The sequence below is a fragment of the Solanum verrucosum genome, unplaced genomic scaffold (genome assembly GCF_900185275.1).
Source record: "Solanum verrucosum unplaced genomic scaffold, falcon-dt-bn FXZP01000183.1, whole genome shotgun sequence".
Taxonomy (NCBI): Eukaryota; Viridiplantae; Streptophyta; class Magnoliopsida; order Solanales; family Solanaceae; genus Solanum; species Solanum verrucosum.
In genome coordinates this window covers 2,575,089-2,647,177 of record NW_026020430.1, presented here as the reverse complement: position 1 = coordinate 2,647,177, position 72,089 = coordinate 2,575,089, and the positions used below count along the sequence as shown (strand labels likewise).

Genomic DNA, 72,089 nt, shown 5'->3' with positions numbered 1-72,089 from the left:
ATTGTGTTTTCTAAAATGCAGAACTCATAAATTTAAAAAATTTAACTCTATTTTTGTTTAGAGGCAAGTGGATATCTAAGTTTAGGTATTAATTTCTTCAACCATATAAATAAGATGTGATATATATGTCCTGTAGTAGCAAGTGGGGTATCTAGGTTTCGCCAAACTTTTAAATAATTAGCTACCCTTGGCTCCCACCATAGTTGTATTCTCCTATGAAACCAAAAAAAAAGTGGTCTACAAGATAGGGAAATTTTAGAAAAAAAATCTTAAGGAAAATAATAATAAAAATATATATATATATAATGAAACGAATAGCTTCTTTGATATGAATGTCTAAAAAATAATGGATGAGTTAATGCAGCAAAACTAGAAACTGATTGGGGCATAAATTCACATCCCCACAAACTTTCAAAATCTCAAATGATAAGTATTTCTAATAGATATTTTGTATTAAAAATTTTTGAATTGTTTTTACACGTTTTCAAGCACCTATTAAGTATTTAAGTGAATCATATAAAATATAATATTTTATTTAATTATATTCATCAACCTAAATTGGACATGCCTAAAGTTTTACAATATAAAACTTAATGTATATAATTAAAACATTAAAAAAAATTAGAAGGTACCATCATTTCAAATGATTTAACTTATTTATGTATTTAACATTTCACTTTATTTATCAAAATTTAAAAAATAAATAAATTTAATAGTGACACTTTATTATGTGTTCAATGCTCAACAAACAAATTTTGGTTCACACCAAATTATACTCCGTAGTATTTACATGAAGATAATAAACAAGTGATCATTGCCCTTGCGAAATATTTGACTACACCCGAGTCGTTAGATCGTTGTGAAATTAATTTATGATGTTGATGACGTGGAACCAATTAAAAAAAAGGGTTTAATTTATGTGTACTATTACACTGTATATGACTTTTTCATTTTTTTTTAGAAATAAAAAATACTATTATAACCAATCAACAAGGCAATCTTTAATTTTTACTTTGCTGGTGAGAATTCAATTTCTTACCTTCTTTCATGTTATCGCGCTTTCCCTCTTTCCTTCCCCTTCTCCTATACCAAATTTTATTTTTAAATTAAAGCCCTTAGTATAAATAAGCTAGGGATCGGATAAGATAAACAAAACAAAATGACTTGCAAACTTGTTTAAATATCAAGAACCCCTTTAGGTGGCTCAAATGATTTGGCTAATTGAGACTTCCATTATAGACGTTTCAAGTTTGAAGCTTGTTAGTCACATAGTAGGAGGTTGTCCTTTTGGTTCTAGTTTGTCACACGAGATTTGCCTTATTTATTTTTTATGTGTAATTTACGAACCATTACACACTGAGTGCTCAAGAAATTAACGAGATTCAATTCCGATAAATATGATGCAGTTACACTTTTTTTTTATATGTATATAGTTGATATTTTTATCATAATTAAAATGTGTCTTTACATAGAAAATTCAAAGTGAAAAAATATACTTTAGATAAGATAAGGGGGGCTTTATGTGGCAGATATGGACTGAAATTTGGAGGTGGACCAGTGAAGACAAGGGTGTAGCTACATGGTGGCCGTAAGGGTGTCCAATTGTATGTCGGAAAAAAAATATTGTAACATACTTTGAACATCCTTAACATAACAAATTGTTGTAGCCTAGTGGTTTCAGATGCTTGGAAGAAGATGGTGCTTGCGTGTTTGAATCTCACTAATTTACTTTTTGGAAAGAGCTTTTATTGTGCTATTTCTAGACACCCTTTATGAAATTTTTGGTTCCACCCCGAACAAAGATAATAGCATTTGGTGATAGAGTTAGTGAGAACGCTCAACTCTACAAGCAACTGGTGGTCACAAGTAATAGCCAAAACTTGGTGTGAAGCTCGTGGGAGTATTAGTCCACTCCCCACCCCACCGTCCAATTTCTTTGTGAATTTGCTGTTTTGTTCTTTGTCGTCACTAACTAATTTTGGATTCTCTTTAAGACATCATGTTGAGTAGGAATTTGAATAGTAACTCTATTTTGGACTCTAATATAATCCTCTCTCGCTCGCTCGCTATGCTTTATCTCCAAAAGCTTCAACTCAATCGCTTAGAGAGAGGAATTCGACCTACCAATACTATGTGTTTCTCAATCACCCACTAACTATAACAACATATCACGATGAGTAGTCAAAATGGATTAAAAAAGAAAAAATATATCATATGAATTAAAATTAAAAAAAAAAACCATTTAATTTGTTCGTCTTAATTACTATTTGGACAGTTAAATGATATTTTTCTTGATCCTAACTTTTTTAAATATTTAAATCAATTATCGTTAGTTATAGTAATATTAGTATATATTTTTTTAGAAAGTGAACATTATATTTTAATTTACATCAAACATTAATTGACTTAATTTGATCTTGTTTTCCTAATCAGTTCAAACGATTAAAATAGGTTGATGTAGTACTAGTAAGTGTAGGGCCAAAGGGTTGTTGAAATAATGAAACTTGCTAGATTTGGAATATTGAGTAGTTGAAACGGACAAATAGTGTGAAATATTTGAGTATTTTTTAATATTAGAAATGGAAAGAGTCACAAGAAAAATCATAATGTTCTTTCGTTATCTCGAATTAAATTGATGTGAACTCTTAGGACCCACAATTAATAATTTTCATTTAACAGAAAGGAGAATTTAATTAGGCATAGACAAAACCACTTGTGCCATGATTGAATTGGTACCATCACATATATTTTTTTTTCCAAATAGAACCAAAAAATATTTTTTTATGTGACAGTGAGAGGATATGTCGTCGTTGTTTACCCATTAAGAGGTCGTTTGGTAGGCCACATTAGAAGAAATAGTCCATGTATTATGTAAGATATTATTTAGTACTATGTTTAGTAGGAATTTGAGCCTATGTATAACTAATCCATGGTTTAATTATACCTCCTATATGGTATTATATATAGGATGTATTACTAATACCTTTGTCACGATCTATACCGTCGTGAATGACACCCACACTAACCCTCCGGTGGGAGAACCAAAACTATAGCCCAACTAACAAATTTTATGAACACTAAGACATTTAAAAATACGGAAGCAAGTTTAAATGACTATAAAAATGGAATTACCATAAACTCCAAGGTTTTAACAAACAACTAACCAAACTAATGCGAAAGAACAACCCTTAGAACCTAAAAGTCATTGTACCAAAACTTTACTAACGACAAGTCTAAGAACAAGAGGTACAACCTTGAAACTAAACAACACCTTAACAATAGTCTGAGTCCGAAAAGAGTGGACTTAAACAAGAAAGATCCATGATAGCCTGAAAGAACTGGCTCACCCTTGAATCCAGTCACGCTCAATAGTCACCTAGCTGAGGTCTATCAATAGCCGCCTGAAGATGCCATGTACTCAACAAAGAACAAGCAAGCACAATATCAGTACACAATCACTGTGTACTGGTAGGATCACACGGCTATCCCAAAAGGTGAAACATATATAAGTAACCACAACATTATAAAACATGCATATACCGAACATATACAATATTAGTCATCTTTTCATGATCAATGTAGCATCACATGTTCTCAATAATACACATTGGTTATCAATTTAGAGCAACATACAATCTTCTAATATCAATCATCATTAGATATGAACGTAATCATCACAAGTAGATACACAACACAATTCAATGGTCCTCTCATGGAATCCACACCCAAACTGTTAGCATACCGGAACGTGGTACCCGGTCTAATGTTTATGTCGGAACGTGACAACCGATCCCATATTTATGCCGGAACGTGGCAACCGATCCATTCAACAAACCATAATCACAATCACAATGTATATTCTCATAATCATGCAATAAGAGGTGATTTATGGCATACAATTATTCAATTATCCTTATTTACGATTATGGTGATCAATAATGCAACATTTACATACATACATACATTATAATAAGCAATTACAAACATATATCACACCAACATGCAATCACAACCATCACCTACCTCGAATCAAAGCTTGAATCCCTTAAGGCACTTGAATCTTCCCGTTTGTTTGTGGTCTAAAAACATATAACTAACACAAGGATCAATAAACGAGGCCTAATTACTCGGATTATAATCAACATTATCAATCTTAGGCCAACCCAAGATCCCAATACCCAAATTAGGGCTTTTTCCACCATAGATTCTAGATCAAAACCCTCCCCCATCGATAATTATCCATTAAATTACGTTCTACGGATCGAAAAATGGATTTTGGGAGTTAAAATCTTACTTTTAGCCTCAAGAATGGTGGGAAACTGTCAAGAATTGCCTGGGGTTCGTTCCTTAGCTCTAAAAATAAAAAAGTGTAGAATAAAAACATTTTTGGGATTTATTTACGACCTTAAGTCACGTCGGACATACCACAGCGATCCTCACCCCGTTACAGCAGCCCCGCCCTGGCGGCAGAAATCCCTCCCCAGCGGCTTGCACGGAACCAATGAGTTATTTTAATAATTCCAAGACCCCCATTTCACAACACACCTTTAACCAACGACGCTCAGAAAATACCGTTCACACTAAGATCGATTTCGGGAGTTCTACTCACCCGAATTCAATTATGTAAAGTCGTACAGATTCCTTAACGACATATCTAACCACTCATGTAATCAAAATCATAAATAAGTCACCCGATTGTTACCAGATTTCCCTACACCTTAACGACTATGATTTCGTCCAAATCTGGACTAGGTTGGGAAATTCCAAGTTACTACTCAAAAGTTTTTTTGCCCCAATTCTTTCCACATTGGCTTTTCTATAACGACGGGAACAGGTCATTACGACCTTCCATTTGGAGGTATTAGTAATACATAGGATATAATACCATGTGATAAGTCTATGTAAAGACAAAAATATTCCTCAAATCATTTTAATTATTTTGTGTATTTTCTTGATTTAATGATTTATATTTGTACTAGTAAATTTATTTAAATAAATTAGCTTACAAATTATTTAGAGAGAGGTGTTTGCTACTAAATAATCCAATACAAATCAATACAAATTTGAAATGTGAGTTGTTTATTTGTATATGATGTTTGTGATCTTAATTGAATGTATTATATATTTATATAAAATTACAACTTGCAATTTTTATGTGTAAATGTGGATGGTTTATTCATTTTTAACATTGTTGACTGTCTTTTCGATTTTAAAAGTAGATGATTTATTTTTTTTAAATTTAAAAATGATATTTTGTGAGTGATCAATTTATTAAGATGACAATTATTTATCCTCAAATAATTCATGAAAAAATAGCAAACACGACAACAAAATTGTTCTTCTCATAGCTAGTTAGAAAGGCCATAAAAAAATAATATTATCCGACAATTATCTACCTTGACCCAATTGCATAATAATTAATTCAAGGGTATAATTGGAAAAAAACTTTTTATAGAGTTTTAATCCAAACACAAGATGACGTGGGAACCAATGAACCAAACACTTGATAAAAATAAACTCTGCATTGCTAATCCTTGCACTATTAATCCCTGCATTACGAATCCCTGCGTTATCAAATTTTGTACCAAGCGACCCCTGTAAACAAGTTATAAGGTTTTCTTCATCAATTATTTTTATAACAAAAATATCATAGTAACAAAAAAAATAAAATTACTCAACGTTATGTAAGTGTCGGAGAAAATGTTACACTAGGGAAAGTACGTAACTCACCAATATTGTAATTAAACCACTAATATATGTAAAAAATAATCAACTATTCTAAGTTTTTTTTTTTTTTGGAATGAATAGGTTAAAATGGCTTTAAGTGACGATATTTTGAAAAGAACCACCTCTTTTCCATGATGTTACATATAGATTTTTTTCTAGCGTGTACTACTTTCATCTCCAATAGACTTCTTAATTAATGTCACTAGCTAATTTTTTATGCAACATTTTTTTAATTTTTTTTCTCATAACTATCTGAATGATTAATACTATTAATTACTTTTACTATTATAATGTTATTCTTATTCTTATTGTCGATCAAGGTTACCTTGCTATATCATCATCATATATTATAATTATTACATTAATCTAGCATAGTTACGAGAAGACAAAAGAATATTGGGTCACACAGGGATTTCATAGGGACACATCATAGATTTTCATCTTATAATTTTTTTATGGAAGATTTTGCTTTTCTTGTGGGGAACGCCTACTTATAATTAAGTCATGTATTATAATAATGAGACAGCAGTCTGGTACAGGGAAAATAAAGAAGTTAGGTACCTTATTAGTTGTTACATAGTAGGTTACCCAATACTATATATTATGTGCTATGTTTAGGTACGTTAAAATAAAAGATATACGCTATATATAGCATTGATTAGGTTATATGGTGATAAGCTATATGTGTTTATTATTAGTATATATAATGTAAATTCGTATTAAATATTATTGGCCTAACGGATGATGGATAAAATTAAAAACATATGGTTAAATATTTGAAAAGTTATAAATGTTTATTTCAAAGAGTTGAGGTATTTGACCAGAATTTTAGGAAGAAAATGAAATTAAATGATGTTTTTGAATTATTAGCAAAATCTATTTTTGAAAAGATGATTTCTTTTAGCTATTTTTCGAAGAAATATTTTTAAAACCTTGATCAAACACAAATATAGTTGCTTTAGTATTAATAAAAATATTTTTAAAAATAAATTAGTCAAGCATACAATCTGCTGCCCTCCAAAAAATATTGTTTTGAAAAGTACTCCTAACAAAAAAAATTCTAAAAGTCATTTTTCATTTATACCTACCCTGTGTATTCGAGAGAGGCTGAAATTGAGAAACGCCAGGTTCTATGTACACATAAGATAGGCAAAAGTATAGGATGCGCAATTGCTTCAATAGCTATATCATAGTCATCTTCTTTGTTGTAAAATACATAGCAAAAAGAGATATTAATTATAAGATAAGCAAATTTTGAACGAAATAGGCATGAAAGAGAAAAAGGATAAACAGGGCACGATAGCATAGGCCGAGTTAGAGTTACTATCGTCAAAACATTAAACGGGGCGAGGTAGATGGTAGGGCAGATCGAATTTTTGCATCATTTATCATTATTTTCCTACCACCTCCAAATTGAAAAATCAGCTAAATTTTGGAATTTGGGGAATAAATTACTCTCTTTTGTCTCAATTTATGTGGCACATTTCGTTTTTCGAGAGTCAAACAATTTATGTTGAGGATAATGTTACAAGGAATAAATTAACCGGAACATTTTTTTATAGAGTAACAAAAACAATGAACACAAGAGTGGAATTGAATGGAGCATGGCAAAGCGGGCTAAATAAGGTAGGGTAGAAGTAAACCTAATAGAAGAGTGACTTAAACAAAGCAGTGTTGTAGCTACATGGTTGTTAGGGTGTCCAATTGGACATCCTCCATCAAAAAAAATTATACTATCATATATACAAGTAAAATGATACACGAAATAATTAAATGATATATTTTGGACACCCTTATCACAATAAGCTGTTATAGCCTATTAATTTTAGATGCTTGAAATAAATTAATGCTCACGTATTTGAATCTCACTATCTTTCTGCCTCCCGATTCCACACCATGCCGTTGTAACGATCCCACACCGTGCTGTTGTGAAACTTGTGGGAATAGACTAAACGAGTATAGGTCCTTAGGGAGAACCAGTTGAATCCATAGTGGGTACAACTTGCAAGATATTTTTTTTTAGGACAAGGAAAGTCAAATGAAAGGTGTGAAAGATTAAAAAAGAGTATTATAAAAGGAAATGTCACAAAAAAATAATAATCATGATGTGATGTATTTCTCATTCAATAAATTGATGTGAACTCTTAGCCCCACATAATTAATTACTATTTTGTATTTTATTTTGGAGGAGGTTAAGGCAAAAGACAATAGACATATGCATGTGTGAAAATGCGTACATACCAACATGTGTGTGATGGAGTGTGACTATTCCTTTTCTTAATAAGATATTTGAGTTCGAGCTTTGAATATTGAGAAAAATTATCATGTACATATATTGTGATCTCCTGTAATATTTGTTCTTACATTCAATATTTATCGTTCACGGTACTACCGTACTAGTGACAATTATTGCCTTAATTACCTGAGTTTAAAACATTTTCATCTTATTTTTTAAATCAAGATTCAAATTCAATAGTTAAATATTCGATTAGTGTACATATATACATCTTCTAATTATTCTAGATATTAGATAATTTAAAACTAGACATCTCAGAATTTTTTTTTGATAATAACTTCATGATTACCAGTCAGTTTCATAAAAAGTTATAATTAAAACCTCAAGATTAATTATTCATTTTTATTTTTATTCGATGTGCAACTCTTTAACACTCTCGTAAATTATATGAAAAGATTATAAAACCACTAACAACTTTTCAACCAATATAACTAGAAGAAACGATTCCAAAAACAGCATCTTTCAACCAAATTTAGTACTAGAAGAAAAGAAAAAAGTAGAGCCAAACAATAAGTAGCACGTTGAAATTGCGTCACATTCTTTTTGTGAAGGTCAAATATTGTTTGAGATATCATATTTCTCATTAGTTTGATAAACTTTAATTTAATTTCTCCTCCATGAAATACGAATCTATTTTCCTCCACCTTGTTTTGTTCCCCTTTTCAGAATTGGAATAGAGAATGCATCTAAAATTCAAGGAGAAAAAAGGTGAAGACAACAATAATGTCTTAGTCAACGTTAATCCCAAAACGTATGTGGAATTGATTTTTGTTTTAAAAAAAAAAAATATTTCAAAAGTAAATAAACCTGTTACTTTTAAAAAAAATAATTATTTCCTCTGTCCTAAAATACTTCTTACAATTTTACTTTCCAAAAGTCAATCTATGTTAACTTTAATCAATATTTAAAAAATAAAATCATTATATTAGTACAAAAATAATACAACTTATATCACTTTTATTAAATTATTTAAATATTTGAGAATAAATAATACTAATTCAACAATAAAGTAAAACAGATAAAAAATGATAAAATATTTTTTAATTTTTAATATATTGAACAACTAAAAATGAACGAACGGGAAGGAGAAAGGAATGGAATTGTTTATCGTTAAAGTTATTGGTGTAAGTTATCGGGGGCAATACAAAATGGGAAGGGGCCACATATGTTTATGTACTTTCAATGTCGAGAAACGTGGTAGCTTATGGTCCTATGAAATAATATTAACTATTTTATTTTCTTAAAGGTGTGGAATAAGACTCATGTGCGTAATGTACAGACTTACCCGTTAGGTCATTATCTGAGTCGTGGTGTAGTGATGAATTATTCATCCTTTTAATTAGAAAATTTAAATTTAAGTTTTGAGTATAAATAAAATTTTATTGGGAATTGTCATATCTTGCCGTGCAAATGCTTCAATATTGACTTCAAACACCAAGTGACAAAACAAAAAAAATGGCCAAAAAAGAAGAAGAAGAAAGGAAGTCATATATTCCAATTTCCAACAGTTCATCTAATTAACACTTCATTTATATTAGAGTCCATCACCTATAGTTGAATTCAAATAGGTGATGGACTCTAATAATTTATCAGCCACTATTTTAATTGTATCTCACATGTATGGGTAACACTCTCACTCCATGTTAATGTTAGGCAAGGAAAATGCCGGAGATGAATTAATTCTGTAGGCCATTTAAAATAAAAAAGAAGAAGATAATTTTAATAAGAAAAAAATATTTTTATATGCAAGATATTTGAAAAGAATCGGATAGACATTGAAATTTTGTGGGACTCTATAAGACTTGTTTAATTCGAATTGGACTCTAGAAGGTGTGTTCAGTTTCAATTAGAATTATTGGAGATTATTCAACCCTAAACCCTAGTTCATGCCTATATAAAGGGTACTAAATTCCTTTAAAAGACATCTCAAATATTCCACAAATTCATGAAATATTTATATAAAGGTCAAATCTAAATCATCCTAGTTCGAGAAATATGCCACTAATGACCCTCAAATCACGGATAAATCTTAAGAGAGTAGAATCAAGGGAGGAAATTCACTCGCATATTTATCAATAAAGTTATGTTTTTTCAGATTTTATTTGTGTGATTGATTTATTTTCCATATGTTTAAAATTTGTTGCAAACAAATTGGTTTCTTTATTTATTTTGTAAATGACCAAGAGAATTTAATTTCTCAAAGAAATGACCACGTGCATTTGGTACAAATGGAAACGTTTTTCATGAGATTTTTCTTAAATTCATAATTAGTTAAGTATATTTTTTGTCATTTGTTAAATAAGTACACATACTATTTTCAAAGTATTTTTATTCAATCTAGTCTAGGTACGGTATATTTGGAATTTGGCATGGGAAGCTAGGGGTGTAGGGGTGGTTGGGACGAGGCTATGAGGTCGGGAGGGAGTGGGGATTGCTAATTGTTTAGTGTTTGGTTATAAATTTTTCAATATTTTTGACAAGTTATTTTTGAGTGAAGTTTTACCATGTGTTTTTTGACTATATATATTTTGGAGTAAAAAATTGACTTTAAAAAAAAATTGATTTATACTTATTAAGTTTTAAAAATTATTAAAAATATTCATAAGTTTGTATTATCATTTTATAATGAACATGTTTCGTGTAAAATCATGACAATGAACACAATTAGTAGGAATATGAAAAAACAAAAGGGAAATATCATAGATTTACATACGAAAAATTATTATTACTACTTGTAATTAGAAGTGACTTCGGGGAGTAAGCTAGATAAAATATGCATATAAATGTATAAATTTTGTACAAAATAGGATCGAAATTTAGTCCAAAACTATAAATGAAGAGTGTTTTTATAAAATATAAATGTTAGGGTAATTTTAAATTTTTAAAAATATCCCCAAATACTTTTTTTTCTTTCTAATATTTGAAAACTTAGGATGTTTGCCAAATATGTTTATGAAGTAATAACAACTTATATTTGAAAATATTTGTGGCCATACGAAAATGAGAAACTTTTTTTTTTCTATTTCTATTTAAAAAATATGTAATTTTTTAAAAAAATTTAAAAAGTTTTTTTTTTACGAAAATATTTTCCTCGTACATACCCGCAGTCTCTATCCACAAAAGGAATCACCATTGGTATTTCTTGATTCCTAGTTTATGCAAAACTGTTACAAAATAAGGTTCATTTGAAATGAAATCCTCACTGCCCAAAATACTTTATATTATGTTTTAAACATGTCATATGAGATCTTTAAATAGAGAGAGTAATTTCATTTTTTTAATTTTTACCCTCTCCATATAAATATTAGTCTTGCGTATAGTTACTTGTAATGAATATATTTTTAAACCATTATGCTAAGTTAAACTACAATTCAACTGATAACAAAGTGGACAAATCAAGGAGACTATTCATTCGGACCCATCTAGGAATCCATTATTCGTTAGCCATTTACAAGAACAAAGACCCCCATTTAAGAATAATAAATAAAATTATTAATACTAATAATGGAGCACCCAATGATTCTTAATTTGCATAAAAGGTCCTTGCTTGATTTTTGAGTTTCCTAAAAGGGATATGAAAATTATAATAATAATATATTGTCATTAGTTATTAAGACCTTGTGAAGATTTCTCCATCACTTATAAAATGAAGAGAAGAAAATAATACTCTGAAAAAACAATAAATAAAAATAATATACAGGCAGATTTATATAGACAACAAAATGAAAAGCCCTAGGACCGGGCCCCCCTTTCTGTTTTTGGTAAAAGCAAGATACTAGAAAAGAAATTAATTTTCTTGTAATTTTTTCATATAAACCATAGTCTTCCCCAAAATAAGAGGAACCAAAAGTACACAAATCACACAACTCACATAAAAGTTGCCTCACACGTCCCATCTTTCTTCTTCCCCTACCCCTACCCCTACCCCTATCTACTTCTCATATGGAGTAATATAGTTATATAAGTAAATGAAATTCATCTCCATTGAATACTCACATGATCAACAATTTACTCTTCTTCCATTGACGCTTACAATCATTTTGGTTATAACTGCCAAGTTGTAAATACAGATATTATAGTTTTGTCATTTGTGTAGTTGGAGGTGAAGTGAAGATAATGATGTTGGATCTCAATGTAAGCGTAATCTACAATAATGAGCTTCCAGGAGTTTCTCTAGTTGATGAATCAGCGACGTCCAATTCATCCTTACGAAATGCGGAAGCTACAACCAGTGCCGGTGACGACGATTCGTGCGCCGGTGAGTTGTTCGCTTTCAATTTCGGAATCCTCAAAGTTGGAGGAACTGAAACTAGTAGGAGCAGCAACAACGATGATGAGGAAGGATACGGTGAGAATCAGAGAGTTACTCATTCTCAATTCGTGACTAGGCAGCTGTTTCCCGTTGATGATGGTGAGTTGAACCGGAAACAGACCGATCGGGTCATTCTCTCCTCCGGTCGATCCGGTACTTCTGTCGGTTATGGAGATGTGCGACTAGTACAACCACAACAACCGGAGCAAGCGAAACAGCAAGTGAAGAAGAGTAGGAGAGGGCCAAGGTCAAGAAGTTCACAGTACAGAGGTGTCACTTTCTATCGGAGAACTGGTAGATGGGAATCACATATATGGTTAGTTTTCTAATTGAATTTTTTTTGACTGTATCATGATTAATTGGCAAAATGATAAATGATAAGTCGTCAATTTTGTTAATATAACTACAATTGGATGCAGGGACTGTGGGAAACAAGTATATTTGGGTATGGATATTGCTATTTTAACTATACAGTTTGCTTAATTTCGTTGTTTCTGTGGATTTTGGTGCTAAAGCTGTGTCTATACTTTTTGCTAATTTTTGATTGGTTTTTGTTGCTGCTTTATATTAGGTGGTTTTGATACTGCTCACACAGCAGCAAGGTAAAATAAAAGTCATACGAGTTCTCAAATATACGTGTTGTCAGATTTTTCAACTTTATGCTATTTCCCAAATTTGATTGTATTTGTTTTCTTCTCCATTGTATAGAGCTTATGACAGAGCTGCAATTAAGTTCAGGGGTGTTGATGCTGATATCAACTTTAGCTTAAGTGATTACGAGGAGGATATGCAACAGGTTAGAAATGCAAAGATTCAATTTGCGCAAATATGTTAAGGTCACTGTTGAGCCCTTCTCTGGGTTTATAATTGCTTCCGTTTTAATTGGCATCAATTAAATGAATCATATACAAGTGTTCTGAACTATTTGGACACCTTTTTTTGATTAACACAGATGAAAAACCTTGGTAAAGAAGAATTTGTGCACTTGCTGCGACGCCATAGCACTGGTTTCTCAAGAGGGAGCTCCAAATTCAGAGGAGTGACGCTACATAAATGTGGCAGATGGGAGGCTCGGATGGGACAGTTCCTCGGGAAAAAGTAAGGAACTCACTCACTCATTGAAATTCTTGAAGAAGTAGATTACATCTTAGGCTAGTAGTTGGTCCAAAATGGGACATACATATGTTTAACTTGCGTATTTGAAGAAGAAATCATTGGTACTACAGTATTCATAGTGGGGATTGCACTGCTTATATTGCAGGTATATATATCTTGGGCTATTCGACAGCGAAGTAGAAGCTGCAAGGTCCTAATGATATTGAATTACCCTCTCTCTGATAATGAACATTTATCCTAAATTTTCAACTTCAATTACGTGTCATCCAACCGATATCTACTTTATATTTCTGCAAATTAGGGCTTACGATAAAGCGGCAATTAAAACTAGCGGAAGGGAGGCTGTTACCAACTTTGAGCCAAGTACCTATGAAGGGGAAACAATGTCTTTACCACAGAGTGAAGGTTTGCTCAAAAGTTCTTACTATTTTCCAAACTATTATCACTAATTCCATGGAACAATATTATCTATATGTGGATCTATCTCATTTATGATGCCTATGATGCAGGTAGCCAACATGATCTTGATCTGAACTTGAGGATATCAACCACTTCTTCAAAGGAAATTGATAGGTTGGGAGGTTCTCGCTATCATCCTTATGATATGCAAGACGTAACCAAACCTAAGGTATTAGCAGAGTAGCTTATATGCTTCTGTTCATGCAGAATCTTCAATTGAATTAAAATGCTCTCTTTTATGTTATAGTCTTCTATTATTACTTCTTTCATAGTTCATATGCAAGAGAATCTATTGTAGTAAATTCATGAGTATTAATTATTGGTAGTGATATAATCTCATTTTGTTAATTCAGATAGCTTTTCCCATTCATTCATAATTGTGATAAAACATGTTCATGAGCATCTTTAATCTTTCTTTTTTGTAGATTGTAATAATCTATTTGTGCTCTTTAATTATAGATGGATAAACCTGGTTCAGTAATAGTTGGAAGTTCACATCTCAAGGGACTACCAATGATGTCCCAACAAGCTCAATTGTGGACTGGAATCTATTCTAATTTCTCTTCCAGCTTTGAGGTAAAAGTCTAACTCTACCTTCAGTCAGAAATTTGGGGACAAATACAGTGATGAAACTCCAATTTATCTCTGTTTAGTTTTCTTTTCCTCACTTGTGGTCAAATTTGCATGTATTCAGTCGCCAAAATAGCCATATTCATGCCCCCTTCCCCCAATTTCCCTCAAGTGCTGGGACCATTTGTGTTGTATGAAACATTTTACCTTTTTACTTCTGCTTCTTTTGCATTGTCTTCAGTTGCCAAAATAGCCATCTTCATCCCCCCAACCCCAATTTCCCTCAAGTAGTGGAATCGTTTGTTTTGTATGAAACATTTTGTTTTGTGGGGCTGAGAATCAGTGATAGTATGCCCCATGACAAATTACAAAATTTATGTGGGATCATATGCCCCATGATAAGATTTTATCTTTAACTTAACAGTATTTTTTTGTTCTTGATCATTTATTTGGACAATAATGAGCTATGTTATTCTTCGGGTGCATCTTCTCATGTGTGATCATAGCCGGTTTTTCATTGCAAACAGTTATTAAAAGTCAATGTCTCTGTTGTGCCCTATTGTGCCACTTCTTAAATTGAATGCATCCCTAGTTTAACCTTCCAAAACCCTCTCTCTGTTAATTTAACTAACAATCATGATAAACTTAATAATAGAAAGAAAAACTAGGGAAAGCTAACAGGGGAACAAGAAAATCTTTTTGCTTGCTTCGTGCCTTCGTCCCATCTCCCATATCTCTCACAGTTGTCTTTCTTGGTTCTTATATATTTTGACTTCCTTATGTTTTTTCCCCATAGATAAGATAAACGGAAGAGGGAGATTCATAGAAATAAATTGGGAGATACATGGTGATATTAGAAAGTAGTATAGAGATAGAACAGAAGATATGATTCTCATGCATGTTAATAATTAGACTTTGTTACAAGATTCGATGTATAAAACTTAATGATGAAGGCATTTTCCTTGTTTTTCTCTTTATAGCCTTGGAGGTTTGACGATATTAAAGTAGCATATTACCACAGTTAAAGTTTCATCTTAGTAAGGGCCCGTTTGGCCATGCGATATGGTATCATGATATGGAATCATGATATGGTATTATGATATGGAATCATGAGATGAAATTGAAGGTTTGTTTGGACATGCGATATGGAATTTTTGTGTTGTATATTTTCTTATAAACAAAAAAATCCCATAAGTTGTAAAACTATTAAAATAGCCCCAATTTTTTATTCAATCTTATCAAATAAATAAAAAATTATAAAATCGCATAATAAATTATTACAAAGTTATTTGTTCTCCACTTAAGTAATTGTTTTATCTAACTTTAATTTAATAAAAAAAATTGAACATAAATTGTAGTGTACTAGTCTTTATTATAATCCTCCCACATAGTCCAAACAATTTCCTCACGTTGAACTTGCATTTCTCGATCATGTGACCGAGAAGACGAACCAACATTGTTAGCCATTTGTTGGTCAATATCCTCCACAACTATATCTTCATGTTCATAGACCATAAATATTTCATCACTACTTCGGTATTTTGACAAATAATTATGTAACACTGCACAAGCTATGACAATTTTCACTTGTGTATCAATATCATAATGGTTCATACCTTGTTTCAGTATTCTAAATCTATTTTTCCAAGCTCCAAAAGTCCGTTCAATCACATTGCGCAGAGATGAATGCCTATAATTAAATAGTTCTTTGACATTTTGAGGCTCTCTTTCGCTTCCTCGATAATCTTGCAAATGATAGCGTAGTCCTTTGTATGGAACTAAAAATCCTTTTGTGTTTCGGAAACCAGCATCAACAACATAATATTTATCTACCAAAAAACATTATATAAAGAATTACTAAAAGCATATGTGACGTAAATGAGACAGTTTTGTGTAAATAAATAATATTTATTCTAAGGATGTAATTTAAAGTTACCATGTGGCGGAAATATGTAACTAAATACTAATAACTTACACATAAAATATAAATGTGCACTTATTAAGGCCATAAAATAAATTTATTAATGTGATTGAAATTGTACCTTAAACCAAGGCCAAAGTCGAGTATTATGTCGAATTTTGGAATGTACACCAGTCATATTTTTTGGTTGTATAAATGTTGGTGCGATCTTACTAATTGCCTCGGCAACTATTTTAACATTCCGGTTAATTGTTTCAAGTGAATGTTGAAAAGTTTCACAATCGTGAGGTGTGAGTTAAAGTGACTATATCTTGGTGAGAATAATAAATTTTATGTCGGTGAGAATAATAAATTTTAAAAAGTAATGATGTGATTATAAATTTTATTTACATATGAAACAAATGGTTAGTAGATATAAATGTGGGGTTGTTTTAACAAAATATAAACTAATGGATCAATTATTGTATTAAAATATCTCAAATCATGATATGGAATCACCATGTAATTCCATATCATGGTTTTTGGAGAATATGATATCACATCTCATGATATGGAATCATAAGATGGAATCAGCGTAAAATTGCACGTCCAAACGTTGATTCCATCTCACGATATCATATCGTGATATGGTATCGCATGGCCAAACGCCTACTAATTAAAATCATTTGGCAGGGAAGAGCATATGACAAGAGAAAGGATACAGTGTCATCACAAGGACCTCCAAATTGGGCATTGCAAATGGCCAGTCAGGTTGATACGACCAACCCATTGACAATGTTCTGCACGGCAGCATCATCAGGATTCTTCATTCCATCTACTACTTCTATCACTTCATCAGCATCTGCATTAGCAACTTCAACAAATGCCTCACAGTGCTTTTATCAGATCAACCCCCGCCTACCACCTCCATAACATGTTTTCTTCCGTAACTAGTAATATAGGTATAAACATAGTCATTGATTTCTTTTGTAAGAAATAAATGACATTTTTGTGGATTGGATAATTTTTAGAACTGCTTCTGAATCTGATGGGCAAAGATTCAAACTCCCATTGCAGATTGACTATAGTATTTGTGCTATCCTTGCTTACCGTACTGTTACATTGGTGCAAAATGGCATTCTTCCGTCTCCTTTAATAATTGAATATTGTGGGGAATCTAAAGTCCTATTGGATTTTAATTGATCTAATTCATACCCATGGGAACTTTACCGCACTTTTATTGGTTCTGACTGAGATTTGCTACTACTGAGTACTGAGGATTAGGTTTTCTGCTTTGTCCTTCATATATATCTATGACTCATTTAAGTTTTAAAACATAAAAACTTGTGGCACATATTTAGACAACCCATTTGATAAGGAAAAGGCTCGAAGTTGAGGAGTCTTTTTTGTTTCATATTTGTCTACTCTGATTCAAGAATTTGGGGCATTATTTGCTTTTTCTTATCTTTAGACTCACAGAAGATTTAAGTAACAGCAAGTATAAGATTTGATATTTGTTTGATCGTTATGATCATTGAATATATTACTAAAAGAGATTATTTTGATTAGAATAGTCTCTAGTTCCTATAATCTCTAAGAATCCATACAACTTCAGCAAAGAACAACCAACGAAAACAAAAGATAGATAAACCACATAACAAGTTAAGTTCAAACCTTGGTCATGCAGGTAAACGTACATAGCATTAATACTTTTCTAGAGATTTATCGCAAATGAGAAAGTGTGAAACTCGGAGAACCTCTAATTGCTGAAAATGCAGTACTGGATAAAAATAAGTGATTGTTATGGCTGTCAATAAGACATCGTTCAAGAGGTAAAAAGGATAAAACTTCAGACATACCTTATGGTCTAAAACATAGATAAACTTTGACAATTCGTGAAAACCAAACACTTCCTAACAGTTTAGTTTGAGCTAATGACTGTTGAAACAAGTAATGCTTCAATAAATATATCTCTTCCAAATTATACTAACAACCAAGTAAACAACTACAACATTTTTTGTCAACAAACAAAAATGAGCTTTGTTTGCTTGTGAATATTTAGTAACTAGCTAGTTGTACAATAATTTTAGTGTCAAACTTTTAAAAATGCATATCAAATATTATACGTAATATTTTTAAATTATAGCCAGATATAATAAATATACTAGTAATTATGTGTAAATTTTTCAAAAAATAAATATGTTGAACGGACTATTTTAAGCCTAACCTTTAATTTAACAGGATAAACAAGAAAATCTAAATTCTTCCCGCCGCTAAGTTGCTCCGTTTCAGTCCCGAAGATATAGAGGAAGGAAGATGGGGAAAGTATGTTACATGAAGCTGAAGGGAAGTCAAAACTTGAGACTCCGTCTTTTAGTAGCGACCCTTTCATCCAAATCGATTATTATTGAGGATATACGTGCTGATTCTACTTGGCTTGGTCTTCGTCCACATGAGGTATCTTTTCTCCGTCTGCTTGAAAAAGTTTGTGATGATTGTGTTGTTGAAATCAATGAAACTGGTAAACTCCCAAAATTGCCTCTTTTTTCTTTTCTGGATACTCGGTTGGCCTTATTATGGATATAAACCCCTCTGCTTATTTTGGTAGACACAAAGTTGAAGTACAAACCAGGAATTATAATGGGAGGAAGACATTTAGTTCATGATTGTGGTGTCAATCGCTCAATTGGTTACTTTTTAGAACCGTGGATTCTACTCGGTTCGTTTGGAAAGAAACCACTCACCATTAGGCTTAAAGGTATGCCTTTTGCTCTCTCTCTTTCTTTTTTTTTTTGGGTGATTTGATGTTTATTTTTCCCTTTAGCTGTACTTTCAACTTATTCCATTAGGCAATACCTTTATACTAATGTTAGTTGAAGTCGATTAACATACTACTCGCCTCTCGTCTTCGGTTAAAACACATTGCAACTCATTATGATGTTCAAGTTGACAACAGCCACCCTGCAATCTTCAAGTTTTTTGAGTACATTATGATGTTTCAAAACAGGATGAACAGAGCGAAGATCAATATTTTCAGTATGTAGGGTCTTTGGCAGCTAAAGAAATTATCCTTTCCAAGGTTGCATTATACCGTGTTTACTTATCTTTTTGAACCCCCTCGATGGAAATCCTGCCTCTGCCACTGGTTGCATCGAAGAGAAAGGTTAATGCTGGAAAAAAAGAATTGATGAATTGTTATATATACTGTTGTGACTGTGAGCAACTGCTTAGTCCTTGACCAAAAAATTACTATATGAATAATGGTCTTGATCGAATAATTTCTGCAAAGATTTACGTAAGCAAAGAGACAATTGAAGATAGAGTGCGGATGCAAAGGAATATTGCAGAGCAGAGAAGCCAGTGAAACAGTCTGTTGATTTCCATCAAAAGGATTTGTCAGTTGCAGCTATTATTGCTGCTGTCACTGGTCCTTTTTAATTTGGGACTTGAGATGTCTTCCATTTTTTTTATGTACTTGGGTGTTGGCAATATGTCGGTGATCATGAATAGGATACAACCATCCCTGCTTGTTGAAGAACAACAAAACATATCGTGGCCTACCCGTTAGTGATGAAAAGTTAATTGGACATCCTACAACTAGTAATGTCAACAAAGCTTAGGAGAAGGTATTATTATCTTGACATAGCGTACCGACTTCGTGTTCTTTGTACCATGCTCCATAAATTCTCATCTTGTGGAACCTACTGTATGATGGCCTAAATAAAGAGGGAGGCCCCAATGGATCAGTGAAATTAAATGGCCTCAAAAGGATGAAACTTGCTCATTTTTTGGGAAATTTTATGGATGTTCTTTGTTCATTGAGTTACTTTAAGGATGTAGTTTAGGTTGTGGGTATAATTTAAGGATGCCTTTTTGGCCAAAAACTCTGTTCAATGCAAGTTGAGGACATTACTTAGGCTGGAGATAGGTTTGTTAACAAATAAAATTGCCCAGGTTTAATAGCTCAAGGAGCTCTACTATCAGTCCCTAAATCCCAAAAAGTACTGTAACTGGCTCTCGCTTAGATTTTTAAAGCTTTTGAATGTTAAAACCATTGATTTCCTTATAACCAAGTGTGAGTAAAAAAATGCTACTATTATTTATATGAATTTGCTCTTTATCCCTAAAGCTTGAAACAACTTTTTTAGGGATCACAAATGATGCAAAGGACCCATCTATTGATACATTTTGATCAACTACTTTGCCCATACTAAAACAGTTTGGAGTCCCTGCAGAAGGATTGGAACTGAAAATTGAGAGTCGTGGAGTTGCCCCCAAAGGTGGTGGAGAAGTAGTTCTTTCAGTCCCTATGGTCCTGAATAGTTTAACGGTGAGTTTTATTCTCATTCACTTCATTGTTTTGTATTCTGAGGACAGTTAAGATAACTATAATGATTTTTTGACCAATTATTTTTGTGACTGCTGTTATATAGGCTACGAAATGGGTTGACAAAGGTCTGGTGAAGAGAATTAGATGTGTTTCCTTTTCAACTAGGGTCTTTGTTCAGTTTGAGAATACCATGATACACGCAGCTCGTGGAATCTTGAATCCATTGCTTGCAGGTGTTCACATATTTACAGATCATAAAGCTGGAGCACAAGCCGGAATGTATGATCACCTTGTGGATATGTCACACTTGCTGTCCTTTAATGTAGTAACAGTCCAGGTCATGTTTTAACTTGGACTTGCTGATTATATCTGACGATCAACTTTGATTGCAGGTCACCTGGCTATGGAATTTCTCTAGTGGCAGAGACTACATTTGGTTGTGTTATATCTGCTGATACCACAGTTTCTTATGCAAGAGGAGAAGATGAAGCTGACTTAGAGGATGATAGGAAAGCTCTGATCCCTGCTGAGGAAGTTGGTGAGCAAATTGCTTCTGCACTACTTGAGGAAAGAAAACAGTGGGGAGTAGTTGATTCAACACATCAGGTGTGTGTAATTTCTAACAACGTTAATCCTCATGAATTCTAGACGATCATATCAGTCTCCTTCAGTTTTCTACATGACAATCTGTCTGTCTTTTACTTTTGCATCTCCGTATGAACCTCTTCCGAGTCCTATTGTACATTTATCAGCATTTCAACATATGATTTTGATGTGCTTATGAGTACTTCCACAGAAACCTGAAACAAGCTTCTCCCAGTTTGTTCCCATTCATAAACATTGCCTAGCACTATTTAGGGCTGAAAATAACTTTGATTTCACTTCAAGATGGTCCCCCGTTCCATGAATTCTTTCTCACCAATTTTGTGTATTAACAGGGACTGCTGTTTCTCCTATGTGCGTTGTGTCTGAAAGATGTTTCAGAAGTTCGTGTTGGGAAGTTGTCACCATATGGAATAGAGGCATTAAGGCACATCAGAGACTTTTTGGGTGTCAAGTTTGTCATGAAACCTGATGCCTCCACAGGAACTGTCAATCTCACGTGTCTTGGCTCTCTCTGGATTTCAGAATTTATCCCGGAAAGTATCATGATAATAAAAAATTGGGCATCATTTGGTGGTTGATTTTATATAGGGAAACATGTGATTTTCTGGCTTGACATTCATCAATGGAGGTGGGGTTTGGAGTAAAATCATAATTGTCACAGGCTGGAGATTTTGACGTGGTCGTTAGTTGTAACTAGAGTTATTCATGTATTAAAACTAGCATACTCAATATTATGTTTGGTAGCTTTGTAGTTGTTCTCTATAATAAAAATTTTTAGCATAAATTATTTGGACAAAATGCCAACAGAAGATTATTTACATAAGTTAACTGAGAAGAGGGGAGTAAATTGACCAAGATGCTAAGAAGATCATTAATTTGGAAGTTAAATATAACTAGAACAATGCTCTATCATTCATCATATAGCCCACTTCAACCTCACTCAAAAATTATTTTTTTAAGGCCTAAGTCATATGCGGCCCCTTAAAGTTGTCCTCATAATTTATTTAAACACCTCAACTAAGGCTTGTACCTAATAAACACTTAAATAGTTCAAAACATGTGTCTATTAAGCACAAAATGTTGATGTGGCAAAATAAGTGTATCTCACTGCCTAGTAGCGCGTGAATATGTCCCAATTTTTTTTTTTAGAATAAACTTTACTTTTTTTGTCCTAATGACTGGCATGCATTAATTAAAATAACTAAAAATATTTTTTATTTAAAATAATGTTTTTAACCCAAAAAGAAAGCAACCCCACCCCTCCGCTGTAGGATATACCAATGGTCTTCTTCTTCACCCTATTTTAAGCTTTTTAAACTCTGTTTGTTTTTTTCTCATCGTTTTTATGTTTTACTCTTTATAAAATGAAATTGAATTTGTTAATTGAATTTGCAACAAGAAAAAAAATGGGACATCGAAATTATAAAAGCAACCTCTGTCCATTTGATATAATTCATTTGAATCCTTTTGATTTCTCTTCATTATTGATTTTGAAATAATTTATCAACGTCGATTTATTTTTCACAAAAATCTCAACAACCACTCCATTAATCTATTATGCTTCATAATTTATTTCACTATTTGCATTAGACTTGATTTCAATAGCCCATAGTTTATTACAAGAAAAAAAATCAATATTTTCAAAGGAATAAAAAATGACAAGTAACAGAGGATGAAGAAGAAGAAGATAAGACAAATGATTAGGTGGGTAGATTTGGGGGAGCGGGTGGGGTAGATTTTCTTTTTTCTTCTTTTTGTTGTCGCCGGAGAAATCGGGATTGTTGTTAGAATCAGGATGGCCGCTGAAGGGAAGAAGAAGAAAGGTGGGTTTGTGGGGACGGGGGCTTTCTTTTTTCTCCTTTTTGCTAATTAATTTTTTGGATTATTGATGGCTGGAGTTTTTTTTTTTTTTTAAAATTGAATATTCATTAGATTGGGCCCATGTGTCACATGTTGCAGTTTTATTGGTTACTTTTTAAAGATAGTGTGCGTGAATTACACATGATACATTTTAAAAGCTTATTATCATTTTGTGTTCAATAAGTACATATTTGTTAATATTAGAGTGTTTAATAGGTACTAGCCTTAGTTGAGGTGTTCAAATGAATTATGCGGATAATTTTAGGAGGCCAGAGATGACTTTGGCCTTTTTTTAATCTTACGATCTCATTATACATAGCGATTTGGTATATGCAATATTTGTGAAAAGGGAAAAAAAAATTGTCAAAAATTCCAAAAGGGCACATCAATTTTTTTTAAACCAAAAGGGCAAAATCGCTCCTGACGAAGTAATTTCCCTCTGACACAATGACTAAAAATCGCTGCCCTAGCAGTGATTTTGTCCAAAAAAAAATTTTTAATTAAAAATTTAAGTCAAATTATTTTTTTCCTTACACATCGTTGCAGGGGCAGCGTTTTTCATAGTGTATTAATTATTAATAATATAAAAATGATAAACAAGACGAACAGTATACTCAATAAAATTGTTGAAGCATAAGGAAAATTGAATTATATATCATAAATAATAATAAAAGAATATTGAATTAAAAAAAAATAATTTAAAAAGAATATTGAATTAACCAAAATCGCTGCTGCCTCTCAAAAAAAAAGAAAAAAAAATTCTTCAAAAGAGTTGGTTTTGATAAAGTAGAGTGTAAGTAGGGTACTAGACTAGTGTTAGTGAGTAGTTGGCAGTGACTAGTCTAGTACCCTACTTACACTCTACTTTACCAAAGCCAACTCTTTTGATTGAGAAAATCGCTGTGGTTAAGAATTTAAAAAAAAAAAGTTTTTTCTGGCAGCGATTTTGGTTAAGAATTTAAAAAAAAGGCATTTTTTTAATTCAATATTCTTTTATTATTATTTATGATATATAATTCAATTTTCCTCATGCTTCAACAATTTTATTGAGTATACTGTCCGTCTTGTTTATCATTTTTATATTATTAATAATTAATGCACCATGAAAAACGCTGCCCCTGCAGCGATGTGTAAGGAAAAAAATAATTTTGACTAAAAATCGCTGCTACAACAGCAATTTTTAATTAATTTTTTTTTTTGGAGCAGCGATTTTGGGTCATTGTATCAGAGGGAAATCACTTCGTCAGGAGCGATTTTGCCCTTTTTGTTTTTAAAAAAATTGATGTACCCTTTTGAAATTTTTGACAATTCTTTTTGCCCTTTTGGCTCGGGACTCCAATATTTATTAGGTAATCGGAATATTTATTTTGCAAGTCAATCTCTAATTATCATTACTTAGTAAATACAAATTGAGTTATTTAATCAGAATGGTATTCTGAACAAATATTAAAGATAAGCAATATCATGTAATCTAATAGTTATCAGACATATCAAATCAAATAATCTGTTGGTGCAAAGACATGTGTAGTTCCACCTAAAAAGGTTCTTGGAAAAAGTTTAACCCAAAATTTTTTGCTTTTTACATTTACAATAAAATGTTAATAATTCTGATGTGAATATAAATATTAGATCGTAATTTATAATAGCATAAATAAGGATAAGTTAAGATGCTTTGATATGCAATCCAAGTCTGTCTATATATCTTCCGTGTTTGCTTCGACGTAAACTATTTTTTAAGAAAAAATTCTCCAAAAAGAAGTCATTCTCTAAATTATTAGGATTAGCAGTCTTAATTGACTTTGATTTCTTTAGATATTGAGTCTATGATACCAATACATCTTAAATGGTTAAGTAGGAAAAGACATTAGTAATTTTTAATTAATGAAATGTAGTTTGTGTGTTCCAACAGTTTGAATTATGCCAGCAAAATATATTATTTTCCTTCGAGGTAGGTATATCATTTCTGTCAAAGTCCACTAAACAAACGCATGGTACGCATGAATAAAAACTAACTAACATATGGCACCATACTTTATTTCTTAGCGCTAATTGTGGGGTTTCTACAAGATGCTCCATACTTACAGATATTTTTGAGCTTATAATATATATAAGTGCTCTGCCAAAAGTTTGAAGTAATTATTTATCCTTTGAGTTTTTGAACCATGGAAGCTCCATCAGAGGCACAATTGCCAAGAAGAACCGGAGGCTGGATCACCTTCCCCTTTATCATAGGTCTCTCCTCTCCTTTCTCTTTTGTAGACCCTGAACCTTGTTCCTACACGATTTTTTATCAAGCATTCGTTATTTATTTTTATTGTTATTTTTAACAGCATGAAAAGACCCAAAATCTCAAGTGCTACAATGTTATCCATGTTACTTTGTTTGTTGCACATAGCCTAAATATTTGTTACAGGTAATTTAACATGTTATAACAAGTTACGTATAAATATTGACGCGTAACTGGATTTTGACAAAAACAGCGAGCTCAGTGGGGTTGACCTTAGCATTTGGAGGTTGGACAAACAATCTTATTGTGTATCTGATTAAGGAATTTGATGTGGAGAGTATTGATGCTGCTCAAATATCAAATTTGGTTAATGGTGCTGGAAGCTTAATTCCTGTTGTTGCTGCAATTATTGCCGACTCTTTTCTTGGTTGCTTCTCTACCATTTGGATCTCATCCATCATCTCATTATTGGTAATTACTACTCCACTATTTTGTGTGTACCTAACTTAATTTGTTTGACCTTTTGAAATTGGTTCTTTAGGGTGTTTTATTAAGTTTAATTTTTTTTTGTGTGAATACATTGTAGGGCACTATCCTTTTAGCTTTAACAGCTACAGTTGATTCTTTAAGGCCTAAACCGTGTGAAGTTGGTTCAACCTCATGTTCCCCTAAACCAAAAGTTCAATATGTAGTTCTCTATGCAGCAATAGCTCTGACTACTCTGGGTAGTGGAGGTACCCGATCAACCCTTTCGACGATCGGAGCCGATCAGCTAGCTGATAAACCAAGGGATCAAGGGATTTTCTTCAATTGGTTCTTCTTCTTTTGGTATTCTGCTTCTGTAGTATCGTCCACAGCTATTGTGTATGTTGAAGATAACGTGAGTTGGAAAGCTGGATTTTTCATTTGTGCAGCGTCCAATATTGTTGCTTTACTCATTTTCCTAATGGGAAGTAGATTTTACACTAAATTTAAGCCAGAAGGGAGTCCATTCACCAGTTTGGCTCGTGTTGTTGTTGCTAGTATTACCAAAAGACAAGTTCCACTCCCATCGACTGCTCAGGATTTCTTCCAGGGATGTAACGTAGCACCCAAATCACTAGCTGTTGTACCTTCCAACACCCTCAGGTAATACATACTTCATTCGTTTTAATCTGTGGCTCTTTAACTTTTTTTTTAGTCTGTTTTGAAAAGATTGTCTCTTTTCATTAAAGGGAAAAAAGACAAATATACCCTCGAACTATCGTAAATGGTATGCATATACCCTCCGTCATACTTTTGGGACGGCAGGGGCACCAATGACCCAAAAGTATGACGGAGGGTATCTGCATACCATTTACGATAGTTCGGTGGTATATTTGTCCTTTTTCCCTTCATTTTTTAACAACTCTTTAATTTCAACTTTCTACACATGTTTGAGATCACAATATTAAAGAATATTTTGATACATTCTACATATCTTTATTAGTTTAAGACGATATATAAGATTCAAAAATCTTATTTACTTTCTTAAACTCTATGTCAAAACAAATTAAGATAGAGGGAGTAAATATAAAAGTCCTTTTTATACTTTAAAATGTTGTCTCGTCAAAGTAACACAAACGAAATGCGGGGATTATATGATCGCGGCATGATTAATTTTTGCAGTGGAAGTACATGTGAAGATGTCAGCATATCTTTATGTTAGAAGATTTTTTTATAAATAATCTGTTTCGACAATGATATGAAGCACTTTTTTGTTTTTATGGATTGATGTTACCTCTACACTATTGGAGATTTGTTAATTAATTTTAGAGGAGACGTACTCTCACACGTCACAGGCAAGTTGATTTATTTTTGTTCAAACAAGTAAAACCACTATATTTTGTTGTTGATAATATAATCACATGAGACAAAAAATTTGAACTTCCGTATTAATAATAATGCAGGTTTTTGAATCGTGCTGCTATTATAAGTGAAGGTGACGTAAAACCAGATGGTTCAACAACTAATCGATGGAGACTTTGTTCAGTACAACAAGTAGAAGATTTCAAAACCTTAATTAAAATCTTACCACTTTGGTCAACTAGTTTTTTTCTTGGCACCACAATTGGCGTACAATTAAGTTTTTCGGTCCTTCAAGCCTTAGCTATGGACCGCCACGTAGGACCCAATTTCCAAATCCCAGCTGGATCCATACAAGTTTTTGTTCTCATATCTACTGCTCTATTCCTCGCCCTGTTTGATAAATTTCTTTTACCTATGTGGAAGAATTTGAGAGGCAAATCACTAACACCTCTCCAGAGAATTGGGATTGGACACGTGCTCAATTTTTTGAGCATGGGTGTATCAGCCTTAGTCGAGTCAAAGAGACTAAATGTAGCAAAATCAAATGAAGGTTCCAATATTGTGCCCATGTCAGTGTTATGGCTTGTGCCACAATTAGTCATCGTTGGTATTGCGGAGGCATTTCATTATCCTGGACAAGTATCATTGTACTACCAAGAGTTCCCGATAACCTTAAAGAACATGGCGACCGCGATGATTTCCGTGCTTGTTGGTATAGCATTTTACTTCGCTACTGCTCTAATTGATGTTGTTAGAAAGACAAGTAAATGGTTACCAGGTAACATAAATGATGGAAGGCTGGATAATGTGTACTGGATATTGGTTGTAGGGGGAGTAGTGAACTTTGGTTACTATGTAACATGTGCTTGGTATTACAAGTATCAAAACCTTAACGAAGTGGATCATAATGAGACTCCTTCTGATGAGTGATTTGAGGATGAGATCAATTTTAATATCCTCAGACTTGTGAGTGTTTAGACAGAGCAATAATTTATCATCAATCTGCAATTAGTGAAAAAACATGTTGTAATGTCAACTTCTGACAAAGACATATGAAGTTTTGAAACTCTTTAGCCGAATTTCAAACAAAAACGTCTTAAGTTTTTGGATTGCTAGACTTGCTTGCTTTAATTTTCATATTCACACTTCAATACGATTATCCGAACTTCAGACAATATATTCATGCGTTTTACGTTTTCATAAGGATTTTCTCCTTATACATTGTCTATCATATGATGATCGCCAAGTTTGTGGACAAATTTTCATGGATAACATTTAAACAAGAATGAAGGTGTGAGGTCTTGCATTACATATTTTAAACATACTCTGATATATGATAAAAATTATAATTATATGTTGGAGTAATTTTTAAATCTTATTTTTGTATATAATTTTTTTTCTTGCATTTGCTTACATAACTACATGTATGTGTAAGTTTTGGGTCGTGGATCGTCCATGTGAATCGATCTAACCTGATCCAAGAAATTGTAACTACATATATGTCTAAGTTTTGGGTCGTAAACCGTCCATGTGGATCGATCTAACCTGATCCAAAAAGTTGTCTGAAAAGAGATGAACTAATTATCTCTTATATGAAAAAGAAGGGGGCATAGTTACCATGTAACTGGTAAACTTCCCAACCCTTCTTTATAAAAATGATTTTCCAGAAGGAATAACTTTAATCCAAATATTTTGTCTTACAAAGTTCTGTTTTTTACATTTATATTTACAATAAAAATGTTAATAATTCTGATGTGAATATAAATATTAGATTGTAACTTATAATACTCCCTCCGTTTCAAAAGATTGGTCTGGTTTGACTTGGCACGAAGTTTAAGAAATTAAAGATGACTTTTGAATCTTGTGGTCCTAAATTAAAGTTATGTCAAATGTACAAAATTGTCCTCAATCTTGTGGTCTTAAACATGCCACGTGGAAAGCAAAAAGTAAAATGTTACCAAAAAAGGAAAGAGGTCATTTTTTTGAAACTGACTAAAAAGGAAAGGAGGTCATTCTTTGTAAAACGGAGGGAGTAGTATAAATAAGAATAATTAAAGTTATGAGTGCTTTGATATGCAATCCATGTCTGTCTATATATCTTCCATGTACATGTTTGCTACGACGACGTAAAAGTCAAATGAGAAAAATTTCTCCAAAAATCAGTCATTATCCAAATTATTAGGATTAGTAGTCTTAATTGACTTTGATTGCATTAGATATTAATTAAGAGTCTATGATACCAATAATTACTTCTGAAATGGTCAAGTAGGAAAAGACAGTAATTTATAATTAATGAAATGTAATTTGTGTGTTCAACAGTTTGGAATACTCCAGCAAAAGATATTATTTTCCTTCGACTTTCGAGCTAGGTGATATTGGAATAATATCTATTTTGAAAGTGAGAGTCTAATTAATTAATGATTATTTAGTACTCGAGTCCTTTAATCGATATTCAATTGCGATTATGAATATTAATTAAAGGGAAGAAGCCGACAATTGTCATGTAAACCAGAAGACATCAAATTAAATGAACAATTCACTAAAAAAAACCCCAAATTGCCAACAGATTTTACTAACAACTTAAGTTGGTTAGTATTCTAGTAACAAATAACCAACATATTTCTAACTGAATTATATTTTAAAACTTAACAACGAAGTTCTAACAGATTACCAACCAAAATCTTACTAACTAAGTATTTTAGTTGGTAAATACGGCGGGAAAAAATGGCGCCAAATTTAGCAACATTCTATCAATGGATTACCAACTGAAATATTACTAACGCACACCTTTTGTTGGTAATATTACCAACGAAGTATATATTGGTTGGTAAATATGACAAAAAATTGTTTATATAATTTATTAACATATTACCAATGAATTACTAACCAAACATTTACCAACGACAAGATTGTGTTGCTAAATTACCAAACAAATATAAATGTCTTGGTAAATTAGTAACGAAATGTAATTTGTTGGTAAACTTGCCAACCAATATCCATTTAGTTGAAAATTTTGCCGACGAATAAAGATTGTAGTTAGTAAATTACTAACATCATTAAAATAGTTGGTAATATACCAACCGATCATTAATCCATTGATAAAATTTACCAACATATTAATTATTAGTTGGTAATATTACATATGAATGTTTAGTTGACTAGTAACTATTACCAACTGTGAAAAATTTTATTGGTAAATTATTAATTACTAACTTATATTTGAATAGTTGGTAAATTTATCAATTGAAGTTAAAATTTTTGGTAAATTAGCGTCTAGTGTTGAGGCTTTCATATTCAGTTTGTGTCGTTAGGCGTTTTAACTTTTAAATTTTAGCCAAAACTTGACTTTGGTCGATATTTTTGGTAAACATGCTTAGATTAGAACTCTGTCAGTGTCATTAGCTTCGAAAGGTCATTTTTTATCTAACAGGAAGGTTGGTTCAAGCTTTGAGGCTTGCGTTTTTTTGTTTGTGCCGTTAGGTGTTTTAAATCTTATGTTTTGGCCAAAATTTGACTTTGGTCAATATTTTTGTGAACATACTCAGATGAGAATTTCGTCAGCGTAATTAACTCCAAAGGTTATTTCTTATCTAATAGAATGGTTGGTTCGGGTTTTGAAGATTTCATTTTTAGTGTGTGCCGTTAGGTGTTTTAAATTATAAATTTTGGCCAAAATTTAACTTCGGTCAATATATTTGATAAACGTGCTCAGATGAGAATTTCGTCAATGCAGTTAGATGCGGAAGGTCATTTTTTATGTAATAAGATAGAGAGTTCGGGTTTTGAGGGTTCCATTTTTAGTTTGTGCCGTTAGGCATTTTAACTTTTAAGTTTTGGCCAAAAATTCACTTTAGTCAATATTTTTGGTAATCGTGCTCGAATTGAAATTTTATCACCGCGGTTAGCCATATAAGTTTAGTTTTGGTCTCATAGTGTGGTTGGTTTGGATTTTGAGACTTTTATTTTCAGTTTGTGTAGTTAAGCGTTTTAACTTTAAACTTTTGGCTAAAATTTGAATTAGGTCAATTTTTTTGGGAAACATGCTCAAATTTGAATTTCGTCAGCGCAGTTAGCTCTGGAAGGTCATTTTTTGTCTTATAGGATGGTTGGTTTGGATTTTGAGGTTTCATATTCAGTTTGTACCGTTAGGCGTTTTAACTTTTAACTTTTGGCCAAAATTTGACTGTGCTTAATTTTTTTGTAAACATGCTCTGATGAGAATTCCATCAGCGTGATTAGCTTCGAAAGGTCATTTTTATATCTAATAGGATGGTTGGTTGATCAGGTTTTGAGGCATCCATTTTCAGTTTGTGCTGTTAGGCGTTTTAACTTTTAAGTTTTGGCCAAAATTTAGATTTGGTCAATAATTTTGGTAAACGTGCTCAAATTAAACTTTTTGATATAATGATATGTTTCATATTGCGATTAATTTAACTTGTTATCATAGATTTTGCATTGTTTCATTCAAATATGATTTATAAGATTGATATTAATATTTTTGGATTTATATTCGTGCTCTTAGATTTTTAAATGCAATAAATTAATAATATTTTACTATTGGATAATCATTCAGTTAATAATATTTTGAACATATTGTCAATCAATTACTAACCTAACATTGAACTTGAATGATATATTACCAAAAAACTAACAATCAATTAGTAAATTTATTAGAAAAACAAATAATCATACTAACGTATTTAAAATTTATTACCAACAGGGGTTGTGGTGGAGTGGTAAGTACTCTTTCATCCTTAACCAAGAGGTCTCAAGTTCGATTCCCCTTGGGTACAGAGTCGCCTTGAATGATATATTACCAAAAAACTAACAATTAATTAGTAAATTTATTAGAAAAACAAGTAATCATACTAATGTATTTAAAATTTATTATCTACAAGGGTTGTGGTGGAGTGGTAAGTACTCCTTCATCCTTAACCAAGAGGTCTCAGGTTCGATTCCCCTTGGGAACGAAGTCGCCTTTATTAGGGAGCGACTGGAAAAGTTTACTATCAGACATTTGTTACTATAATTACCAACGTATTACCAATGGAATCGAATAATGAAGAAAAAAATTTACTAACTCCTTCTCAATGCATTAGTAAAGGTACTAACGACATACTAACCAAAAATTAGTTGGTGAATTTACCAACGGAAATTTCAGGGCCATGTTTCAAAATTTTGTAACAACATCTTTGGGTGTTTACCAACAAATTAAAATCGGTTGGTAATATTTACCGACGAGCCTTTTAGCAACGAATTAATATCAGTTGGCATTTGATTGGTAACTCAATTTGCCAACCAATTTGATCAATTTACCAACAAATTTTTTTGTTGGTAATTGGGGTTCCTTTTGTAGTGATTGCAATCAAAGTCAGTAAAACACAAGTAACAAGTAGCGAAATTATACTAAATTGTAGTCATTAGTCAAATTAACAATTTAATACTATAAAGTTGAGGGCCTTTAATTAAATCTTTGAAAAAGATTTATGCAATATGTAATTTCCTCCCATTTTATTAAATTCTCATGAACAAGACAATGTGCTGTCCTTATCCTAATTGAGATATTTTTGAGCTGATCTTATATATATAAGTTCTCTCCCAAAAGTTTGAAGTAATTATTTATCCATTGAGTTTTTCAACCATGGAAGCTCCATCAGAGGCACAATTACCAAGAAGAACTGGAGACTGGATCACCTTCCCCTTTATCATAGGTCTCTACCTTGTTCCTACACGATTTTTTAACAGGCATTCGTTATTTATTTTTATCGTTATTTTTAACAACATAAAAAAAACTCAAAAGTTCTAGTGCTACGATGCTATCTATGTTACTTTGTTTGTTGCACATAGCCTAAATATCTGTTACAAGTGATTTAACAAGTTACGTATATATATTGACGCGTAATTCGATTTTGACAAAAACAGCAAGCTCAGTAGGGTTGGCCCTAGCATTTGTGGGTTGGACAAGCAATCTTATTGTGTATCTGATTAAGGAATTTGATGTGGATAGTATTGATGCTGCTCAAATATCAAATTTGGTTAATGGTGCTGGAAGCTTAATTCCTATCGTTGCTGCAATTATTGCCGACTCTTTTCTTGGTTGCTTCTCTACCATTTGGATTTCATCCTTCATCTCATTATTGGTAACTTACCACTATTTTTTGTGTACCTAACTTTTGACTTTTAACTTCTTTTTCATGAATTACTTACTACTCCTCATATTCAACACTTCTCTTCAATCATTGTATGACATAATTGTATATTTATAGAGCCATTTTTTATTTTTTTTTGTGAATACGTTGTAGGGCACAATCCTTTTAGCTTTAACAGCTACAGTTGATTCTTTGAGGCCTAAACCGTGTGAAGTTGGGTCAACCTCATGTACCCCTAAACCAAAAGTTCAATCTGTAGTACTCTATGCAGCCATTGTTCTAGCAACATTGGGTAGTGGTGGTACCCGATCAACCCTTGCGACTATCGGAGCCGGTCAGCTAGCTGATAAACCAAAGGATCAAGGGATTTTCTTCAATTGGTTCTTCTTCTTTTGGTATTCTGCTTCTGTTATAGCATCAACAGCTATTGTCTATGTTGAAGATAACGTGAGTTGGAAAGCTGGATTTTTCATTTGTGTTGCGTCCAATGTTGTTGCTTTACTCATTTTTCTAATGGGAAGCAAATTTTACGCTAAGTTTAAGCCAGAAGGGAGTCCATTTACCAGTTTGGCTCGTGTTATTGTTGCTAGTATTACCAAAAGACAAGTTGCACTTCCATCGACTGCTGAGGATTTCTTCCAGGGATGTAATGTAGTACCTAAAGAAGCATTAGCTGTTGTACCTTCCAAGACCTTCAGGTAACACATGCTCCCTCCATTTCAATTTGTTTTTGTTTGTTCTACTGTTCTTTTAAGTCTGTTTCAAGAAAAGTGTACACTCTCTACTTTCTTAGCAACACTTTCATTTCAAATTTTCAAATGTCATGTTTAAGACCACTAGATTAAAAGAAAATTTTATATATTTTACATGTTTTTATTATAAGACATAAGATTTAAAAGTATTAGTATCTATTTTCTTTAAATTTCGTGTCAAATTAAAACTAGTTAAATAAATTGAAATAGAGGGAATATAAATGATTACATATAGAGACAAGATAGAAGTCTTTTTTATCTTTTAAATGTGGTGTCTTGTAAAATTAACACACATAAAATGAGGGGTGTTTTATGATCGTGGGGTAATTTAATTTTTCAGTGGAGGTGGATGTGAAGATTTCAGCATATCTTTATGTTGAAAGATTTCTTATAAACAGACTTTTTCAACAATATTTATATGAAGCACCTTTTTCTTTTTATGGATGGATGTTATCTCTAAACTATTGATATTGAATACTTTATTGTTAATTAATTTGGATCGAGACGTACTCCTACATGTCACGGGCAAGTTGATTTATTTGGTTAATTTATTTATTTTTCACTTCTTTATTTGGTTAATTCAAACAAGTAAAACCACTACAAAATGTTGTTGATAATATACTCACATGAGACAAAAATTTGTATTTTTTTTAAAAAAATAAGCTTAAATTATCAGGGAACGGACACTTTTGTGTATTAAGTTTTTCAAATAAATAGCAACTAAGTTCCACATGACTATTTAGTGATACATTAATTAAGTTGGGCACACGTGCTCTTGCTTTACATAGAGCATCTTTTGTGTGATAATAATGTCAGCTTGAGTGTATCTTTTAACTTTCGTAGAGTATTGAAGTTGCTCATATATGATGTAGGTTTTTGAACCGTGCTGCCATTATAAGTGAAGGTGACCTAAAACCAGATGGTTCAACAACTAATCGATGGAGACTTTGTTCAGTACAACAAGTAGAAGATTTCAAAACCTTAATTAAAATCTTATCACTTTGGTCCACTAGTTTTTTTCTTGGCACCACAATTGGCGTACAAGCAAGTTTGTCAATCCTTCAAGCCTTAGCAATGAACCGCCACATAGAACCCAATTTCCAAATCCCAGCTGGATCCGTACTCGTTTTTGTCCTCCTATCTACTGCTCTATTCCTCGCCCCGTTTGATAAATTTGTCTTACCTACGTGGAAGAATTTGACTGGAAAATCACTAACACCTCTCCAGAGAATTGGGATTGGACACGTGCTCAATTTTTTGAGCATGGGTGTATCAGCCTTAGTCGAGTCAAAGAGACTAAATGTAGCAAAATCAAATGAAGGTTCCAATATTGTGCCCATGTCAGTGTTATGGCTTGTGCCACAATTAGTCATCGTTGGTATTGCGGAGGCATTTCATTATCCTGGACAAGTATCATTGTACTACCAAGAGTTCCCGATAACCTTAAAGAACATGGCGACCGCGATGATTTCCGTGCTTGTTGGTATAGCATTTTACTTCGCTACTGCTCTAATTGATGTTGTTAGAAAGACAAGTAAATGGTTACCAGGTAACATAAATGATGGAAGGCTGGATAATGTGTACTGGATATTGGTTGTAGGGGGAGTAGTGAACTTTGGTTACTATGTAACATGTGCTTGGTATTACAAGTATCAAAACCTTAACGAAGTGGATCATAATGAGATTCCTTCTGATGAGTGATCTGAGGATGAGATCAATTTTAATATCCTCAGACTTGTGAGTGTTTAGAGATAGCAATAATTTATCATCAATCTGCAATTAGTGGAAAAAAATTGTGTAATCTAAAAGCTATTGAGACATATCAAATCAAGTGAACTTTATTGACATATAATTAATTATATGTATCTAAATATGGAATGTAACTAAAACACACGAATTTAGAAACAAATACATAATATCGTATCTCAATAATGTTTCAAATCATGTGTACTTCTTCGCTTATTAAAATAATGTGTCGATTACATTCATAGCTGGTCAGGACATCTCACCACGACGATGTTTGCTTCACCTTTTGATTTGTCAATGTTGCTCCTAGATCTGACGGACCTCCAGCAGAGCCATTGAAAAATTAGCTTTTTCGTTCCTCCGACTAGTAAAGCTTTAAAAAATAAGGCCTTCAAGTCGACAGAGATGAAATAAGAGTCGGCTGAAGAGTGAGATTGTTAGGAAAAAATCGTGACTATAAATTGGCAGAAAAAAAAATCACATTCAACTAACTACTTGCAAGTAACACCAATTGCCATTATATTGTAGCATACTCTTTGCAATAAAATATTCGAACTATAATTTTCTAGAGCTATTACATTATTTGCATTGATTCTGATTGTTTGGGTAGGGGTGTACATGATCGGGTTGGTTCGAGTTTTTCAAATACCAAACCAAATCATTGTGTCAAATTTTTAAATTTATAAATCAAACCAAACTAATAAACCTCGGATTTTTTCGATAAAGTTTGCATACAAACATATAATTAACTTGTGCTCCAAATATTTCTTTAGTCCAACCAAAATACAATTATCTAAGATGTTTCTTAAGAAAATAACACAAAATATGAGATGAGTACTGATGACACTAAAATATTCAATAAAAAATAATAATGAAATCATCATATAAAATAAATATTGCAAAGTCATAATGAAAATGATCATAATTTAAAAGTACTAAATCATGTCAAAATAAATTTAATAAGTATTAGTTACATTACTAAATATTTAAGGAAAATTAAAATTAGATTATGTATTTTAATTATCTAAATCAATGTAAAACTAAAAAACAAATATTCTATATTATTGTCATTCTTAATGTTGAATTGATTTTCTTTTTGCATTAGTATTAATTTGATTTTGATTTAAATTTTATTATAATTATCAATATCTATGAACTATAATCTTTATTGGATCATTCCGAATTCTAAGTTTTAAACTTGAAATAATATATTAAAAGATAAAAACTATGAAATATCATAAGAAATATTTTAAATTTATATCAAAGTAAATATTTTTATGTATAAAATAAAATTTTAAAATTACATATATAATGTCGGATTGGTTTGATCTCGGGTTGGTGTTGACACCCAATTTTTGACCTCCACATTATAGATTAATAATTGAGCTTCTTCAATTTCAAACGATTTATAATAATTAGTTTTATAAAATTTCAAATATTATTTTGCAAGTTATTTTAAATAGTTTTGTCACTTTTTATAATTTTTAGATGATATATATGTTTTACATAATTATGTATATAATTAGTATATTTTATGATTATTCGAAAATCGTCTCAAAAAGATTTTGTTTTAATTAAATAATTGTTTAATTAGTTTAGTCATATAACAATTTATATTTTAAATTAATTAGTTTATAATCAAATTGATTATTTTATTTCGTTAAGATTAAGAATCTCATAAATTAATTTCAAAGGTTTGTCTTATTCAGCTTTTGGCCGAGTTTGCCAATTAATTTTTTCAATTTTGGCTAAGTTTTAATCTCAATTGGTTATATTTTCAATTGCTAATGTAGTCATTTATTAGCTTGAGTTCCAATTCTTGTAAGACCCAAATTTGGGCTATTTTGTTGGGCCAATTTGCTTTACAGCAGCACCAAATCAGCCCATTTCCCTTTTTATCCCTCAAACCCATTTCTCCACAATATTCCCAGCCCACCCATACATGCAACAATACAATAATACACTCCCAAACGGCAATACATATATAACAATACAAAAACCTCTTCCAGCCGCCTCAGTCCAATTCCACCAAACTAACCCGACCCCACCCCATTTTCTTTTTCTTCTTCCTCGCGTGACCAGATGTGATAACCAGAAACGAGCCAGCAGCCCAGACCCGGTCCAGCAGTAGCAACAGCGTGCACAGCACGCGTGAACGATCATGTACGCGCCTCGTCTCCTTCACGCGAGGGCGAGTTCACGCAATCGACAGCTCCCTCAGCCTTGCTCTACAACAATCGCCCATTTTGATCTTTTCCATCCAGATTTTAGGGGATTTTGGTTGAATTTCCATACAACAACATCTTTTCCTTACCCTTGAGGGAAAAATTTGAATTGATTTGGTTGGAGAATTCCGATTTTGCCCCAAGTTCCTATCCGTTTTCTTCCCCCAAATCTGCCGTAATTTCCTGGCTATATATACTCTCTTATTATTCACTGTAAGGGGAAGAAGGGGAATTAATTGGAATTAGAGAAGAAAAAAAAATATAGTGAACTATTAATTATACATAGTCATAGACAAATATTTAGGAAATAGATTTTGAAGTGATAGAGATTGGCAATAAGATTTCTACTCTCGTTTGATTCTTTTCCATTCATCGAAGTTTCTCGGAGTCATAGTTTGGTGGTGGTGGAATCCTTCCCGAAATCTCGTTTCCAGTCGCTGCTCCAAAAAAGGTAAATGTCCTTTTAATTTTAATTTCTTGTTAGTCAATGTTGTGTTTGTTCTTGTTAGTTAATGTTATTAGTTACTGTTGTGATCATACTTGTTAGTTAATGTTATTAGTTACTAACCCTGAGGGGTAGCTCAGCTGGTAAAGGCCTGGGACAAAGTCCTTCAGGTCGCCGGTTCGAGCCCCAGCAGGGCCACTGGAGGCATTACAAACCGGCCGCGTCTCCAGGGCCCCGTGGAACTAACCGTGGTGGACCCGCCTTGAAACAGCGGGACCCGGTGGGTACAGCTAGTCGGGTTCGCAAAGCGACGCCCGAAAACCACGGTAAAAAAAAAAAAAAAAAAATATGTTATTAGTTACTGTTGTGATTGTGCTTGTTAGTTAATGTTATTAGTTACTGTTGTGATTATACTTGTTAGTTAATGTTGTTAGTTATTGTTGTGTTTATACTTGTTAGTTAATATTGTTAGTTAATGTTGTGTTTGTGAATAGAATGGAATTTTTGACCTGTTATGAGTTTTCTATCGATTTTATCCCTTCCAAATGCCCCCCTTTGTTTGTCTCACCTGTCGTTCTTCTTGTTGATTTTGGAGAATAGGAGTTCTTGGTCCTAGCTTGCTCATGTTCAATATGAATCTGTGTTGTTGCTTAATATTTGACGTCTTATCCTTTATTCTTTCACCTCGAGTTGAATGAATGAATTAACATATAAACATTTCGAGTTCATGTGCCGCATTTACTACTCCTTTTTTTGGGGTTCTTGTATTATGTTTGTCACTAGTCGTTTTGATTCCTTTTATTTGGTTGCTCTGTTGAGTCTAATTCGGAGTGTAGGCTTTGTTTCCGTTTTCTCAGATGGCATTTGCTCCATTTTTGTTTTCCTTTTCCCCATTCAAGTTTGCCGCATCTGTTTGCGTTCACTATTTTCCAATATTCAACTTAGTCACTAGTGCCTTAATCCTTTAGATCTGTTTTTTATCTCAATTAGTGCTAGTAAATATTTTGCTTTGAATATTAAGTCCTTCAACATTTGTTCTTACTTGTGCTTCTTATGAGTTTTTTTTTTAAAATCAGGAAATATAGAATTTGTCATGTTATTTAAAAGATGTTTTATTTAATTGCGTGAATAATTCCCTTCCGTTTCAATTCTCTATTTGATTAAGTATGAGATGTGCATTAATTTGTCAAGATGGAATTATTGGAAGGAGTATACGTATCACCTGGTGAGCATTGATGATGCTTCTGGTGCCTATATGTTCTCTGTCTATACTTGTAGTAATTTTTAAATGTTTTGGATGAGTTATATCATAATTATCTCTAGTTGAATGCATAATTATATATATATGAATTGTTCAAAATCCCTCACTAATTCCTTTTCCCTTTACTTTTAATACATGTGACACCAACTCGAGTCCCTCCTGGGCTTCATCTTTCTTCCCTTCGCATTTCGAGAGGGCCATAAAGGCCCAAGATTCTTTTATCGAGTCGGTCACATCTTGTTCGTTGCTGGAAAGTCAAAATTACAGGTCCCGAAAAGTCGAAAATGGGTTGTATACATGTTGTATACAGCGGTATACGCTGATATGCAGGCCCAAAACACAAAAACAGAGGGTGGAGGCAAAACACATGTGTCCGGAAGCAAGATATACATGAAAAGAGCTGATTTATATGCTCATATACACTGATATACGCCCAGTGTATACACAAAAACGGGAATTGGATTAGCCCCAAAAAATCCAGCGAAATTGGCCCAAAAAGGGGCCCAAATTCATTTCTCCTTTACCTCTAAATTATTTAATTGCCTTTATTTATTGTTTGTTTTTTATCATTAATTCTAATTTAGAATTGTTAATTAATTTAATCGAATTCCCCAAAAGACAAACTATTTCTCTGTGTTGTTTTATTTCTAACAAATCTCATTTTATCAACTCTTGCATTATCATTTATAATCTTTAGTCAACACTTTTTTTTTTTTTTAGTTTAAAATAGTTTTTTTCATAAACCAAAAAAATGACTCAAATAGAAACCAATTAATTTAGTTTCGTTAAAATTCTAATTACTTGTCTCTAATTCAAATGTTTCAATTAAGGTCCCATTTTCTTAAAAAATAAAAATTGCTATTTGTTTAACTATATTCTCAAAGTTAATCTAATAATGTTAATTATTATTATAAAATACTTACTTAGTCATTTTTTTAAGAAGGTTAGCCAAAACTTTTATTCTTCAATTAATTTAAAATGATTTTCATGCTTTAATTTATTAAATTGGTTTAAATTATTATTTCAAAATGAATTAAATAAATTCTAATTAATCTAGTTTTATTAATATTTCAATCACTTTCATTTCGAGTCAAATGTATCATTTTGGATCCCTTCCTCTAAAAAATAAAATGAAATAAAATGCGTCATTTATTTAATTATTTTCTTAATCAAATATATTATAAGTTATTATTCTTTATGTTAATTATTTTTTTTTCTAAAAATAGTCAAATATATTTTAGTCAAATCACAGGTCAATCGCATGTTAGCGGGCACTTCGAATGCTTAAACCCTTCTCGAAGTGTAAATTGAACCCCGAACCTTCTTTGGTATTTTCAAATGATTTTTTCTGTTTAAATCTTTGAAAATTATAAGTTTTTCTTAATTTCTTTAAAAAATTAAGTGGCGACTCTTTTCTAAGTATTGTTCTCAAATTGTTTTATACTTGGAACATTTCAAAAGTGATTTTTCTAGAAATAGTTAAATTACGGCACAATAGTTGGTATTTTTTAGTTAAAACCAAACCAACCCAAATATAGTCGATTTTTTTTTTCAAAACCAAACCAAGTCAAACCAAACCACTAGTCGGGTTTTTTTTTCCGATTTGACTCGGTTTGCGATTTGATTCGGTTTTCGGTTCAGTTTTGTATACCCTAGTTTGGGGAATTTTACTTGTTAATAAGTGGGGGGTGGGGGTGGGGGGAGAGATTGGGTTTGAGATTGGGGAGATGATGAGAGAGAAATATTTGATTGTTATTAAAATATTAATTGTGGAGTTTAAATGTAAGATAATTAATTAATTTTAATTTTAAGGATTGTGGGTATCATCTTCAATAATATATGGTATAAAATTTTTAAAATGATATATGTAATTATTTGAAAATAGAGGTTATAATATTAATATATATGGTAGTGAGGTATAAGTAGTTTATCCAATTTTTTAATTAATGAAATGTATGTGTGTTCAACAGTTTGGAATACACCAGCAAAAGATATTCTAGGTGATATTGGAATAATATCTATTTCGAAAGTGAGAGTCTAATTAATTATGATTATTGAGTACTAGCACCGTCCACTTTTAATTGTTAGTATAATTTTTTTTTTTAGAGTTAAACTATAAAAACTTTGACTAACATTTTATGATTGTATTTTTTTATCATATTGATATGCAAAAAATTGCAATTTATATTACCTTTTATATAGTTTTTGGATATCTAATTTTTTTTTTTTAAAATATCAAATTAATGTAATCTAATTTAACTTTGAAAATTAGTCAAATTGACTTTCAAAAAGCGCAACATGACAAATAAAAAGAAAGTAATCATTAGTCAAATATACAATTTAATATAAAGTTGAGGGCCGTTAAAAAGATTTATGCAATATTGTAATTTCTAATTTCTAGCCATTTTATTAAATTCTCATGAACAAGAGTGAAGAGAATGTGCTGTCCTTATCCTAATTAAGATATTTTTTGAGCTGATATAATATATATAAGTGCTCTCCCAAAAGTTTGGAACTTATCCTTTGTGTTTTTGAACCATGGAAGCTCCATCAGAGGCACAATTACCAAGAAAAACCGGAGGCTGGATCACCTTCCCCTTCATCACAGGTCTCTCCTCTCCTCTCTCTCTTCCGGTAGACCTGAACCTTGTTCCTATATGATTTGATCAGGCATTTCAAATTTTTAATAACGTGAAAAAATCAAATGCTATGTGCTATTCATGTTACCTTGTTTGTTGCAAATAGCCTAAATATTTGTTACAGTAATTTAACTTGCGTATATATATTGACGCTAAATCCGTAACTCAATTTTGAAAAAAACAGCGAGCTCAGTAGGGTTGACCCTAGCATTTGTGGGTTGGACAAGCAATCTTATTGTTTATCTGATTAAGGAATTTGATGTGGAGAGTATTGATGCTGTTCAAATAGCAAATTTGGTTAATGGTGCTGGAAGCTTAACTCCTGTCCTTGCTGCAATTATTGCTGACTCTTTTCTTGGTTGCTTCTCTACCATTTGGATTTCATCCATCATCTCATTATTGGTAACTACCACTGTTTTTTGTTATTACTCCGATCCTCATATTCAACACTTCTCTTCAATCATTGTATGACATAATTATATATTTATAGAACCATTTTTTTTTTGCAATATACTCGTAGGGCACACTACTTTTAGCTCTAACAGCTACAGTTGATTCTTTAAGGCCTAAACCTTGTGAAGTTGGTTCAACCTCATGTACCCCTAAACCAAAAGTTCAATATGTAGTACTCTATGCAGCCATTGTTCTAGCAACATTGGGTAGTGGTGGTACCCGATCAACCCTTTCGACGATTGGAGCGGATCAACTAGCTGATAAACCAAAAGATCAAGGGATTTTCTTCAATTGGTTCTTCTTCTTTTGGTATTCTGCTTCTGCTATAGCATCAACAGCTATTGTGTATGTTGAAGATAACGTAAGCTGGAAAGCTGGATTTTTCATTTGTGTAGCAGCTAATGTACTTGGTTCAGCCATTTTCCTAATGGGAAGCAGATTTTACGCTAAGTTTAAGCCAAAAGGGAGTCCATTTACCAGTTTGGCTCGTGTTATTGTTGCTAGTATTACAAAAAGACAAGTTGCACTTCCATCGACTGCTGAGGATTTCTTCCAGGGATGTAATGTAGTACCTAAAGAAGCATTAGCTGTTGTACCTTCCAAGACCTTCAAGTAACACATGCTCCTTCCGTTTCAATTTGTTTGTATTATGTACTGTTATTCTAAGTTTGTTTCAATAAAACCTCTATATTTTGTTGTTGATAATACTCACATGATACAAAAATTTGGAACTTTGCTTACTTTGATAACATATTGATTTGTATGCTTGGCTTTCTATTATAAATTTAAGCTATTGACTTTTGGAGTATGTCTTTTTTTAAATAAGCTTAAATTATCAGGGAACGTAACGGACATTTTTGTGTATTAAGATTTACAAATAAATAGCAAGTAAGTTCCATATTTAGTGATAAGTTGGGCACACGTGCACTTGCTTTACATAGAGTATCTTTTACATGATAACAATGTTATATATGGGATCTGCTTGCGTGTATCATTAACTTTCGAAGTTGCTTATATATGATGCAGGTGTTTGAACCATGCCGCTATTATAAGTGAAGGTGACGTAAAATCAGATGGTTCAACAACTAATCGATGGAGACTTTGTTCAGTACAACAAGTAGAAGATTTCAAAGCCTTAATTAAAATCTTACCACTTTGGTCAACTAGTTTTTTTCTTGGCACAACAGTTGGCGTGCTATTTAGTTTGTCAATCCTGCAAGCCTTAGCAATGGACCGCCACATAGGACCCAATTTCCAAATCCCAGCTGGATCCGTATTCGTTTTTGTCCTCATATCTACTGCTCTATTCCTCGCCCTGTTCGATAAATTTGTTTTACCTACGTGGAAGAATTTGACAGGCAAATCACTTACGCCTCTCCAGAGAATTGGAATTGGACACGTGCTCAATTTTGTGAGCATGGGTGTATCAGCCTTAGTCGAGTCAAAGAGACTAAATGTAGCAAAATCAAATAAAGGTTCCAATATTGTGGCAATGTCAGTTTTATGGCTTGTGCCACAATTAGCACTTAATGGTATCGCGGAGGCATTTCATTATCCTGGACAAGTATCATTGTACTACCAAGAGTTCCCAATAACCTTAAAGAACATGGCGACTGCGATGATTTCCGTGATTCTTGCTATATCATTTTACTTGGCTACTGCTCTAATTGATGTTGTTAGAAAGACAAGTACATGGTTACCAGGTAACATAATTAATGGAAGGCTGGATAATGTGTACTGGATATTAGTTATAGGGGGAGTAGTGAACTTTGGTTACTATGTAACATGTGCTTGGTATTACAAGTATCAAAACCTCAAGGAAGTGGATCATATTGATTCTCCTTCTGATGAGTGAAATCAATTCTAGTATCCTCAGACTTGTGGGTATTTAGAGAGAGCAATAACTATCATCAATCTTGCAATTAGTAGAAAAACATTTTCAAATTACATCATATTGTCCTACTTAATTTCTTTTTAACCGATTTTCATATTTCAACTTCAGACAAAAATATATGAAGTTTTGAAACTTTTAGGCCGAATTTCAAACAAAAACATCTCAAGTTTTTTGGATTTCTAGGCTTGCTTGGTTCTCAAATTCACACTTCAATACGAATATTTGAACTTCAGAAAATATTCAAGTGTCTTACGTTTTCATAAGGATTTTTTCCTTTACACATTGTCTATGATTAATTTTATGACCGCTAAGTGCGGACAAATTTTCCTGAATAACATTTAAACAAGAGACAAGGTGTGAGGACTTGCGTTACATATTTTAATCATACTATGGAGTGTAATAAAACTAGAATTATATCTTGGAATAATTTTTAAATCTTATTTTCGTATATAAATAAATATTTTCCTTGCATTTGCTTACATAACTTTTACGTGTATGCCTTATGAAAGTTATGATTATAATCTCGATTATTTTTTTAAAAAAATGTTTACAAATACACTAATTTCACACCCCCACGATGCGCCGACAATTTAATTAGTTTAATATAAATGGAAGCATTTTTGTTGATCATGCACTGATTCTCCTTGACCCGGCAAAGTTTTTTTTTTTTTTTTCCTAATGTATTGCACTACAAAAGAACAAAAAAGTATTTTGGTTTGTGTGGCTTCCATTTTCCACTAAAAATCATGTTCCCAAAGTAGATCTTAAATTCTCATTATCTTTATATAATGTATTTTTTTTTGGTTTATTATTTTAAAAATACATATTTATTTTATTCAGATAATTTAAAAATCAAGAGATGATTTATTATTTTATATTTATTTAATTTTTCTAATTAAATTCTATTTATTTTCTAATATTTAATTTTTTTATTATAATTAGACATGATATAATAAATATATCATTTTATTTATTTTTTAAGAGGCGTGTCAAGTCAACCATAGATAAGTAAATATGAGTGGAGAAGTAATAGTTTAATTAATTAAATGAATGTTGATACACGCATCATTAATACTCCCTCCGTCCCTTTTTAGTTGTCCACTTTAGAAATGACACACAGATTAAGGCAACAATGATTAGCACAGTGAAGTTACAATTTTACCCTTATGACAACTTTTCACTTCAAAATTACAACCACTTCTTTGAATTCAAGTGAAATAAATTGGAGGGAAACAACATACACTTTTACAATTTTCAAGAAGTGTAAATAAGGGTATAATAGGAAAAAATTTGTTGTCCTTTCTTGATTTGTCAAAATGGACAACTAAATAGGGACAACTAAAAAAGGAAATATGGACAACTAAATAGGGACGGAGGGAGTATTAAATAGCATTTGGCCACAATTCCCAAATATTTTTGACAAGTTATATTTATGTAAAATTTCAACTTTGCGTAGATATTTGAAAAAAAATATTAGGCTTTTTAATGGAGCGGTAAGAAATTATCCAACAGTGTAATGAACCAACAAGTCATGTCATTCGATATATCTCTGCTTTAGCACTCCTTCCTGCTGCCTATTCGGGACCCTCCCTGGCATTTCCTGTGACCAACACATTACATACCTACAAATGCCCTACCAAGTTAGGAATTGATTAGACCATGCATATTCTGGCAGAGCATACACTTTTTAAGAAAAAAAAAAAAAAAAACAAGTGATCAATATGTGACCATAAAAAGATTCTATATTGAAATAAAAATCATAAGATGTGATTGATCATTGAACAGTCTTCATTTGCATATATAGTCCATCGTCCTTGGTGTAAATTGGACCATGGGCTACCAATGTTAAGGTGAAAGTCAATTTTGAGTATGTACCTTCTATTGACTACTGTTACATATCAATCTTCTCCACTCTACCTTATGAATATATATATATATATCTCCTATATACAACATTTCAATGGAGCAATTATTGAGAATGACAAGTGTATTATAGCTGTATCCATTCTTCTCAAGGTGAGATTTACCCTTGAATTATATATTCCTTACTACCTCCGTCTTATATTATGTGACACCATTTGAACTGATAAAAAGTTTGAGAAAAAAGAAAGATTTTAATAAAATTGTGATTGAAAACACTCCTTAACTATTTATGTGGTTATAAATGATTTCATTAAGAGTAATGAGAATTTTGAAGTTAAAACTCTATTATTTTCAATAACGGAAAAGTGACATTCTTATAATTGGGACGGAATAAAAAAATATGCCACATAAATTAGAGCATAGGAAAGTATTATTTACGATTCCTGCTTTGGTGACAGTACTGTGCAACAGTATATCCACCTTATACATAAGTCATATTCACGACTTAGATAAACAGACTTTATACCAGTCCAGTAGTGCTTTCTTGATGATAATGTTGCCATCATTATTCATTCCACAAGAAATTCATGCAAATTAAAAGGACTCAAATTGTTCTTATCTTATGCTGGAATGTTATATATATATATATATAACAAGAATTATTAGATTTTCAAATGCCAAATTAGCTACTGTACTATATATCCAGCAACAATGGTAAGCCTCTTTATTTCGAAAAAATATGCATCTTCAGATGCACTTTATTATATCGAGAAAGTTCAAGACAAAATTATTTATTCTTTTTATATACTCTTTAGTAGTAATTATTCCTTAATATTAGTATAAACACATCAATTATGACACATAAATAGAATGAATATTTAGTGAAAGGAAATTATATTTTAGTAAGATATAAAAAAGGGTAAAATAATCAAGGAAAAACTACCTAACTACACAAATATTCCTATCATATTACTAATTCTCTTCATAGTTTAAAATAATTATATATAGTCTAACTAATTAATAATTGCATATCAGATTTCAAGTCAACTACACTTAATTACATGTATTTTTGCTACCAAATACTCTCTACATAGGGAGAAATGCGAGTGAGATAGGAGAGAGACGAGTGAAAGAGATTCAGTGTATCCCAAGTACATGCAAATCGCATAGATACATGTATTTGATACCATATACATTCAAGATACATTCTGAAAATTAGATACATGTACCTAGCTAGACGCACCAAGTGCGTATATAAATAATACTCTTTCCGTTCACTTTTACTTATCACTTATTTCTAAAATAGATTTTCATTTTTACTGGTCACTTTTGACATATCAAGACAATTATCAAATTGACTCTCATTCTTCTTGTTGCTACTGCTTCTGTGGAACGAGCTTTCTCATCCATGAAGTACATTAAAAATGAACTTCGTAATAGTATTGGTAATGACTTTTTGAATGGTTGTTTAGTTTGCTAAGTAGAGCGTAAGATATTCGCAAATGTAAGCAATGATGCTATTATTTATCATTTTCAACATATGAAAAGGCGTCGAGCACAATTATGACTTTAAGACTAAAAGTCTCTTTTTGTAATGATAATATTACTAGTAGGTCATTGTGACTTTTAATTAGATGTTGTTTTTTATGATGATAATACTAATCGTTGTTTTATTTTTTTACTTTTTTTATTAAAGAGTTTGAGTTAGTATATGTTTACGCTATGTGATTGCTAACAGTTTTATGTTAAAGGATTTGAGCACCCACAACTTTTAAATCATGGATCCACCACTTGTTTGATTATATTGCAATTCCTATCATCAGCTCTGCCCATTAGGATGAGGTCGTCAACGAAGAATATATGAGATAAATAGGGCCCTTTTCTAGTAGTAATTCTTATGGGTGTCCAATATTTCTGTGACACTTCACTTTCTATTCTTTGCGACAACATTTCCATGCATAATATGAAGATGTAGGGGATATTGGGTCACCTTGTCTTATGCCTCGTGATGGTTCGAAAAAGTTTGTGCGTTCACCATTAACTAGAATGGCTATACTTCTCGTGGTGATACAAGACGTAATTAGATTAATAAAGTTGTGTGGGAACCCAAAGTAGATAATGGTGTTTCGTATAAAGGACCATTCGATCCTATCAAAAGCTTTTTCCAGGTCGATTTTTAGCATCATGTTTCCATTTCCCCCCTTCATTTTCTGGAAATGAGAGATAGTTTCATGCACTATTATTGCGTTGTCCGTAGCTTGCCTGTTTTATAGGAAGCTCGCTTAAGCATGGACCTATCAACTTATTCATAATAGGTTTTAGCCTGTTAGATATAATTTTAGTGATTATTTTATAATTTGTACCACACAGGCTTATAAGTCTAAATCTCGGAGATTATTGGCCCCCGTTTTTTTTTTGGTACAAGGCAAACATGAGTTCTATTGATTTCCTTTGGTATTCGCTCATTCTTAAAAAGGGGTTAACATAGAGTGCTACGACTGATTCCCCTACTATACTCCAATAATTTTGATAGAAATAGGGGTGAAATCCATCCGGACCAGGAGCTTTATAAGGTTGAAAGGAGTTTACTGCTTGGAGTATCTCTTTTTTCAGAAGGAACATTACCTAAGTCCTCTAGATCAGAGCTGATATGGATATTTTTGGGGTTCCCATTGCCTGTGGTCAAGAGATTTTGGGTTGTGCGGAATAAGTTGGCAAAGTAAATGGTAGCGATGTTTTTAATGCCCTCTTGTTCGTATACTCATTCTCTCTCTGAATTTTGTAGTGAGACAGTTTTATTATATTCCTTCTTCTTCTATTTAAGGTTGTTGTGTGGAAGAACCAAAAGTCTTCTTCCAGACGGAGGATGTAGTTAAAGTCCTTTATTAGGTTTTCTTCGAGTTTCTGTAGAAAATAGCTGAATGTGTATTGAGGCGACTTCTGGATCCCTTCTAGTCTTCTTATGATTCTCTTTTTTTTTTTCCAGAAGATATTACCAATGTGATATTATTCCATATTGTAACTTTATTGGTGAAGTTTGGTATTGCTTTTAAGATGTCCCTTTCTTCATTCCAGCTTTGTAGTATGATTGATCATGCACTGCTTCTCCTTGACCCGGCAATGTATTGCACTTCAAAAGAAAAAAAAGTATTTTGGTTTGTGTGGCTTCCATTTTCCACTAAATCATGTTCCCAAAGTGGATCTTAAATTCTCATTATCTTATTTAATGTATTTTATTTTTATTTTTTATTATATTAAAAATATATATTTATTTTATTCAGATAATTTGAAAATTAAGAGATAATTTATTATTTTATATTTATTTTATTTTCTTATTAAATTCTATTTATTTTCTATAATTTTTATTACAATTAAAAATGATATAATTTTATTTAATTTTTAAGAGGCGTGTCAAGTCAACCATAGACACTAAACATGAATGGAGAAGTAATAGTTTAATTAATTAAATGAATGTTGATACACCACACGCATCATTAAATATTAGGTAGCGTTTGGCCACAATTTCTTAAAAAAATTGGCAAGTCATTTTTATGTGAAGTTTCGATTATGCGTTTGACCATAGATATTGAAAGAAATATTAGGCTTTTTAATGGAGCGGTATGAAATTATCCTACAGTGTAACGGACCAAGTCGTCATGTATCTCTGCTTTAGCACTCCTTCCTGCTGCCTAACTGCATTTGCTGTGACCAACACATTATATTCATACAAATGCCCTACCAAGTTAAAAGTTGATTAGACCATGCATATTCTGGCAGCGCACACACATTTTTAGAAAAACAAGTGATCAATATGTACTGTCCATTAAAAGATTCTATATTGAAATCAAAATCAAAATTAAAGGAGATGTGATTGATCATTGAACAGTCTTCATTTGCATAGTCTACCAATGTTAAGGTGAAAGTCCATTTTGAGTATGTACCTTGTATTGACTATTGTTACATATCAATCTTCTCCACTCTACCTTCTGAATATATATATATATATATATATATATCCTATGTACAACATTTCAATGGGGAAATTATTCATGTGAATGACAAGTGTATTATAGTTGTATCCAATCTTCTCAAGGTGAGATTTACCCTTGAATATATTTCTTACTCCCTCCGTCCTGTTTTACTAGAAAAATATAAATAAAAGAAAAAAAAATGACTAAATTTTTAAAAAATCGATCAACTTATGATTTAAGAGAAATCAAATTTCCAAAAGAACAGAGTCGCCACTTAATTTTTTTAATAAAATCAAGAAAACTATTTATTTTCAAATAGATCAAAACAGTAAATCTATTGAAAACTATTAAGGGGGTTCGAGGTTCATATTAACATTTCGGAAAGGGTTTGAAAGCATCCGAAATGCCTGCTCACACACGGTTATTCGATAACTAACTATTTGGCTAATTTTTTAACTTAACTCAAAAGGCAAAATTGGACTATTTTATAGTTAAGACTATTTTAAAAGGGAAAATGGGGAGTATTGGGATATTATTTAAGTTAAACGCTTTGGTAGATTATGTTTTAATATTATAGGAGGCGAGTATTTTAATTAGTTAATTTTTAAGAGATTAGTTCAGAATGACCATCTTTCGGGAAATTAAATTGTGGTAACCTTAAGACTAACAACGAATAATGACAGGTAAACAAATAAATGATAAAGTAGAGAAGGAAATTTGGACCCAGGTCTGGTTTCCTGTCCGTCTGGGCCAGTACTTGGGCCTAATCTCGTTTTGGGCTTTTGACTCAATTACAATACAACACAAAAACTGAAATTTTAGGACTTTGGGCCCATTTCTCCTGCTTTTTACAGTGTATACAACTGTTGTATATCGGTTGTATCACGCTGTATATCAGCGCGTTTTCAGCTCTCGGGACCTGTGATTTTGCTTCTAAACCCATATTTCTGCTCCCCTTGATCGAATATGGGTGAGGCTGACTTGAGACAACTCAAGGATATGCAGGAGAAGACCAAAATGGACTCGGATGGAATTTTCACATGCAAATAAAGAGTAAAAAAGATTAGTATCCACACTTGAGACTATTCCACAAGAAAAACACCTTTAGTAAAAAATACGATAAATAAGACATAGCTAAAGAGAATATCAGCATATACAATTGGGAAATGGAACATACATCCACATATGCAAATATAGGCCAACCAGTAAAAGCATATGAACACTAATTCAGGTATCATTCTTTCAACAAAACTAAAGGCAATAGAGAAAATAACAAGAAGTGTTAGGAGCTTTTCTCCAAGTTTGATTGGTTTTAGAGAAAGTTTCCAAACAAGATTTACATCTACAATATAAGAAGAACAAACTAATTATAAACTAGTATTAAATAGTCATATTATCAAACCCAAAACAACCTTTTCCCTCTAGTTTAAGGATAATTAGTCCAATTATAAACGAATGCAAAGTAAGCTAAGCCATTGTATTATAATCCAAACAAATGAGCTACTGTTACTTCATCCAACTTCATAAACATCATACCAATCATAAAACACGACCTCATCTTAAAGTGATACGCTTAACGATTTCAGAATAAACGAGATATTTGGAGCAAAATCTCAACACAACTCATTAATACTTCACGAGGTGATCTGAAACTCCGGGAAGGATAAATGAACCGAATAAGATCGCATAATATTTGAACTCAAACTCATCTTTATACAAATCTCTTATTTAAACCAGAAAAGTATACGTCCTAAATGCCTTCATAGTAAAATGTTAACAATCATATATAAGAGACTTACTATTATTGATATGAAATTTTCCAGATTCTCAAGTGTTAGACACTCCAAGCAAAGGAAAATATTACCGAGACAAATAAGCTACGCTACTGATTAACAAAGCAAAGAAGGAATAATCGAGAATCAATTTTAAATTCGGGTTTCAGTCCATTCATAGCAACAACTAATAACCCAAAATAAATGACAAACATTACTCTACTAGAACCCCAAGTTAGGCAAGATTGGAATGTGAATAAAAAATAATAATAAATAAATAAATAAAAATATATAAAAAAATTAGGCATATGAATCTAACAAAGTTAAGCTAATCTACAACATAAAAGAACCTAAAATAAAAATGGGAATGGAGGATTACCCTTTTAAGTGCAGCGATTGGGACAAGGAGTAGAGAAGCTTTTCCGCCTTCACCACAAAATGAGCTTTGGGAATACCGAGAAGCTCTAGTTAAGATTATAATCATATAGTTAAGATTTAATTATTAAAGTAAAATCTTAATCATGGTATCTTACTTTAGTTAATATATCTTAATTATTATTAATTTTATGCGTCTCTCGAACTTGAAAAAAATGGAGACAATTATAAAAATAGAAAGGAGGCAAAGTCCTATTTGAGCAACTTGTTAATCAAAAGGATTTTATCTCCCAAATATGCTTTTGTACCTATTATTCTTCATGTCTTAGTTCATGTGACACACTTATTTTTTTAATATAACTCAAAAAAGTGACCATCAGATTCAAAACATGTTTTTATTTTGATAAACATGGTGTCCGTCCAAATTTAAATGAATTGAGTAATTATGATTTAGCGGACTAACTTTGCACCTCTCTCTATATAAATATTACTACTTATTAGTGCTCTCCCAACAATTGAATTACTCCATATATAATTTTGTAAATGCTAAATTATATTAGTAGAAGAAGTTGTTTTGTTTGTTTAGGTATGGAAGCTCCACCATTATCGTCCGGTGACGGCGAAGCACAGTTACCAAGAAGAACCGGAGGCTGGATCACCTTCCCCTTCATCATAGGTCTCATATATATTTGTGTGCCCATCCATGATATGAAATGTGTATTAATTATTAATTTTACCATGATTTATATGTATAATATGCAGCAACATCAACATGTTTGACACTAGCATTTGGAGGTTGGACAAGCAACCTAATTGTGTATCTCATAAAAGAATTTGATGTGGAGAGTATTGATGCTGCTCAAATATCAAATTTGGTTAATGGTGCTGGAAGCTTAATTCCTATTTTTGCTGCAATTATTGCTGACTCTTTTCTTGGTTGCTTCTCTATCATCTGGATTTCATCCTTCATCTCATTATTGGTACAAACTAATCTTGTTTTGTTTCACCCTAATATAATGAGTCTACGGTCTATCCTTTCCAGGCTTCACTTTGTAGGACAACACTAAATATATTATTGTGGTACCCATGAGTCATGTATGTACTCTCTATCCAATTTATATGGCACAGTGGTGTTTTTGTGATTTAATTGTGTTTCCTATTATAGAAGGTTCAAGTTTTTCTGAAATAAATTTATATATTTGAAAACTATCTAAAAGTATTAATTCAAAGGCATATATATAAGGAGATTCCAGTAAAAAAAAAATGATAAAATTGTTTGATTTTTAAAATTTAAAATATGTCACATAAATTAAAACAGAGGAAATAGTAGTAATACACATTCCTAAGAGATTGCTTTGTCGCTTGTACGTGTAGGGCACAATCCTTTTAGCTTTAACAGCGACGCTTGATTCTCTGAGGCCTAAACCTTGTGAAGTTGGTTCAACTTCATGTACCCCTAAACCAAAAGTTCAATATGTAGTACTCTATGCAGCCATTGTTCTGGCGACTCTGGGGAATGGCGGTCTCCGATCAACCCTTTCAACAATGGGAGCCAACCAATTTGATAAACAAAAAGATGAAGGAATTTTCTTCAATTGGTTCTTTTTCTTTACTTATGGTGCATCTGTAGTAGCATCAACAGCTATTGTGTATGTTGAAGATAACGTAAGCTGGAAAGCTGGATTTATCATTTGTGTTGCAGCTAATTTACTTGGTTCAGCCATTTTTCTATTGGGGACCAGATTTTACAACAATTCTAAGCCAGAAGGGAGTCCTTTCACCAACTTGGCTCGTGTTGTGGTTGCAAGTATTAGGAAAAGAAAAGTGACAATCCCATCCACTGGAGAACATTTATACCACGGACCTAAAGCAATAGTTGTTGCGCCTTCAAAAACCTTCCGGTAATACTTTATAACTATTACACCAATCTCGTATAAAAGTTTAAATCGTTAATTCTTTTGTTTACGGTAAAACACGTGATTTTTTTTTACATTATGAATGTTGGTGAGACCATATATATTAGTTGAAGTTTTGAGGTGTTTCACACCCTTTAAGAAAAGTAGATTAAGACATAAATTAAACATAGTTTTCCATTTTTACCCTTATTAATTTTTGTCAAATTTATTGAAGTCATCACATTGAAAATTCAAATGAATGACACTCTAAAAGTAGTCTTGAAAACTGAACAATTAAGTTAATTTGAAAAATAAAAAATGCCTCAAAAATTCAATTAATATGGAATGGAGGGAGTACTTAATTGAATAACCATTTCAATATTAAAGAGAATACAGTGTTATTGATTCAATTAAAAGGGGAAACTTATATAAATTTTAGTATTAATTTATGAGCTAATAATTACTTAGATATACTCTAGTTTGCAATATTATGTATCTTACCGGATTTTGATGCCTTCAGATTCGTCCAGATACATGTATCTCGTATATATGGAGGTCAAATTTAGGTGTAATTGTTCTAGATACATTGTATCCAAGTGGTTTAGCATGTATTTGTGATACATAACAAATCTCGCTCGTCTACCTCGCCTCTCTCCCATCTTGTTTGCCACTCTCCCATGTATTTGGTATCCCAGATACATGCGAATCACTCCAGATATATGTATCTAGTGTGATTCACAATACATACAAATCTCGCTCACCTCCCTCTCCAATATCGATTGCCTCTCTCCCTATTTTTATGTAACTGACAGTAAAATTACAGGTACCTAACCAAGTGTAAGATACGTAGAAAACTCTTAATTAGTGATAAAATATGTAATATTTTAAAAGTATAGGTAATAATAGTATTTATGATAGTGAACATGTCCAATTATATAGTTTTTCCATATAATCTGCGACAGTAACGTCACTCTTGAGTGTTTACGTATGTCTTTGACCACGTGCTTGGGACATCCCTTGTCGCTTAATTATGATTAATTTGCATCACTAATGTTTGTTTTATATTGTCTCAAATCTCAATGATGAATTACTATTAAGTAAATCTTGATATTAGTACTGTCATGGAGCACTATATAATATAAATATGTTATTGGTACTAATAAATATTTAAAAACAGTCTTTAAGTACTAGGAATGTTATAATTATATACTATTTCGACGATGACTTTCTTAAGGCTGGTAGGTGATTTTTAAAATAAAAGTATCAGAGATTTCACGCCTACTCATTAGGTGTGCTTTTTTACTCACTTAGGTTCAAATTGATCTTTTTATTTTGGGGGGTTTACACTGATATTACTATTTTGTCGGCGGATAGCGATGATGACGCTCAAATTTTAATATTTATGTATAGTGCATGTATAATTAGTACTTATAAAATATACATTATGCGTACATATTTTGTAAAACAGATATAGGAATGTAATTTTTCCTTTGATAATATTAGTTTGTTTGTTTTCTTACGATGCAGGTTTTTGAACCGTGCAGCCATTAAAAGTGAAGGCGATGTTAAACCGGATGGCTCAACAACTAAGCCATGGAAACTTTGTTCAGTACAAGAAATAGAAGATTTCAAATCCTTAATCAAAATTTTACCACTCTGGTCAAGTAGTTTTTTTCTTGGCACAACAATTGGCGTACAAGCAAGTTTGTCAATCCTTCAAGCCTTAGCAATGGATCGTCACATAGGCCCCAATTTCCAAATCCCAGCTGGTTCTATATTGGTTTTTGTCACGGTCTCTACTGCTCTATTCCTCGCCCTGTTCGACAAATTTCTATTTCCTACGTGGAAAAAAATGACTGGCAAATCACTTACGCCTCTCCAAAGAATTGGGGTTGGGCACGTTCTCAACTTTTTGTGTATGGGTGTCTCTGCCTTAGTTGAGTCAAAGAGGCTAAATGTAGCAAAATCAAATGAAGGTTCCAATATTGTGCCTATGTCAGTGTTATGGCTTGTGCCACAATTAGCCATCGTTGGTATTTCATTTTCCTGGACAAGTCGCGTTCTATTACCAGGAATTTCCAATAACCTTAAAGAACATGGCGACGGCGATGATTTCAGTGGTTGTAGGGGTGTCATTTTACTTGACCACTGCTTTAATTGATGTTGTTAGAACGACAAGTACATGGTTACCCGGTAACATAAATAATGGAAGGCTGGACAATGTGTACTGGATATTAGTTGTAGGGGGAGTAGTGAACTTTGGTTATTATGTAACATGTGCTTGGTTTTACAAGTATAAAAACATGAAGGAAGTGGTGGACCATAGTGATTCTCCTTCTCATGAGTGATTAATGGGTCCAAAAGAAAAGAAAATGTATGCTCGTGATTATCGGCCATGAAAATAACAAAAGTATTGTACCTAGCTATCTATGTAACTTTTAAGTGTATGGCATGAGTATTTGTGATTATATAGATTACAAATTAGTGCGTAGTTCATTTTTATTTTTATTTTTTTGTAGTAAATGGCTAAAAATACTCCTTTACAAAGTATGAGAAAAATGACTAGTGATGATTTTTATCACACTGACATAGTGAGGTGGCAGACAATGCAATAGTTGTCGCCACTTCAAAAACACTCATTTACTTTTTGATTTTGAAGTAATACTACTTTCTTTTAACCACAATAATGTTTCTTCCCATTTATCGAATAAAAGTAGAAATTGAAATAAATAATTAATTATATCTTAATTTTTTTAAATGACAATTATTTTAAATTGTCCAGTTTTAATAAGTATAACAAGTAAAATGGTACGATGGAGGAGTATTTTGAAAGAGAGTGTTGTGAATTTAGTAGACTTTTTACGGGCTTATGTGTTAGAAGTGGTGAATGGGGCTGATTTAGATGGAATTATTGGACCGAGTAAAATACTAGAGGGTTTTATTTGAGATCCAGGCCCAATTATCAATAGTTAAATAGGAATAGGGATTAGACAGAAGAGTTACGCGTATTATGAAGAAACCGTTTGTTCCTCTCATCTTCTTTCTAAAGTCTTAACTTCTCATTCCCATTCTTATCTCTATCTCTAGTTACTTGATATTTCAGTACTTCTCCTTGTAATTCAAGTGTTGTTATTGTAATTTGGCTATCTTATTATATAATGTTTGGATATTTGTGTTGAGAATTCGAGTTTGTTTCATTGGTGCTTTCATCCAGAGGTATCTCTAATGGAAGACCATAGAGTACTCAAGGCTTCTGTTGATGATTCAATTCGTGATTCAATACAAGAGATGAATGATTCTATCCGTAAGGATCTCACTGAATTTCGTTTGATGTTGCTGGAGGTTTTGGGGGGAAAGGCTATGACCTCTTTTGAACCCCAAAATACAGTTACGAACACCAAATTATGGCAGTTTAGAGGCAAGAATCCGGAGGCTTGGATAGTTCAAGCGGAGCATTATTTTGATTTCTATAAAATTGAGAAAGATGAGAAGCTTAATGTGGCGTCGTTCTACCTTGACGATGAAGCATTGAAATGGTACCAATGGCTATTTCAGAATAATCAATTAATTGATTGGCTGCATTTCGCTGATAAGGTGAGAATTCGATTTAAATAGAAAGAATACGAGTTCACAGAAGGGAGATTCACCAATCTCGAACAGTTACCATATGTAATTGAGTACCAAAATTGTTGTGAGGATAGATTCGGTGAGTCAGATGTACTATTCCCAGGCCGTACATATGTCCATCCACGATGGAGCAACATGACTAACTCACTTTTATCGCAACATCACGGTGAACAATCGGGATGCAAAAGCAATACCAATGCGCGCAAGGTATTTGGTGAATCGTCTGATAGGCACAAAGATGCACATTCTCTCGGTACATCTAGCAAGCCTATTGAACTTTTCATTCCCCCTAATGATCTGGTAAGTTCTATCTCTAAGCTAAATAGTTGTGGTGATGATGTTAAAAATGAAGACAAGAATGATGAAGAAGAAATTGTTTCCATCATAAACAAACCTATAGAACTTGTGATTGCAAATGCAGATAAGCATTCATTCTGAATTAATTTTATAGTATCTACTCCTTGTAACCTTTCCATTTTTTATATTCATAAAGCTTTGGATGATCGCTGGAATCAATTATTTGCTTACCCTTTCGGGCTTGCTCTACGTTGGGAGGTGATGCCTTCTATTCCTTCCATTTTCCATCATGCCATGCTTATGAGTAAAGTTACTAATGATGGTCGGGACTATGTTGGCTGCTATATTATTTTTTCCTTGGACATGTGTCCTGAACTTGTTGAATGTGATGGTTATGACCTTAAATGTTTGGTTTCTTGAAGCAATTTAGTTGGAAATAAGATAATTTTACATGTATGGGATCCTGGAATACATCGGCAGCTTGTGAAGTTAAACCATTTGAATAGTGGCATTTTGTTTCACACCCAAACTCAAGATATTCTTGCGAATGCAAAGCAACTTAAGAGACCAGTTTGTGCACTAATTGTGCATCAAGGAGAATCTTTCCTTGTTGGCGGTGGAATTGAGAAGAGAGTGGTGCGACGTTGGAATTCTCAGAAATTAGATCACCAATAAATATTTGAAATCGTAAGACAAAAGCATGAGCCTGTTCTTGCAAGGTGGACAACAGAGCGATGTGGTATATATAGATGGGTTGAGGATTTGGACGATAACAATAAAATCAAATGCAGCATGTGTCATATAATTGTGCATCAAGATTTTCATGGACTGAGCAATATTCAGAACCTTGTTTCATGTTTCTATCCAACATGTGCAAAGCTTGAATTTAAAAAAAATTATTTCTTTTATCCAACCCCATGTGGTATATTAATGGCAAGTGCTAATGCCTTTGTCTGGACATATATTACATTTGCACGGTCTCATCTTGAAGTTGCTTATCATAATGTGGATACAATATTGAACCACATTAACCGGTACATCAGTGTATTGACTAAAAACAAAATGGAAGCAACATTGTCATTGGAATTTCCTTCAGTCTGTATTGATGTATTTTCACCTTATACTGTAATATTTAGCAATGCAAATGTTGCTGAGAATGCCACGTTTGATATTACCTTAGTCAGGTGGCTATTAATATATTCCCTCCAAAGGAATGCCCGGGAAGACAAAGAAGACAGAATACTTGTTAAAGCAACTCCTAACATATATCCAAGTCTTAACAAGTTCGCTGCTATGATATCCATATTGTTCTATCCGAACCTTGAGGACAAGGTTCTTATTCAGGATGGGGGTATTGTTGTGAATCAAGTAGACTTTGTACTGACTTATGTGTTAGAAGTGGTGAATGGGGCTGATTTAGATAGAATTATTGGACCGAGTAAAATACTAGAGGGTTTTATTTGGGATCCAGGCCCAATTATCAATAGTTAAATAGGAATAGGGATTAGACATAAGAGTTATGCGTATTATGAAGAAACCGTTTGTTCCTCTCATCTTCTTTCTAAAGTCTTAACTTTTCATTCCCATTCTTATCTCTATCTCTAGTTTCTCGATATTTCAGTACTTCTCCTTGTAATTCAAGTGTTGTTATTGTAATTTGGCTATCTTATTATATAATGTTTGGATATTTGTGTTGAGAATTCGAGTTTGTTTCAGAGAGGAAGCACCTCTCTTGTTTTTTACTTCTTTGACCTGGATCTTGGAGCATCCCTTGTGGCTTAATCGTGGTTTATTTACATCATTTTGTCTTAATTATTTGTTATTAGATTGCATGCCCACTAAGGTGTTGGGTTGTGCTTCCCCCCCCCCCCCCCCCCTCCCCCATGATCTTTTATTGAGTTACATAATTAAACTTATTATATTGTTAGATATGGCTGGGATAATTTGTATTAAAACGAGCTACATAATGAATCAGAACTCAACCCACCTAACATTTACCAAATTTTACTTTCTTGCTTACGTTTTTATAATTTGTTTAAGGATAAATTATCTATATACACATCTTTTTTTTCTATAATTTCCATTATTCCCTACCAATTCTAAAATTTTCCAGAATTCCTTATTTTACTTCCAAACCCCCAAAAGTTGGATACATAAATTCTAACTCTCAAAACCAACATTTATCCCTTCCTTATTTCACTTCACAAATCTCTCCTTATTTTTAGTCACAGAATCTTGGTAGTTATTTTCTCATTCACATTTGAAATTCAAAATCAGTCTCTTTTCCGTAGGTTAAGGATAGTTTTAGATAAAAAAATTTAAAAAGAATATTTATGAGTCTTTTACCTATTTTTTAAAATACTCCAAATTTATAATAAAATAAACTATGTGAACTTCAATTTTTTAAACGTAAATTAGGGGAAAAAAAAAAAGTAGTAGTAGTTGTTATTATTTGTTAATAATTAATATAATATTTGTACAAGTTTTTGCCTTTTCTGTCATCTTTTCTTTTTATTTTGTCTTTTTCCTTTTTTTCTTTTTTTGGTTTAGTAGTTGTTTTGTTTTTCTATTGTTTCCAAATCACTGTTGGGTTTGGTATTTGTATTTGATTTCTTTATTTTTGGTTAATAAAACTCACCTCGGGTGTTTGATTAAAAAGAGAATATAATATTTGTAAATTTTTCATAATTTGAGTTGGTTATGGACTCTAACAACTAATCATTCATTGAAACTAATTAGGATTTTTGTATTATTATTTAATCTTTTAATTTTCTCATAATAATATTAGTTTCAATTTCACCAAAATTTCATACAGTCTAATATTTTCCTCTTTTTTCCTGGTGTTTTCAATAATCAATTTTCTTTAATGGATTGTGTTTGTTCATGTATCTAATTGATAACTTAATTCATATTTATTGTGATACATTTATAGATACACTTTATTCCAGCTTACATACATCCTTCTTTCACAACCTTATTGTATCAGATACATTATATCAACTATAAAATGATACATTATATAAGTTATAAATATTTTTCCAGGCAAACAATAAAATACTTATCAATTTAAACGAGATACATAAATAGTAATGTGTCATGCACTAATTTTTTAGCTATGATACATAAATTTGAATTTATACTAAATGTATCAATTACATAGCAATTGTCACACGGTAATGTATCGATCTCAAATCTAATATCTTATGGACAACAATTACTTATTTAATGTATCTAATATAAATACAATACTTATCAATTTAAACAATATACATAAATAGTAATGTATCATGCACTAATTTTTTAGATATGATACGTAAATTCGAATTTATACTAAATGTATCAATTACATAGCAACTACCACACAGTAATGTATCGATATCAAATCTAACATCTTATGGACAATAATTATTTATTTAATGTATCTAGTATAAATACAATAATTATCAATTTAAACAAGATACATAAATAGTAAAATCTAAGTAGCAAAGATATTCATGATGTATCTTCTCAATTTTTTCAACAATTTTGATTCAAAATTGAAAGGATCTTCAATAAACTAAGAGTAAAATTTTGAATCTCAAAATTTTCAACAATTTTGAATCAAAATAGAAAGGATCTTCGCTGAACTTGGAGAAGAAAGAATCTTGAATCTCAAAAATTTTGATAATCTTGAATCAAAATTGAAAGAATCTTCGATGAACTTGAAGATTCAAAAGGATATTGTTTGTCCAACAACAATTTCATCACTTTTGTATCCTTCATAACTCACCTCGCTTACCCAAAATTTCGACAAAAGTTTTTGAATCAACTCTGAAAGGTTTCTTCGTTGAACGGGGTAGCAATTTGAAATTTTGAATTTCTTCGTTCTATTAAAATTTGCCTCTGTATGATTGAGAGTAAGAAGAAACATAAGCGTAATTTATGGGATTTAATTAATTTCATTATATATTTTCTTATGATGATATGATATATCAAACAAAAACAAAATTAAAATATTTTAATAATTTTTCTCATGAATTATTTCAGTTGGATTATACATTAGTCCATATCAGCCTGACGTTTAGATGAGCTGGATTGGGCCCAAATACCAGTACGTCCTGCACCTTAAGGCCATGTGATTTCTAAAGGGAAGACTTCAACGTATATATGAAACTTTATTTCTTAGTGCTCATTGTGGGTCCCTTTTCTTTTTATGAAACTTATCTTTCCAAAATCCCACCAGAAGGCCCATATTAATAGATATTTTTCGAGCTGATCATATATAAATAAGTGCTCTCCCAAAAGTTTGAAGTAATTATGTAATGACCCGGACGGTCATTTTTTGGAAATTTTCATAAAGTTACTATTTTACCCATCTCAATAGTTGCCCCGAGTAATTTCTTGATCAGTCGGTGAAGTTGGTTTGGAAATTTTGGACTATTTGTTTAACTATGGTGATTAATTTATGAGAAATTTTAAATAATTTATTTTAGTTGGTGGTTAATGGGCCAAATTCACAATTTAATTATTATCCTATTCTACTTGACCCGTGTATAAAAAAATTAAGTTAATAGGGTTTAATATAATTTAGTCGCCGTACAAGCATATTTTGGCTCAAATTCTCGAAGAGGAGATAATTATAATAATTGACAAGAATAGTTTCGGCAACAACCAAAAGCGAACCAATTTCATGAGGTAATGTAACCTTGCCCAAATCCTTGTATTCGAAATATTATTAGTATACACAGAATTGAATTGCTTAATTTTAGAATTGTCCACTGCGGTAGATTATTATTATCTTCTAATTTAATGGGGGACAAACAATCTATGTATAATGATGATATGCCATGTGTTAGTTTTATAATTTAATGTCTTATTCAATTTACTCTCATCAGAATGTTAAAGAAGGTTCTGTTCCATATGCACGAAAAGGTCTAATTTATATTTTGTATGGATATAGAAGTTAGAAGTCATGTTGTTATTACTATTATTATAATTTTATGCGGTGGAACAGAAAGTAAGAAAAGCAGTTAGATTTCTTTGTTTTGCAAATTGAGTAAATATTGTAGTGTTGACTTGGTGGCTAGGCATTGATAGCCAATTATTGGGTAATAATTGGCCAATTGGGAGCAAATCATTATAGAAGAATGAAAGTGATAACTAGGTTAAGGTTCTTTATATTATTCCACAGTAGAGATTACGGGTTATGTCCTTGATTTTGGATACGAAATTTTGATAGATTGAGACATGTAATTAAATATTACGTAATATCATTAGATTTATGGTATTGGAGAATGAAAACTTAACCCTAGACTTGAAATTTGGAAATATGAGGATTGACATGATAATTGGCATCAAAATTTAGGAACTTGATTTTAGGTTGGTGTAAGTTTTTGGGTATATGCTAGAAATATAAAATGGGTGTTGTTAGTTTCGAAATCTTATTGTGATTATCAATGTGAATAGATTGCCTTGAGTTGGAAGTTCAACGAAAAGGGAAGGCTCAAGTTCCGGAGTGAATTCTTGATTGATTGAGGCAAGTGAATTTCTAAACCCTTGTTAAGTGTATGGAATTCATGTATTTCCTTGTAATATGTGTTTAGGGTAACGAGGCTTGGTGATGGGTTGACTTGTCCACATTGATTAATTTTAATGATGAGAAAGGGATAATAAAAGGCAATGTGATCAATTGTTTGTGTGATGTGTTGAGAATTGTTTGAAAGGCTTGTTGAATCATTGTTGATGTTGTATCCTGATTGTGTTGTTGTGAATTGTGCAATGTTATGAAAATGGTTATCTCTTCATTTTTTTTGTGTGAACATGTCATTTGCATTGTTCTGAGACATGGTTGTGACAAGTGTTATGTGCATTGAGAAAGAATAAGAAAATAAAGAGGATGTACCATTTCGAGGGACGTATCGCGCGCCGCGATGGATACTATATTTCGAGGGACGTGTCGCGCGCCGCGACGGATACTATATTTCGAGAGACGTATCGCGCGCCGCGATGGTTACTATTATCGAGGGTCGTATCGCGCGCCGCGATGGATGCATGGACAGATATGTCCCCCATGGGTCCCGGACTGAGAGACAGCGGGTGTGTATCATTAGGTCAGACATGCATCACTATACTTGACATTGCATTGCACTTCTTTATTATTGGTGAACTTGATGTTGTGTGTTGCTGATCTTGCGAGTACCTTTCTATGAAACTTGTGACTGGTGAATATTGAGCTTATTGTTGAAGATATGCAATTGTTAGAGTGTTGTTGTTGAGGATATGAAACTATTGTTGTTGTTGAGGATATGAAATTGTTAGAGTGTTGTGTTGAGCTATGTGCTTTGTAAACTGTGAACTGTTATGTTGGGCTGGTACTAAGCAGGTTGTAGTTGTGGAGGTGGTAATTGATAAATATTGAGCTTGTTGTTGAGAATATATGATTGTTAGAATGTTGTTGTTGAGATATGTGCTTGTAAATTGTGAACTGCTAGGTTGGGCTGGTTTTATACAGATTGTAGTTGTGAAGGTTCGGTTAGGGTGTAAGGAGTACTTGTATTCTATCCCCTTAGCTCGTGTTTAGAGGTTTACTTGCTGACTACCGTGTGGTTTGGTACTCACCCCTTGCTTCTACAAATTTGTGTAGGTTACGAGCCTGGATTTTTGTGGTACTTGTTATTCTCTTCTTTTCTGAGGCTTCTGGGAGATTTGTGAGGTAGTTGTTTATCTTCTCAGCGATCCTTCTTACTCCTATTTATGATCTTGTTCTATTCTAGAAACAATGTCATATGAGACTTATATTTTTCTTTTGATTCAATTGTAATACTTTAGAGGCTTGTACACGTGACAACCAGATTTTGGGGGTATATTTGAGTTTCTTATAAAAATTTCCGCATTTCATTGTAATGGTTGAGTTTTAGGCTGACTTGTCTTGGTGGGTTAAGACGAGTGCCATCACGTCCATTTTTGAAAACTACACATTTATCCCTATTACCTTTTTATATTGAAAACTCTAGAAAAAACTTTACATAACTATTCTATTTTCCTATTAGGTAGAAAAGCCAACATGACTTACCATGTTTGGTTGATACGTTTCTCAATATTGTATAAAAGTTATTCTTGTATTAATTCTATACGGTGTATGGTTACATTTTTTGTAATCCTACATAATTGATACCTACATAACTTATGAGGGAATCTATGTATAAATTATGCATGATAAAAGATGGAATAAGTTATGAGGGTATTAGTTATACATGTATTAAAAAAACTACACATTTATCCCTATTACCTTTTTATATTGAAAACTCTAGAAAAAACTTTACATAACTATTCTATTTTCCTAGCTATTTTTGTTTCTTATTTCTTTTGTATACGAACAATTTTTTATTTGTTTTCATTTGAAATCAAAATATAAATATTTTATTAATATGATGAATCGGAATGTATAATTTTGACAACGCATATGCTAATCATATATTATCACCATATATTACTAAATATATTCCACATATTTAATTATTATGTATTGTTTTTTTATTTGGAATATAAATTTATATATAACTCATATATTTGGTATACTAAAAATGTACAAACAATACATGCAGCATCTTGATAGAAATTTACATTATATAAAATAGGATTTTATAATGTACTTGAAATATATTTATGGTATTTTATTTTTATAAGCTTTAAACATTAAAAAAAAAATAGAGAGAGAAAAAATAAATAGAATTCCCACTTAAGTATAGAGAAGATTTCTTTCTATTTTTATTTTTTTTTGGAAATTATACTATTTGCTTGCTTATTTATTTGTAAATAATATATTCAATAATTAATAATTTATGTATTGTAATCTCTACATAACTAAGTAATACCTACATAACTAATATTTGCATAATTAACACCAACATAATTAATACCACATAACTAAATCCTACATAACTAAACCATGCATTACTAAAAACTGCGTAAGTCTAACCAATAACCAAACAGCCCCTAACTATATTATCCTTTTTAAAATTTATCACAAATTCTTTATTCTTATAAAAATGGCCCCATTTGAATTATATTTCATATTAGTTTATTTATTTTTTTAAAAAAACACATTCAAATAATCAAATATAATTTGCAAAATCAATAGCTTGACACAAGTTCAACTTCAAAAATTTTAAATAAAGTGATATTTTTTTGTTATAGTATGTGGTAGTTCTTATATGAGATCTAATCTATGACATTATACAACTATCTATTTTGAGATATTACTTTTTTTTATTGCAATTTGGTTGTACGTCTCAGGTATATTAGTCAAGTAATTTTTAGAAACTGAGGAATATAAACCATATTTAGAAAAACATAATATATAAATATATCTTTTAACTTGACTTCGTCTGACATCTATGACATTCAACTTAGGGAGTGCACAAGTAAGCACTTAAAATTTTATAAAGTTGAAGAAGTAGACACACGCGTCCTACGGGGAATAACACACGTGGGAGCCACATAAAATATCGCATAGGACGTGAATTATATTGTCACATAGGACGTCAAGTAGGACACAAGTGTCAACTTGTTCAATTCTATACAAGTTTATGTGTCTACTTATGGATATCTAAAATTGAAGGACATGTTAGATGAAACAAATTAAATGACATATTTATATATTATGCCTTTAGAAAAAAGTATATTTAAATTCTAAATATTTTTTGCATAAAATTTAACCAAACATGACTTCAACTATAAATTTTTTAAATAAAATAAACAGTATTTTTTCATGATCAAACCACACTAAGAAAGGAAATGATTAAATGCCCTCAAATTTGAATTTTTGGTATGAAAAAATCTCATTAAAAATTATACATTCAAAAATAAAAAAGAATTTTTTAAAAAATTTATCAGCTTGAATGTACATGGTTTTGAAGTAAATCAATAAATGGGGTCCATGTAACTTTGCAATGATTTCTTTTACTCCTCCCAATGTATTGGTACACGTGTGCCCATTAAAATCCACAACTATTGACTTAGTGATGGATTCATTGGGAATTACATAAATTTTGGTTGGTTTTTTTGGAAATTTTAATACTTTATGCACAATGTACACTTAAAACTAAGCTTGAAATATTTTTTGTTTGACAAAACTACCCTTGGTCATATAAAAAAAGAAAAATACAACCTTCCTTTGACCAGGAGTGCACAGTTATCAATATATATATATTTCTATATATTAGTATAGAAGTTATAATTTGCCATTGTATTTTTGATTTAATATTCGTTGTGCCACTGATATTTGCCCTTCTATGTTTGATTTATTTTCCGTTTTGCCACTGGTCGTTGGTTGGCTTCACTCTTCATTAGTATAGAAGTTATAATTTGCCATTGTATTTTTGATTTAATATCCGTTGTGCCACTGATATTTGCCCTTCTATGTTTGATTTATTTTCCGTTTTGCCACTGGTCGTTGGTTGGCTTCACTCTTCTATATAATAATAATATTTTTCGAGCTGACCATATATAAATAAGTGCTCTCCCAAAAGTTTGAAGTAATTATTTATCCTTTGTGTTTTTCAACCATGGAAGCTCCATCAGAGGCACTATTACCAAGAAGAACCGGAGGCTGGATCACCTTCCCCTTCATCATAGGTCTCTCCTCTCTTATCTCTCTTTCGGTAGACCTGAACTTTGTTTCTACACGATTTGATTCAGCACTCATTTATTTTTATTGTTCAAATTTATAACAACGTGAAAAAATAAATAATCAAAATTAAAGCTCTAATGCTATAACGCTATCCATGTACTTTATTTGTTGCCCGTGGGCTTAATATTTTTTTACATTAACTTAGCATGTTATAACATGTTATGTAGTAATATTGAAGCTAAATTCATAACTCGATTTTGACAAAAACAGCGAGCTCAGTAGGGTGGACCCTAGCATTTGGAGGTTGGACAAACAATCTTATTGTGTATCTGATTAAGGAATTTGATGTTGAGAGTATTGATGCTGCTCAAATATCAAATTTGGTTAATGGTGCTGGAAACTTAATTCCTGTCCTTGCTGCAATTATTGCCGACTCTTTTCTTGGTTGCTTCACTACCATTTGGATTTCATCCATCATCTCATTATTGGTAACTATCAGTACTATTTGTGTTTACTTAAACTAAGTTTACTGTTCGTTAAACTAGTTTATAAGCATTTTTTTTGACTTATTTATATTTTTGTTTACTAAACGTAAAAGATATTATAAGTATGTATTAATTACGTACAATGAAACAAAATCTCCCCTGAATTTTTGGTTTATAAGTACTTTTAGTTTGACTAATTTTTTTTAAAATAGCTTTAACGCCATATCAACAATAATTATTAACTTCTTTTATTTATTCTTACGTGAACACATGTTGAATTACTTAATTTTATTATTAGATTCAACACTTTTCTTCAATGACAGTATGACGTAACTGTATATTTATAGAACCATTTTCTTTTCAATATACTTGTAGGGCACAATCCTTTTAGCTTTGACAGCTACAGTTGATTCTTTAAGGCCTAAACCATGTGAAGTTGGGTCAACCTCATGTACCCCTAAACCAAAAGTTCAATATGTAGTACTCTACGCAGCCATAGTTCTAGCAACTTTGGGGAATGGTGGTACCCGATCAACCCTTTCGACTATTGGAGCCGATCAACTAGCTGATAAACCAAGAGATCAAGGAATTTTCTTCAATTGGTTCTTCTTTTTTTGGTATTCTGCTTCTGTTATAGCATCAACAGCTATTGTGTACGTTGAAGATAATGTAAGCTGGAAAGCTGGATTTATCATTTGTGTAGCAGCTAATGTACTTGGTTCAGCCATTTTCCTAATGGGAAGCAGATTTTACACTAAATTTAAGCCAGAAGGGAGTCCATTTACCAGTTTGGCTCGTGTTATTGTTGCTAGTATTACGAAAAGAGAAATTAAACTCCCATCGACCGGTGAGGATTTCTTCCAGGGATGTAAAGTAGCACCCGAATCATTAGATGTCGTTGTACCTTCCAACACCTTCAGGTAATAAATGCTCCCTCCCCTCTGTTTCAATTTCAATTTGTTTGTCTTATTGTTTTTTCTTAGTTGGTTTCAAAAAATATTGTACTCGTTCATTTTTTTTATAGTTATAACTCATTTCATTAAAGAAATATTAATATTTTAAAGTCAATTGATACATTAATTAAGTTGGGCTCACGTGCACCTGCTTTCATAGAGTATTTATTTTGTGATAGTAGTGTGATACGTTATCCGTTCAGCTTGCGCGTATCTTTTACTTTCATTGGAGTACTGAAGTTGCTTATATATAATGATGCAGGTTCTTGAACCGTGCCGCCATTATAAGTGAAGGTGATGATGTAAAATCAGATGGTTCAACAAGTAATCGATGGAGACTATGTTCAGTACAAGAAGTAGAAGATTTCAAAACCTTAATTAAAATCTTACCACTTTGGTCAACTAGTTTTTTTCTTGGCACCACAATTGGCGTACAAGCAAGTTTGTCAATCCTTCAAGCCTTAGCAATGGACCGTCATATAGGACCCAATTTCCAAATCCCAGCTGGATCCATACTCGTTTTTGTCCTCATATTTACTGCTCTATTCCTCGCCCTGTTCGACAAATTTCTCTTTCCTACATGGAGGAATTTGACTGGCAAATCACTTTCACCTCTCCAGAGAATTGGGGTTGGACACGTGATTAATTTTGTGAGCATGGGTGTCTCAGCCTTAGTCGAGTCGAAGAGGCTAAATGTAGCAAAATCAAATGAAGGTTATAATATTGTGCCAATGTCAGTTTTATGGCTTGTTCCACAATTAGCACTTAATGGTATCGCGGAGGCATTTCATTATCCTGGACAAGTATCATTGTACTATCAAGAGTTCCCAATAACCTTAAAGAACATGGCGACCGCGATGAATTCTATGCTTATTGGTATAGCATTTTATTTGACTACTGCTCTAATTGATGTTGTTAGAAGGACAACTACATGGTTACCAGGTAACATAAATAATGGAAGATTGGACAATGTGTATTGGGTATTGGTTGTAGGGGGAGTATTGAACTTTGGTTACTATGTAACATGTGCTTGGTTTTACAAGTATCAAAACATGAAGGAAGTGGCGGATCATAGTGATTTTCCTTCTCATGAGTGATTCATGGGTCAAAAAGAAAAGGCATAATACATAAACATGACCCTTAATTTGGCATCAATTGTCAACTATGACCTTTAACCTTGGGTGTACACAAATAGACATTTAAACTTGTATAAAATTGAACAAATAAACACATTCGTCCTACATGGCACCCTACATGGAAATTTTGTGTCCTACGTGTATTATGTCATGTAGGACGACATGTGTGTCTACTTGTTCAATTTTATACAAGTTTAAGTGTCTACTTGTGCACACTCAAAGTTGAAGGGCATAGTTGTTCGTTGAAGTCAAGTTAAGGGTCATGTTTATGTATTATGTCAAAAGAAAATAAAATGGATGATCATGATTATTGATCATGAAAGTAACAACACTCTACTGTCTGTACCTAGCTATGTACTCCTCCATTTCAAGAAGAATGATCTAGTTTGATTTGACTCGGAAATTAAGAAAATAAAGAAAACTTTTCAATTTGTGGCTCTAAATTAATGTTATGTCAAATATACCAAAATGTCTTTTAATTTTGTGGCCTTAAACATGTCATATGAAAAGCTGAAACTAAAGTGTTAGCAAAAGAGGAAAGAAATCATTCTTTTTTAAACAGACTAAAAAGAAAACGAGGTCATTCTTTTTTAAACGGAGTGCTTAATTTTTAACGTACAAAGAAAGGGCCGGGTTTTGTTAACGGGCAAGAAGAAATATATGAATGAGATGCGATGCATGATTCTACTGAAGGTAAAAAAAAAAAAAATACATCCAAAAGTATACATTTATGCTCTGTTTACTTTTGGTATAAAAAATACTCTTCACGTTTATTTTTTGGACCACAAATACCTCCAAACTAACGGATGTCCACTTGAGTCATTTAGTGGGCTGATATGGTAGTTCTGGTTCAGCATGACAAATTTTTGTTATTTTTGATACCAAAAGCCAACAGAGGATAAAATTTAAATAATTCGAGGATATTTAATTTTAACCCTTTTCCATTTAATAAATACACATTGAGTTATTTAAAATATCATGTAATCTAAAATTTATCAGACATATCAATTCAAATGAACTGTTCTCTAAAACAAAAAAATAATCTTTGGATTAGTAAGTTCAGTTTACTTCAAAAGTTGGTGCAAGACCTGTCTAGTTCCACCTAAAAGGGTTACTGGAAAAACGTTAACCCAAAATTTTGGTTAAAAATACCTGTTTTTTACTTTTCGGAAGAACTCTCATGTTTAACCGTTCAAGTGAATTTGTGTAATATTTACGTTGACAACAATATAATGTTAATAGTTGTGATGTGGATATAAATATTAGATAGTATCTTATATAATTATATACATAAATAATTAAGGGTATAAT

The 72,089-nt window shown here is 32.1% G+C and overlaps 6 protein-coding genes, 1 long non-coding RNA gene and 1 pseudogene across 8 annotated transcripts; 7 read left to right on the top strand and 1 right to left on the bottom strand.

Moving 5' to 3' along the window:
- Positions 1-11,880: 11,880 nt before the first annotated feature.
- On the top strand, positions 11,881-17,489 carry LOC125807338 (AP2-like ethylene-responsive transcription factor TOE3). Of its 2 annotated transcripts, XM_049487035.1 has the most exons (10): positions 11,881-12,651; positions 12,755-12,780; positions 12,907-12,937; positions 13,044-13,131; positions 13,288-13,433; positions 13,597-13,641; positions 13,753-13,856; positions 13,961-14,079; positions 14,370-14,486; positions 17,074-17,489. In XM_049487035.1, the coding sequence occupies exons 1-10, from the start codon at positions 12,140-12,142 to the stop codon at positions 17,311-17,313; spliced, it is 1,428 nt and encodes a 475-aa protein (XP_049342992.1). In that variant the 5' UTR covers positions 11,881-12,139; the 3' UTR covers positions 17,314-17,489. The 2 variants fall into 2 exon arrangements, with proteins under 2 accessions (XP_049342992.1, XP_049342993.1); XM_049487036.1 differs by lacking the exon at positions 13,597-13,641 and having other exon boundaries at positions 12,141-12,651.
- A 1,207-nt stretch (positions 17,490-18,696) lies between these two features.
- LOC125807343 (probable RNA 3'-terminal phosphate cyclase-like protein) lies at positions 18,697-21,862 on the top strand (annotated as a pseudogene).
- A 3,386-nt stretch (positions 21,863-25,248) lies between these two features.
- LOC125807360 (protein NRT1/ PTR FAMILY 2.7-like) lies at positions 25,249-28,160 on the top strand. The gene is made up of 4 exons (XM_049487059.1): positions 25,249-25,408; positions 25,657-25,874; positions 25,990-26,531; positions 27,332-28,160. The coding sequence occupies exons 1-4, from the start codon at positions 25,339-25,341 to the stop codon at positions 28,158-28,160; spliced, it is 1,659 nt and encodes a 552-aa protein (XP_049343016.1). The 5' UTR covers positions 25,249-25,338.
- A 4,711-nt stretch (positions 28,161-32,871) lies between these two features.
- Positions 32,872-35,832, top strand: LOC125807329 (protein NRT1/ PTR FAMILY 2.7-like). Its single transcript, XM_049487026.1, has 4 exons — positions 32,872-32,941; positions 33,153-33,370; positions 33,533-34,077; positions 35,004-35,832. The coding sequence occupies exons 1-4, from the start codon at positions 32,872-32,874 to the stop codon at positions 35,830-35,832; spliced, it is 1,662 nt and encodes a 553-aa protein (XP_049342983.1).
- On the bottom strand, positions 33,527-43,101 carry LOC125807364 (uncharacterized). Its single transcript, XR_007441660.1, has 2 exons — positions 43,039-43,101; positions 33,527-33,603 (listed from the first exon to the last, which is right to left on the bottom strand). It is a non-coding gene; the product is annotated as an uncharacterized LOC125807364 (long non-coding RNA).
- LOC125807331 (protein NRT1/ PTR FAMILY 2.7-like) lies at positions 42,347-44,755 on the top strand. Its single transcript, XM_049487028.1, has 4 exons — positions 42,347-42,416; positions 42,632-42,849; positions 42,968-43,512; positions 43,927-44,755. Exons 1-4 carry the CDS (start codon positions 42,347-42,349, stop codon positions 44,753-44,755), a joined length of 1,662 nt encoding a protein of 553 aa, XP_049342985.1.
- Positions 44,756-53,363: 8,608 nt separating this feature from the next.
- Positions 53,364-57,031, top strand: LOC125807696 (protein NRT1/ PTR FAMILY 2.7-like). The gene is given in 5 exon segments (XM_049487426.1): positions 53,364-53,451; positions 53,538-53,755; positions 54,150-54,676; positions 56,198-56,704; positions 56,706-57,031. Coding segments are annotated over 5 exon segments (1,653 nt in total). The 3' UTR covers positions 57,019-57,031.
- Positions 57,032-68,139: 11,108 nt separating this feature from the next.
- On the top strand, positions 68,140-70,739 carry LOC125807330 (protein NRT1/ PTR FAMILY 2.7-like). Its single transcript, XM_049487027.1, has 4 exons — positions 68,140-68,209; positions 68,475-68,692; positions 69,065-69,609; positions 69,905-70,739. The coding sequence occupies exons 1-4, from the start codon at positions 68,140-68,142 to the stop codon at positions 70,737-70,739; spliced, it is 1,668 nt and encodes a 555-aa protein (XP_049342984.1).
- Positions 70,740-72,089: the final 1,350 nt, after the last annotated feature.

What these genes read in the sequence shown, in the direction of transcription:
- LOC125807331 (XM_049487028.1), top strand. Translation starts at nt 42,347, where the DNA reads ATGGAAGCTCCATCAGAGGCACAATTACCAAGAAAAACCGGAGGCTGG. An exon ending in CATCCATCATCTCATTATTG is followed by an intron (nt 42,850 to 42,967) that starts GTAACTACCACT and finishes ATATACTCGTAG; the next exon opens with GGCACACTACTTTTAGCTCT. An exon ending in GTACCTTCCAAGACCTTCAA is followed by an intron (nt 43,513 to 43,926) that starts GTAACACATGCT and finishes TATATGATGCAG; the next exon opens with GTGTTTGAACCATGCCGCTA.
- LOC125807329 (XM_049487026.1), top strand. Translation starts at nt 32,872, where the DNA reads ATGGAAGCTCCATCAGAGGCACAATTACCAAGAAGAACTGGAGACTGG. An exon ending in CACCTTCCCCTTTATCATAG is followed by an intron (nt 32,942 to 33,152) that starts GTCTCTACCTTG and finishes TGACAAAAACAG; the next exon opens with CAAGCTCAGTAGGGTTGGCC. An exon ending in GTACCTTCCAAGACCTTCAG is followed by an intron (nt 34,078 to 35,003) that starts GTAACACATGCT and finishes TATATGATGTAG; the next exon opens with GTTTTTGAACCGTGCTGCCA.
- LOC125807360 (XM_049487059.1), top strand. Translation starts at nt 25,339, where the DNA reads ATGGAAGCTCCATCAGAGGCACAATTGCCAAGAAGAACCGGAGGCTGG. An exon ending in CACCTTCCCCTTTATCATAG is followed by an intron (nt 25,409 to 25,656) that starts GTCTCTCCTCTC and finishes TGACAAAAACAG; the next exon opens with CGAGCTCAGTGGGGTTGACC. An exon ending in GTACCTTCCAACACCCTCAG is followed by an intron (nt 26,532 to 27,331) that starts GTAATACATACT and finishes ATAATAATGCAG; the next exon opens with GTTTTTGAATCGTGCTGCTA.
- LOC125807330 (XM_049487027.1), top strand. Translation starts at nt 68,140, where the DNA reads ATGGAAGCTCCATCAGAGGCACTATTACCAAGAAGAACCGGAGGCTGG. An exon ending in CACCTTCCCCTTCATCATAG is followed by an intron (nt 68,210 to 68,474) that starts GTCTCTCCTCTC and finishes TGACAAAAACAG; the next exon opens with CGAGCTCAGTAGGGTGGACC. An exon ending in GTACCTTCCAACACCTTCAG is followed by an intron (nt 69,610 to 69,904) that starts GTAATAAATGCT and finishes ATAATGATGCAG; the next exon opens with GTTCTTGAACCGTGCCGCCA.
- LOC125807338 (XM_049487035.1), top strand. Translation starts at nt 12,140, where the DNA reads ATGATGTTGGATCTCAATGTAAGCGTAATCTACAATAATGAGCTTCCA. An exon ending in AGATGGGAATCACATATATG is followed by an intron (nt 12,652 to 12,754) that starts GTTAGTTTTCTA and finishes AATTGGATGCAG; the next exon opens with GGACTGTGGGAAACAAGTAT. An exon ending in TGGGAAACAAGTATATTTGG is followed by an intron (nt 12,781 to 12,906) that starts GTATGGATATTG and finishes GCTTTATATTAG; the next exon opens with GTGGTTTTGATACTGCTCAC.